The sequence below is a fragment of the Monodelphis domestica genome, chromosome 1, assembly GCF_027887165.1.
Source record: "Monodelphis domestica isolate mMonDom1 chromosome 1, mMonDom1.pri, whole genome shotgun sequence".
NCBI classification, from domain to species: domain Eukaryota; kingdom Metazoa; phylum Chordata; class Mammalia; order Didelphimorphia; family Didelphidae; genus Monodelphis; species Monodelphis domestica.
This window is the reverse complement of record NC_077227.1, coordinates 381,296,327-381,356,222: the sequence shown is the minus strand read 5'-3', so window position 1 is coordinate 381,356,222 and position 59,896 is coordinate 381,296,327. Positions and strand designations below refer to the sequence as shown.

The 59,896-nt window shown below is 36.8% G+C and overlaps 1 protein-coding gene across 2 annotated transcripts; it reads right to left on the bottom strand.

Moving 5' to 3' along the window:
- Positions 1 to 23,039: 23,039 nt before the first annotated feature.
- C1H5orf47 (chromosome 1 C5orf47 homolog) lies at positions 23,040 to 44,782 on the bottom strand. 2 transcript variants are annotated; one of them, XM_007474033.3, is made up of 5 exons: positions 44,075 to 44,780; positions 39,914 to 39,987; positions 36,230 to 36,329; positions 32,868 to 32,916; positions 23,040 to 25,317 (listed from the first exon to the last, which is right to left on the bottom strand). In XM_007474033.3, exons 1-5 carry the CDS (start codon positions 44,556 to 44,558, stop codon positions 25,299 to 25,301), a joined length of 726 nt encoding a protein of 241 aa, XP_007474095.1. In that variant the 5' UTR covers positions 44,559 to 44,780; the 3' UTR covers positions 23,040 to 25,298. The 2 variants fall into 2 exon arrangements, with proteins under 2 accessions (XP_007474095.1, XP_007474097.1); XM_007474035.3 differs by lacking the exon at positions 36,230 to 36,329 and having other exon boundaries at positions 44,075 to 44,782.
- Between the last annotated feature and the right edge of the window lie 15,114 nt (positions 44,783 to 59,896).

The following is a 59,896-nucleotide window of genomic DNA, read 5'->3' as shown; positions in this document are numbered from 1 at the left end:
TTTTTTACTGAATTAGAAAAAAAAAATAACGAAGTTCATTTGGAAGAACAAAAGATCAAACAAATCCAGGGAAATCATGAAAAAAAATGCTAAGGAAGGAGGACTTGCAGTTCCAGATCTCAAACTATACTATAAAACAGTGGTCATCAAAACAATTTGGTACTGTAAACCTTAAAATTTCTCAGACTTATGAATGTTGGAAATTTCCCCATTGGGGAATCTTCTACTTAAAAAAATTCCCTAGCAGATGGTAAGAACTCTACTTGAGTGTGGGGGCTCCTAGCTATGGGAGTGTCCCTGTTCCACCCTACTTAAGACTGCTTTAGGACAGAAAACTGTTTGCTAAACAATGAAAGTACTTTGATCCATGCTTATGAATGGGACAGGAAGTTCTTTGAGTCATGACTGTTTTAGAATTGATACAATGGGATACTAAGTACCTATAGAGGTGGGGAAACTTGTAAACTACTTAAACCTAAAAGGGTGATAACTTATTCAGAGGTTTTTTTCTTAATGAAATTTGTCGACACAGCAGCATTTTTTTTCTGACTTACTAAAGAGATTAAAACTACTCAGCTGTGAATTCAAAATGGGCAGTCCTTTAGAAACATCTACAGTGATTGGTAGATGTAAGGACTTAGGGGAGGTGACAGAGGAACTTTTGCTCTTAAAAATAAGAGCTTGGATCTCATTCAGGAATCTCGATTTCTGACTCTCATTCTGGAGGAGAGCTCCTTGAGGAGCTCCTCTGAGGGGCTCTGTCCCTCTGGGGTAGCAGCTCTGGAGGCTCTTGAGAGAGGCCCTTTGAAACAATCTCTGCTGGAAGACTCTTTGAGGAAGGACGCTGGCCTGGTGTTACTAGAATCCTTGTTTAGTCAGACCTTGTGGTGAGTGTTAAAAAACTGACTGATTTCTCTTTTAAGACTCAGGTCTAGGCCATCTTGGCTTGAGGCCCTTCGTACTTATTCCTTTCTTACTCTCTCTCTTTTTCTTTGATTACTCATTGTATTGTTAATTAAAATCTCTATAAAACCCAATTGACTTGGGTATTTGAATAATTGGGAATATTTCTCTGGCAACCACCTTATATTTGATTTTAAAACCCAAGACACTGTAGTGAAACATATTTCTGAGGTCAAATTTACTCACCCTCTCTTATATCTATCAAAATTTATATCTTCCACTATTTTAATCACTACAGTTTAAGACCTCAACCATTTTAAATCTCACAGTACTGGCTAAGAGACCAAAAGGAGGATCGGTGGAATAGACTTGGAGTAGGTGACCTCAGCAAGAGAGTCTATGATAAGCCCAAAGATCCCAGTTTGGGGGACCAAAACCCACTATTTGATAAAACTGCTGGGAAAATTGGAAAAATGGGAGAGATTAGGTTTGGATCAATATCACACACCCTACACCAAGAAAAACTCAGAATGGGTGAATGACCTGAATATAAAGAAGGAAACTATAAGCAAATTAGTAGAACACAGAATAGTATACTTGTCAGATCTTTGGGAAAAGAAAGACTTTAAAACCAAGCAACAGCTAGAAAAAATCACAAATCAATAATTTTGATTACATCAAATTGAAAAGTTTTTATACAAATAAAAGTAATGCATCCAAAATTAGAAGGGAAGCAACAAATTGGGAAACAATCTTCATTAAAAAAAAAACCTCTGACAAAGATCTAATTACTCAAATTTACAAAGAACTAAATCAATTGTACAAAAAAATCAAGCCATTCTCCAATTGATAAATGGGCAAGGGACATGAATAGGCAATTTTCAGTTAAAAAAATCAAAACTATTAATAAGCACATGAAAAAATGTTCTAAATCTCTTATAATCAGAGAAATGCAAATCAAAACAACTCTGAGGTATCACCTCACACCTAGGAAACTGGCTAATATGACAGCAAAGGAAAGTAATGAATGCTGGAGGAGATGTGGCAAATTCAGGACATTAATGTATTGCTGGTGAAGTTGTGAATTGATTCAACCATTCTGGAGGGCAATTTGGAACTATGCCCAAAGGGCAATAAAAGACTGTCTGCCCTTTGATCCAGCCATAGCACTGCTAGGTTTGTACCCCAAAGAGATTATAAGGAAAAAGACATGTACAAAAATATTCATAGCTGCGCTCTTTGTGGTCGCCAAAAATTGGAAAATAAGGTATGCCCTTCAATTGGGGAATGGCTGAACAAATTGTGGTATATTTTGGTGATGGAATACCATTGTGCTCAAAGGAATAATAAAGTGGAAGAATTCCATGGGACCTGGAACAACCTTCAGGAATTGATGCAGAGAGGAGCAGAACCAGGAAAATATTGTATACAGAGACTGATACACTGTGGTACAATCAAATGTAATGGACTTCTCCATTAGTGGCAATGCAGTGATCCTGAACAACCCGGGGAGTGGGGTTAGGGGGGGATCTATGTGAAAGAACACTAGCTACATCCAGAGGAAAAACTGTGGGAGTAGAAACACCAAAAAAAAAAAAAACAATTGCTCGAATACATGGGTCGAAGGGATATGGTTGGGAATGTAGACTCTAAATGAACATCCTAGTGCAAACACCAACATGGAAATAGGTTCTGATCAAGGACACAAGTAATACCCAATGAAATTGCACGTTGGCTGTGGGAAGAGTAGGAGGAGGGGAGGGAGGGAAATAATGTGATTATTGTAACCAAGGAATAATGTTCTAAACTGACTAAATAAACTAATTCAAATGGAAAAAATAAAATTTAATAAAATTTAAAAAATAAATAAATGGATTTATCAAGCCAAGAGATGGAAAGGTGAGACTAGAATGTGGTCTGGCTTAGAGAGAAAGACTTGGGAATCATTGAAATAGAGATGATATTCGAATGGGATGGGCATAGGAGAGAGGTAAAAAGTGTAAGGAAAAAAGAAAACCAAACAGAATTCTGGGAGCACTCACATATTAAAGCAGAAAGATGATGAAGTTGCAGAGAGGGAACAGACAAATTTAGATACACAATCTCGAATTTGCAGTATCAGAGAAGCCAAGTGGAAATATCCTATTTGAGGGCTGCTGAATTAATGGGGGAAGGAGACTTAGAGAGATAATCAACATGATGCAGAGATTTCAAGGAGAGTGAAGATTGTTTTAAGTCATTTGGCAATGGCATATTACATTGTTATATGGAAGGATGAGAACATTAAATTGAGAACATAGAAAAACTTACCTGAACTGATACAAAATTAAATAAATACAGCCAAATACACAGTATACAAAATGACTAGATACATGTATATAGAAAGAACAACCATCACAAAACAACAGAAAATCAATGCTATGAAATATAAAGAATGTTTGGCCCTAAAGAAGAAATATGAGGAGACACCTCTTTCCCATTTTGCAGAGATCAGGGCCCCAAAATGTAAAACAATGTATATAACATCAGATTTTTTCAACATTGATTAGTTTTATTGATTTTTTCTTTTCTTTTTTAAAAAATTATTTTTTTAAAAAAGGATTGTTCTTTGTGATGGAGAGGGTCAAGATACATGAAGAAATCTACACAACATAAAAACAAGATAATATAGTCTATGAAAAAAAAGAGAAGAACAGCATTTGATTTGGTAATAATTCAACCTAATTTCAATCCAGCAGACATATATTTAGTGCCTAGCACTAGGCATTGTGCTAGGCCCTGGGGATATAAAGACAAAAGAACAATAAAGAAATTTAAATGACTTCAAAAGAGTAGAAACAGATATCAGATTGCTGAAGGCTGAGAAATAGGTAATGTAGGACTAGCACCAAGGAATGTAGCTCATTCTTTCTGAAAGTTTGGCAGTAAAGAATAGAAGAGAGTAAGGACAAAAGAAGGAATGGTAGGGTCAAATGGACTTTCTTTAAGGATAGTAAGATAGGCCTGAGCATGACAATAGGTAAGAGCCAATGGAGGGGGAGAGGTTAAATATATATGAGAAAAAGAGGAGACAATTAACAAAACAAAGTCACTCATAGAAGACCCAATGAGATGGGATGAAGGGTACTGGTAAAAGGGGTAGTCTTTACCTGTTAAGTGACACAATGGGTAGAGTGCTGTACTTAGAGTAATGGGAGACATGTCAAAAACCACTTTCAATTCTCACAAACTGTGTGACCCCAGGAAAATCTCTTGACCTCCCTCAGCCTCCATTTCCTCCTCTTTAAAATGAGGATAATTATTATACCTATGTCATAGGACTGTAGAGGATTAAATGAGATTATATATATATATATATATATACATATATATATATATATAATGTGCTATATAACCCTTAATGTGCTATATAAATGCTAGCTATTATTATTAGTCTAGAAAAGAATATAGAGGATAGAAGATAGGTAGACACTTGAGATATTTATAGGAAGATGGTTGAGAGACTTCAAGTCATAAGATCTTAATATTCTCAGTAAAGTAAGAAGAAAAATCATCTTCTTAAAGAGAGGGAAAAGAGATTGTTTTGGGGGAATAAGGAAACAAATACATGAAACAGAAGCTGTGGACAATGTAACATGAAATACCTAAGACATGAATAAATCTAAAGAGGGGACTAGCACTCAGGCCCCATCAATAGTATCTCTCAAAGAAATGCTCAAACCAGCATAGGAAGGTAATGTTCAAACCAGAACAGGAGAGAGCACTCAGTCTAACAAAATGAGCCAATGTGAGATTACAAAATACAGAGAAAGCACTAAAGATTAAGCAGTAACAGCACTTATGACAGTAATCAAGCCTAAAATCATAAGGAACATAGAATTTTACCCCTAAAGAATAGGCATTCAGAATCCCCAGAAGGAGAATGGACAGTGGTGTGCACCCTAATAGCATAAGCAGCAAAAATGGCAAACACAGTTTATCATTTTGCTTTCTGTAATCTGGAACTGATGGAGTCTCCACATCGCTACAAGTACAGAATAATCATTGTTCATTAGAAACTCATCTGTGGCATAATCAAATGTAATGTACTTCTCTATTAGCAGCAATGCAATAATCCATGACAATTCGGAGGGACTTATGAGAATGAATGCTTTCCACATCCAGAGAAAGAACTGTGGGAGTAGAAAAACAGAAGAAAAACAACTGCTTAATCACATGGGTTTATGGGGATATGATTGGGGATGTGGACTCTTAACGATCACCCTAGTGCAAATGTGAATAATATCGAAATAGGTCTTGAACATGGCACATGTAAAACCCAGTGGAACTGCTCATTGGCTAAAGGAAGGGGGTAGGAGGAGGGAGGGAAAGAACATGAATCATGTAACCATGGAAAAATATTCTAAATCAATTAATTAAATAAAAATTTTCAAATTAAAAAAAAAGAAAAACTCCTCCACAAAAAGGCTTTAGAGGATCAAGGAATAGTATTATTGTGAAGTGAAGTGAGGGTTGTATAAATGGAGATTTTGAACCTTTGACTTCATTCCCCAGAAGTCCTTAGTATTTCCTAAAATTCTCTATAATCTCTCCTGTGTCTCCACATTGATGAGATCACATTATTGGTATTTAACTGGCAGTAACGCCTCCCAGACCCTCTTTTTTGCATGATGTAGCACCAGCAGTGATGGTGGTGAGGTGGGGAAAATTTGAAAATGGCTAACTAGCCATGGGCACATGGTTTTTATTTTGAATCCTCTTTATTCTTTGATTTCTAATGATCTTTAATAAACCTCATAAAATATATTTTTATTATTAGAGATATCATTTTAGATTTTATAGGGGGAAGTAAAACTATCTCCTAATATCCACAGAAGAACAGGATTGGTCCCTCTGAAAAGGCTGCTAAAGGGGCTAAGTTTCAGTATCTCTCCTCTTCCCAGTTCTCACATGGGGCTTTGAGGTAAGAAGTCCTGACTGATGCTGCAGAATACAAAGAGCGGGTGTCAGGTTATGGAAATTCTTGATATCAACTTTGGCTTTGGGACAAGTTGCACGTAAAGGAATAATGACCTCTTAATAAACTTATTACAAAAATCCTGACAATGCACAAATGCAGAAAAGCAGAAATAATGAATGCAGCCTTCTCAGATCACAAGGCAATAAAAATAATGATTAGTAATGGTACATGGAAAACAAAATCTAAAACCAATTGGAAATTAAACAATATGATACTCCAAAACCGTTTAGTTAAAGAAGAAATCATAGAAACAATTAATAATTTCATCGAGGAAAATGACAATGGCGAGACATCCTTTCAAACCTTTTGGGATGCAGCCAAAGCGGTAATCAGAGGTAAATTCATATCCCTGAATGCTTATATTAACAAACAAAGGAGAGCAGAGATCAATCAATTGGAAATGCAAATGAAAAAACTCAAAAGCGATCAAATTAAAACCCCCCAGCAGAAAACCAAACTAGAAATCCTAAAAATTAAGGGAGAAATTAATAAAATCGAAAGTGATAGAACTATTGATTTAATAAATAAGACAAGAAGCTGGTACTTTGAAAAAACAAACAAAATAGACAAAGTACTGGTCAATCTAATTTAAAAAAGGAATGAAGAAAAGCAAATTAACAGCATTAAAGATGAAAAGGGGGACAGCACCTCCGATGAAGATGAAATTAAGGCAATCATTAGAAATTACTTTGCCCAATTATATGGCAATAAATACACCAATTTAGGAGAAATGGATGAATATATACAAAAATACAAACTGCCTAGACTAACAGAAGAGGAAATAGAATTCTTAAATAATCCCATATCAGAAATTGAAATCCAACAAGCCATCAAAGAACTTCCTAAGAAAAAATCCCCAGGGCCTGATGGATTCACCAGTGAATTCTATCAAACATTCAGAGAACAGCTAATCCCAATACTATACAAACTATTTGACATAATAAGCAAAGAGGGAGTTCTACCAAACTCCTTTTACGACACAAACATGGTACTGATTCCAAAACCAGGCAGGTCAAAAACAGAGAAAGAAAACTATAGGCCAATCTCCCTAATGAATATAGATGCAAAAATCTTAAATAGGATACTAGCAAAAAGACTCCAGCAAGTGATCAGAAGGATCATTCACCATGATCAAGTAGGATTCATACCAGGGATGCAGGGCTGGTTCAACATTAGGAAAACCATCCACATAATTGACCACATCAACAAGCAAACTAGCAAGAACCACATGATTATCTCAATAGATGCAGAAAAAGCATTTGATAAAATACAACACCCATTCCTATTAAAAACACTAGAAAGCATAGGAATAGAAGGGTCATTCCTAAAAATAATAAACAGTATATATCTAAAACCATCAGCTAATATCATCTGCAATGGGGATAAACTAGATGCATTCCCAATAAGATCAGGAGTGAAACAAGGATGCCCATTATCACCTCTACTATTTGACATTGTACTAGAAACACTAGCAGTAGCAATTAGAGAAGATAAAGGAATTGAAGGCATCAAAATAGGCAAGGAGGAGACCAAGTTATCACTCTTTGCAGATGACATGATGGTCTACTTAAAGAATCCTAGAGATTCAACCAAAAAGCTAATTGAAATAATCAACAACTTTAGCAAAGTTGCAGGATACAAAATAAACCCACATAAATCATCAGCTTTTCTATATATCTCCAACACAGCTCAGCAGCAAGAACTAGAAAGAGAAATCCCATTCAAAATCACCTTAGACAAAATAAAATACCTAGGAATCTACCTCCCAAGACAAACACAGGAACTATATGAACACAATTACAAAACACTCGCCACACAACTAAAACTAGACTTGAGCAAATGGAAAAACATTAACTGCTCATGGATAGGAAGAGCCAATATAATAAAAATGACCATCCTACCCAAACTTATTTATCTATTTAGTGCCATACCCATTGAACTACCAAAATACTTCTTCACTGATTTAGAAAAAACCATAACAAAGTTCATTTGGAAGAACAAAAGATCAAGGATATCCAGGGAAATAATGGAAAAAAAAACACATATGATGGGGGTCTTGCAGTCCCTGATCTTAACCTATATTACAAAGCAGCAGTCATCAAAACAATTTGGTACTGGCTAAGAGACAGAAAGGAAGATCAGTGGAATGGACTGGGGGAAAGCGACCTCAGCAAGACAGTATACGATAAACCCAAAGATCCCAGCTTTTGGGACAAAAATCCACTATTCGACAAAAACTGCTGGGAAAATTGGAAGACAGTGTGGGAGAGACTAGGAATAGATCAACACCTCACACCCTACACCAAGATAAATTCAAAATGGGTGAGTGACTTAAACATAAAGAAGGAAACCATAAGTAAATTGGGTAAACACCGAATAGTATACATGTCAGACCTTTGGGAGGGGAAAGGCTTTAAAACCAAGCAAGACATAGAAAGAATCACAAAATGTAAAATAAATAATTTTGACTACATCAAACTAAAAAGCCAATGTAACTAAAATCAGAAGGGAAACAACAAATTGGGAAAAAATCTTCATAGAAACCTCTGACAAAGGTTTAATTACTCATATTTATAAAGAGCTAAATCAATTGTACAAAAAATCAAGCCATTCTCCAATTGATAAATGGGCAAGGGACATGGATAGGCAGTTCTCAGATAAAGAAATCAAAACTATTAACAAGCACATGAAGAAGTGTTCTAAATCTCTTATAATCAGAGAGATGCAAATAAAAACAACTCTGAGGTATCACCTCACACCTAGCAGATTGGCTAACATAACAGCAAAGGAAAGTAATGAATGCTGGAGGGGATGTGGCAAAGTAGGGACATTAATTCATTGCTGGTGGAGTTGTGAACTGATCCAACCATTCTGGAGGGCAATTTGGAACTATGCCCAAAGGGCGACAAAAGAATATCTACCTTTTGATCCAGCCATAGCATTGCTGGGTCTGTACCCCAAAGAGATAATGGACAAAAAGACTTGTACAAAAATATTCATAGCTGCGCTCTTTGTGGTGGCCAAAAACTGGAAAACAAGGGGATGCCCATCAATTGGGGAATGGCTGAGCAAATCGTGGTATATGTTGGTGATGGAATACTATTGTGCTAAAAGGAATAATAAAGTGGAGGAGTTCCATGGAGACTGGAACAACCTCCAGGAAGTGATGCAGAGCGAGAGGAGCAGAACCAGGAGAACATTGTACACAGAGACTAATACACTGTGGTATAATCGAACGTAATGGACGTCTCCATTAATGGCGGTGTAATGTCCCTGAACAATTTGCAGGGATCCAGGAGAAAAAAAACTCTATTCATAAGCAAAGGATAAACTATGGGAGTGGAAACACCGAGGAAAAGCAACTGCCTGAATACAGCGGTTGAGGGGACATGACAGAGGAGAGACTCTAAAAGAACACTCTAATGCAAATATTATCAACAAAGCAATGGGTTCAAATCAAGAAAACATCTAATGCCCAGTGGATTTACACGTCGGCTATGGGGGGAGGTGGGGAGGAAAAGAAAATGATCTATATCTTTAACGAATAATGCTTGGAAATGATCAAATAAAATATATTTTAAAAAAATCCTGACCATGATGACTATGTCAAAAGTATCAACATCTGTTTTAAATCCATGATGTCCCTGGTACTGCTCCTACTTATTACCAATTGGACAGATAAGCCACAGCCAAACATATAAATAATACCTTGGTTCCAACACTGTGATGCCACTGGTATTCTTTGAAAATGAAGGACAAACTCATTATTCAACAAAAACTGTTGAGAAAACTGGAAAACAGTATGGCAGAAACAAAGCCCAGATCAACAACTCATGCCATGTATACCAAGGTAAAGTTAAAATGAAGACATGATTTAGAAATAAAGGGTGATACCATAAATAAATTAGGGGAGAATGAAATACTTTACCTGTCAGATCTATGGCTAAAGGAAGAATTTATGTCCAAACAAGTCATAGAAAACAATATAAAATGTAAAATAGATAACTGATTATACTAAATCAAAAAAGGTTTTGCACAAGCAAAACCAATGCAGCAAATATTGGAAAGGAAACAACAAAATGAGGGGAAATTTTTATATCAAATGTCTCTGACAAAGATCCCATTTCTCAAATATAGAGAGAACAGAGTCCAATTTATAGGAATACAAAGTATTTCCCAATTGACAACTGGTCAAAGGATATGAACAGATAATTCTCAGACAAAGAAATGAAAACTATCTATATTGTCATATAAAAATGCTCCAAATCACTATTAATTAGAGAAATGCAAACTAAAACAACTCTGAGGATCAACCTCACAGCTATCCGACTGGCTTTTATGACCAAAAAAGGAAAATGATCAATGGATGTGAGAAAATGGGGACACTAATACACTGCTGCAAACTGATACAGTCAGTTTGGAGAGTAATTTGGAATCATGCTCAAAGGGCCATAAAATTGTGCATATCCTTTGACTCAGCTACTAGGTCTAAATCCCAACATAAAAGCACTCTCTGTGAACTGCAAAAATCTGGCATCATTCATTTCATGTACCAAAAGATTAATTTCCAGGAATGTGGGTCCTTCCAAAAGGGGAAAGAAAAATCTTAGGATTTCTGTTCATTTTCCTCTATATAAACCCTATTGTTTAGTGGGTCATTATATAGTTGTTGTTGTTTTTTAAGTTTGTTTGATTTTTGCGGTGTTAGTTTTCCTTCTCTGGTGCTTCTTGCTTCTCTTGAGATTACAACTGTTCAGTAATGGCCTTAAAATCATTAGAATATCCTCTTAAAGACTGTTAAGGTCTTTCCACCAACGGGTGAGATATGGAAGAAGAAATATCTGTCATAGAGACTAGATAGTTTGTTTTTCCTTAAAAGGAATCGAAATTATCCTCAAGGCCTAATTGCCTAAAAGGGACTAAGACTCAAGATTATTGATATAGCTTCCTAGTGGCCTAAGAACAAAATCTAGCACATGGACGAGGCAGCAATTTCCTCAGAGTTCTGACATACAAACCACAATGGACAATACAGAAGCAGAAAAGTTGTTCCCAACTGAATCAATACTGCATACTTACTGAATATTATTTCCCTGCTATGACTTCAGTAAATCTACCATTTGTTATTATATATGCCTCATTTCAGTTCAATTCCAAACATTAAGTGCCAAACCAGTATGAATCCGGATCAGCCTACAATGCTTAGACTTGGTCCTGTGAATTAATCAGTTTACCTTGAAAAGCTGTTGCCCAGGGACCTCACTGTAATGTTCTAGTCAGACCTGTTTTCCTTATCAGTTTTTCATATGCACAATATTTCTAAATAGTCTTCTCCCTCACAAAAACATAATAGCTGTTAAATGATCTTCCCTTCCACTGCTTCTGCCCCTTGTCCCACATTAGTAAAGTTTTGGTTTGCTCTTGCATGACTATTACAGATGGGAGAGCTCTAATTATAGTGAAAGAAAGCATTTCAGAGGTCTAGGATATACTTGAGGCCCAGTTAGTTCTCTCAATTCATATAAATATAGATAGATAGATATATAGATATATATACACACATATATATATATATATATATATATATATATATGTCACTTCCTGTTGTTACATGCTGATGTAGACAGTATATAAATTTGGTGTAGTCCCACCTCTGGTTCTCTTTCATTCCTCTCTCGGCTTTGGTGGAGCAGGAATTTTGAGCAGGTAGAAAAACTTAGTCATGTGGTTCTGTTTTGTCAGTTAATAAACTTTATAAAAATAATACTTGAAATATTGGAAATTAATTTAAATCTTAGAGAGCATCTAGTTTGTGCAGAGCACAATATTAAATCTTACAGGAAATAAAAATTGATATAGTAGACACTGTCCCTTCCCTCATAGATCATATGGCTCTAAGTATATGACTAGTAAAAGATAAAATATACATTTAGTTAATTACATAATATGGTAAACACCAACAATATGAGTACAATGCATCTTCTGGCTCTGAGTAGTAGATGCATTAAAAGGGAATTCTAGATGAATAGAATAGGGCTACTTTCATACTATCCAGCAGTCTCTCTAAGGCTGATTCTCAAAACTCCTATATTCTCCTCTAAGTTCTAGGTCCATAATGAGATAGTTTACTAGACAATTCTACTTGGATTTCCTGCCCTCCACCTTAGGATAACATAAAAACCGAAGTCCTCATTTTCCCCACTGCGCATTTCCTGTTTCCTGCTGCCCTATGTGTGGTATCACTATTTTCCCACCCAAGAAATTTCATAGGACTCCAATGTATCCCTCTTTCATCCTCTTTTGGTACAACAGTTCTCTTTTTTCTTCCTCTTCTTTTTTTATTCTATGAAATCTTTCTATCATTATTACAATAAAACTTAGATATCATCTAGTATAACAGTTGTCCAATTGTAGTCTGAGGACTCCTGGGGATCCCCAAAAGTTTTTCAGAGGGTCTTCAAGGCCTGAACTATTTTCAAAAAAAAATACTAAGGCATTTTGATTTGGAACATGGTAAATATCATTGTTGTTCAGTTATTTCAGTCATGTCCAACTCTTCACATCCTGTTTGGGGTTTTCTTGGCAATGTTTGGGAACTTTTCAGTACAATGCTCTCATTTTGTAAATAAGCAAACTGAGATCCAGAAAGAAAGGATTTGCCCAAATGCAGGCAGTTGGTAAATGACAGAGGTAGTTTCTATGATCATCTGAATCTTTTCACTCCAAAGTTTGTGGTCTTTAAACTGCACTATGCCAGCAAAGTCATTCAGACTCCCATTGCCTAATGCATAAAAGTCTACAAAAGCTTCCCAACTAGGCTGCTTCTCTCCATTTCTATTTCATCCATTTGTGTGTATGTGGGAGGAGGGAATAACTATTTATTCATGCTATTCCTCTAGTCAAAAAACTGAAATTGCCACCTGTTTTCTGCAGTGAGCCAAATGTCTCTGGCTGCTTTTCAAGACCTCCTATATTCTGATCTTGAAGTAATACTACTTAAATACATAAATACTACAGGTCACTTAAGGAGCAGATATTGCTTTATTTGGTTCTATTCCCCACAACATTTATCATAGCACTGATCACACAATAGGTGAACAATTTTGAGTACTCAATGGACATGCAATAAATTGATCCTCCTCATATTACAGATGAGATAACTGAAGGTGAGAGAAGTGATTTACCCATAATTCAGAATGTGTTACCCATTATTACCAAGAGTTAAAATATAAAGGATTTATTTTCAGGTGTTTTACTCTCTATGCCTACAAGCGTACCAGCTTTTAGGAGACAGTAAAATGTCCAGAAAGCAAGTAAGATCAACATGCCCGTGCCTGTCAGAGATAGAAGGGCTAGGAATAAGGGTAATGATTCTATTTGGTTTTTGTAGCTCTTATGGATAATAAAATTTGAGCAGAAACAAAAATTTGAAGCACTTAACACAGTGCTTGGCACAATAGTAGAAGCTATGTAAATGTTAGCTAATACCATTGTTATTGTTGTTATCCTCATATAACATGACACCATATCTCTGATTTCTCTGTTCCTTTTGTACAGGCTGCTTTAACCTGTCTGGAATGACCTCCTTCCTCACCACTAGCCTCTTAGAATGTCTAGTTTCCTTCAAAACTCAGCTCAATAATCATCTTCTCCAGAAAACTTTTCCTGATTCCTCACAGTTTATGGTGTCTTCCCCCCACAATCACAACCCCCAAAATTGTATTTACCTAATATATTCTTTGTATATATTTATGTATCTATGTGTTTACCTCAATAAAATTTAAGCATATTGGTCATAGTCCTTCATATCCTCAGTACCTCACATAGTGCCTGGCACATGGTAAACAATGTTTGTTGATTGAATTCTCAGGGAAGGGCACTTCATCAGAGCTGCAGGGATAACTTTAGTGACACAACTTTATTCAATGGAAATGTCTCTACCATCACCTTTCCTCCCCAGACCCCTCCCAGAATACCATAAGAACAGGTTTCTGTATGTGGTAGAGAGAAAGCATAATATAGGAAATCCCATAATTCCTCGTGTTTCACTAAGACTTCTGGGGCCCCCTGTATGAGGAAGAGTCCTTTCAGTTTGTGGGCCAGGGCCCATGAGCTGCCTGTTAAGAATACACTTTTGGGTTTGGGGCCTCACTGAACCATTGCACATTTTGTTTGCACATAGATCATTTTGGAACCGGTCTAAGGGACTTTTCTTGTTTCCCTGGGGCTTTCACATTTTACTAAATTTTAAATAACCTTTCTAGCCTGAACCCATTTCAAGGCACTAAACTTCCAATGATTTCCTGATTCTGATTTAGCTTTGTTCCTAAGAACTCAAAGATAATACAGTACTTAATACCATTTTTTTATTCTCCTGTGTTGGCATCAGTCATACTCATCTGGAATCTCTTCATTCTTTTCCCAAATATCTGCCTCTTTACTCTATAGATTATCAGAACAAAGTTTTCTGTGTGTGTGTTTTTTTTAACAAGAAAAAAATAATATAAATCAACAGTACAATTTATCCATTTGGAAATTATATACTACAGTAAGATAATCAGAAGTGAAGGCAAAATAGTACAAAGTGTAAGGATAAGTCCTAAGGGATAGAAAAAATTTCATAGATTGTCTTTAAAAGGGAAGGAGGAGAATTCAGATACAAGCCCTGGGGGGGAAAGATTCTGGAAGGAGAGGAGGAGCTTGGGATTTTACTGGTTTTAACTGTCACTCCCGTTTCTGGCTTTCCACTGAGCTGGAAAGAGGAATCTTTGCTCTGGCATCCCCTAGGAAAATCTAATCTTGTGGAAAGACTTAGGGATCCCTGGGTTGGAGAATTGGCCCTGGAGTAGACTGGCTTATCCCTGGAATACAGAGATTCACCTGTCTGAGAGCTACTAGTCAGAGATCCACTTGGCTAAGGTAATCCCAAAGGTTTGTCACCTGGGACTCTGGGATACCTAGGAAGCCAGCCCTAGGGTTGAGAGGGGATTCAGGCTACTAGTGAGTCCTATTTCCTTAGCTTTTTTAAAGACAATCTGGGTAGTGAAATGGGTGTGTAGAATAAGGGGTCAAAACTATAAATATATAACAAAATAATAGTTTTATTTAAACTAAAGGAAAAAGGGGAAGGGAATCAGGGAATATCTAATTTTACACCCAAATGAGAGACTAAACCCCTAACAACTTTCTATTACTATTCTAAACTAACTCCTTAATTACTATTTAAAATTAGGGAGGGGTTGATAGGAGCAAGAACAAGGGCCAGGGGGCAGTTGGGTGGCTCAGTGGATTGAGTCAGGCCTGGAGATGGGAGGTCCTAGATTCAAATCTGGCCTCAGACACTTCCCAGCTGTGTGACCCTGGACAAGTCACTTGACCCCCATTGCCTAGCCCTTACCACTCTTCTGCCTTGGAGCCAATATCCAGTATTGACTCCACGACGGAACGTAAGGGTTTTAAAAAATAAAAAAGAACAAGGGCCAAAGTAAATCTCACAAAACTGGAATCCTCTTTGGGTCTAGCAGAAGTCCCAGTAGGAAGAGTAGCATTGAAGATCCACACAGGATCAGGAGGGGTATGATGATTTAACACACACACTGTCCACTGTCCACTGGTGTAATGTAATCACTCACTCAACCACTCCCTCAAGATGGATTGATTGAAGGATTGAAGGAAGGTCCAGTCTCCTGGCAGCTTCAAAGTCTCCTTCTTCAGAGAGAGCCAACTCCATTCATTCCCTATCTCCTTCCCAGAGAGCCAAATGGCAGTCTCAGCTCCCACTCAGCTTCTGAGAGCTCCAAAATGTTGGCCTGTAGGATTCCCTGCTTTCAGCTTGCTCCTGCTAAAATCCCTTACAAGAGTAGTTAGATTAGCATTTAAGTAAGAGCAGGGAGTGGATAGGCAGGGCCTACAGAAGAAAAGAACAGTACCTCTTGAGAGGTGTGTAGAAGGTAGGTCTGAGTCTACATCTGTAGTTTTAGGACCCTTCCTACCCTTTTCCTTTACCCCAATTATAAAAATAAACTTGGTTTCAAAAGTCCAAGGGTTTTGTGCTTTGCTGGTCCTGGGGAGGTCCCTAGGTGGGTGTTTCTTATCTCCCATCCATCTAGGCCTTTCCCAAACAATCTACCTCCCTTTGGAGGAAGGATTTTATTTCAAAGGGACAGAGAGCTGATTCTAGAGTCAAGGAGGCTTGTCTTCTAGACCAGCCTCTGACATATACTCACTATGTTACCTTGGGCAATGTAAGGAATTAAATTAAGGGTCAGATTAAATATATGAGAATTTTAAGGTAAATACTGTAGTCACCGATTGTAAAATTAATACAGCCCAAGTCAAAATGGCATTCAGCAGCTTTTATTTAAAAAGAGGTAGAGAGAGTAAAAGTAGAGAAATGTGAAAGAGGATAGAGTAAGAAGTCTAGCTTATCATCCTAAATGTTGCTCCTTCACCAGCTCAACCCATGCAAGGCTCATTAAACCCTCAGCCAGAAGACTTGGTGATGAATTAAGCAAGGTTTCTTGCTTACCCACAAGACCTCCTCCAAGAAGGGGAGGCTTCTCCAGAACTAATCTCTCCAGAAACCAGGAAAGGTAGGTCAGTTTCTAACTCACCCAGGTGAAGCTCCAAAGGGAGAAAATCCAGGAGCAGTCTTACCAGAAGCAGTCCCAAGAGCCTCAGTCCCAGTCCAAACTCCTTCAACCCGAAAATTCAGGACAAAGACCTCTTGGACAGCATAGTCTTTTTTTTATATCACTTCCTATTCCTTCCTTTATTGGCAGAAATATTTAACTTTATTTTTTGTGAACAAGGAATGAATTTGTTAGAATTGTCTTATTGTAAATTGGAAGTCATCTTAAGGAGGGAATAAAGACCCCTACCCCCCCCAAAAAAAAATTCCCATCTTTAAGATTAAACAAACAAAAAAATGGGAACCAATTTCAGTCTTTAAATTTGCTTAGCACTGCCCAAGGGGTCAGTGTTTGTAGGTTCCATCTCTCATCCTATGAGAGTGTAAACTCTTATCAAAGGATTCACAAGTTTCTGACTGATTGAGTTGAAAGGGTGGAGCTCTCTAAGTGTCTTGCAAACTCCCTCACCTAGTGCCAAGTTACAGTTGTTTCTTTTCTTTTCTTTTCTTTTCTTCTCTTTTCTTTTCTTTTCTTTTCTTTTCTTTTCTTTTCTTTTCTTTTCTCTTTTTTTGGAATACATGTTTATTTCATTAAATATTTCCCAATTACATGTGAAAAAATTTTCACATTCTTTTTTTAAAAACTCTTACCTCTCATCTTAGAATCAATATTAAATTTTGGTTCCAAGGCAGAAGAGCAGTAAAAGGCTAGGCAACTGGGGTTAAATGACTTGCCAATGAGCACTCAGACAGGAAGCATCCCAATTTGAAACCAGGACTTTCAGTCTCTAGGCCTTACTCTATCCACTAAGCCACCAACCTGTCCCTTCACATTAATTTTTTTTTATTTTGAGATCCAAACTTGATGCATCACTCCCATCCCTTGAGAAAGCAAGCAATATGATATCCATATTATAATAATTCAATAATTCCATATTAACCATGTTGGAAAAGAAAACACTTACAAAAATTCCCAAATAAACAGTTTTTAAACAATCTGTATCGAGTTGACCAGTTCTCTCTGGAGCAGGATAGCATTGTTTCATCATGGGTCCTTCAAAATTTTCTTGATCATTGTCTTGATCAGAGTAACTAAATCTTTTACATTGATCATTCTTGCAATGTTACTGTTACTATGCACAATGATCTTCTGGTTCTCCTCATTTCACTTTACATTAGTTTAAATGTCTTCCTCAGTTTCTCTGAAACCATCATGCTTATAATTTCTTACAGCACAACAGTATTCCATTACGATCATATACCACAAATTATTCAGCCATTCCCCAACAAATGTACATCCCCTCAATTTCTAATACTATAGCAACACAATATCAACACAAAAAAGTTCCTACATTTTTGTACAAATAGATTCTTTTCTCCTATACTTTCATCTCTCTAGAATATAGTCCTAGTAGTGGTATTGTTGGGCCAAAAGGTATCCACAGTTTTATGGCCCTTTGAGCATTGATCCAAAGTGTTTCCAGAATGATTGGTTCAGTTCACAACTCTACCAATAGTGCATTAGCGTCATGACTTTTCCACATACCCTCCAGCATGACAGTTTCCTTTTCTGTCATGTTAGCCAATCTGATAGGTATGAGGTGGTATTTCCAGTTGCTTTAATTTGCATTTCTCTGATCAATAGTTTTTAGTGTATTTTTTCATGTGATTATTAATAGCTTTGATTTCTTCTTCTGAAAACTATCCAAATCCTTTGACCACTTAACAATTGAGGAATGGTTCATATTTTCATAAATTTGGCTCAGTTCCCTATATATTTAAGAAACAAGTCCTTCATTGAGAAACTTGCTATCAATTTCTTCTTAGTTGCAAGTAATCAAAATTATCCATTTTATTTTCTGCAATTCTCTCTATCTCTTGTTCAGACACAAATTCTTCACTTACCCACAGATGACAGGTACATTTTTCCATGCTTCTCTAATTTACTTAGAATATCTTATTTTATATATAAATCACTAATCTATTTTAACCTTATCTTGGTATATGGAGCAAGATGTTGGTTTATGTCTAGACAACTCTCTAAGACTTACTTTTTATTATATTTTTCAATTAATATACTTACTGAAAACTATTACAAATATGCATTAAGACTATAATTTTCAGAAGAAGGTAATGGCCTCTACTGATAAGTGATTTCCTCATTAAACACTGAAATCAAAGGTCTAATCTATACCTCCATCTCTTCTTCAAACTAGGAAGGATACAACTTCTAAACTATTCTAAGTAGCTATGGTCTCCAGGCTTAGTTTGGTCTATTCTGATTCCCTCTAAGTAAGATAGTGCTTTCCTGGAAAACTGGCAAGAATAGCTTCTTCCTAAAACATCAACATTACAAATTTGGGATTACTAGTTTGAGTCCATTAGGTAATTCTATAATCCCAACCTCATTTTCTGACAATAAGAATTCATGATAGGATCATTGAGCATGTCAATTTCTCCTTTGCCCCAGTAACTTAAAGGAAAGGAAATAAAAAACTCCATGAACAGTGAGCTTGTGTCCCCACTCTTCCACATCCCTTCCAGTATTTGTCATTTTGTCTTTTTGTCATTCTAGCTAGTCTGATAGGTGTGAGCTTGTATTTCTCTAATCAGGAGTGACTGAGTGACTGAGAGCATTTTTTCTTATACCTATATTTGGCTTTGATTTCTTTATCTGAAAATTGTCTGTTTACATCTTTTGCCTATTTATTAATTAGGGGATGGCTCTTATTCTTATAAATTTGATATGTTCTCTATATATTTTAGATAGGAGACCTCTATTTGAGAAGTTGTCTATAATTCCCCCCCCTTTCTGTTTTTCTTCTAATCTTGTCTGCATTTGTGTTGTGCAAAACTTTTCAATTTAATGTACTCAAAATTACCTATTTTACATTTCTTGAAACTCTTCATGTCTTGTTGACTCATTAATTCCTCTTCTACTCATAAATCTGGTAGATAGCATGTTCCCTGTTGTTCTCATTTACTTGGGCTATCTCTTTTTATGTCTAGGTCATGTATCCATTTTGATCTTCTCTTAGCGAATGATGTAAGATATTGTTCTATACCTAGTTTCTGCCAAATGAGCTTCCAATTATCCCAGCAATTTTTACCAAATAGTGAGTTGTTATCCCAAAAATATGGAGCAATGATTTTATCAAATACAAAATTACTGTAATCTTTTACTGATGTATGTCACATGTCTGTTCTGTTCCACTGGCATACCTTTCTAATTCTTGGCCAGTACCAGACAGTTTTGATAATTTCTGATTTATAATATAATTTAAAAGCTGGTACTCCTTAAGCCTACCCATTAGAAAGATCACTGGCAGCTGGTTGAATGGAAGAGACTTGAGGCAAGAAGGTCAAAGACCAATGAAAAGATTATTTCAATAATAAAGATGAGAGATGAGAACTACGATCTATGGTGTTGGTTTATTAATGGAAAAAAGGCATATACAAGAGATACTGTGAAGGTAAAAATGGTAAGATTGGGCAAATGGTTGCATGTGTGAAATGAGAGTAAGGAGTCAAGAATGAACTAAGTTAAAAACCTGAGTTTAAAAGGATAATAATCCTCTCATTAGTAATAAAGAGGATTAGAAAAGGAGGCTTTAAGAAGGGAAGAAAGGAAAGGATAATGAGCCTTCTTTTGGATCTGTTAAATTGAAGATGTCTACTGGACATCCAGTTAGAAATGTCTAATAGGGAGTTAGTAAAGAGCAACTACAACTCAGGAAAGACACTAGGGAAGGATATAGAAGGAGGAAATTTTACATAGTTCATTAAATCCAAGGTAAATGACTAAAATTCTTTAGATTTTCAGTTGGGATGGGGGAATGAGAAAGGAGAAAAGGGGGGAAAAGAAAAGGAGGCAAAGAAGGAAATAGAAAGTCTTTTATTTACTTAGAGAGTGAAAGATTGGGAAAGGTTCCTTCAAAACTTTTTTAAAATTTTTCCTTCAATACAGAAAGTGTAAAGCTCAGCTAAACTGCAGAATTATAGAAATAGAAATTACCTTCCAAATGAGTAAGTGAAAGAAAATCAATTGATTCTCTTTAAAACCATAATAGAAACAGAATTAAAGGATAAAGGATACTAAGAGGATTAGTTTTAAAAGGTAAAAGGTTTTACTTGGATAATTTTGTGAGAAACATCATCACAAAAAAAAAACAGAATAAAATAATGAATAACAAATGGAATGAATGATGTGAGAACCAACCAAGTCAAACTCCCAGAAGCATAAATGAAACTGAAATGGGAACATATAGAACTGAAAAGGAACAAACCTCTTTGTCTTCATATGGTAATCAAACCTCATAGTAGCAGTGAAAGCATAAATTTAGACCCAGACCCTAATATCTCACACTCAATATTCTTCAAGTGGAAATAGCACTCAAGGTCAAGAAAATAAAGTAATAAATTGGATCTAATCTATACAAAATAAAAGTAAGTAACAAACATTAAGTACCTTTTATATTCCAGGCACTAGGATACTGGTACTATGACAAAAGTAAGATAGTCCTTGTCTTCAAAAAGCTAATATGCTGGAGGCAGCTGGGTAGCTCAGGGGATTGAGAGCCAGGCCTAGAGACAGGAGGTCCTGGGTTCAAATATGACCTCAGAGACTTCAGCTGTGTGACCCTGGGCAAGTCACTTAACCCCCATTGTCTAGCCCTTACCACTGTTCTGCCTGGTTCTAAGGCAGAAGGTAAAGGTTTAAAAGGGGAAAAAAAGCTTATATCCTACTGGAGAATACAAGTTCAGAGATAAGAGAATACATATATGTAGTAAGTATGTATGTGAATGTATTTAAACAATTACAAGAATTAAGGCCTCTATAGAATGCTAAGAATCCCAAAAGGCAAATAAGAAGAGGGAAGTACTCTAGACATGGAAGGCAACATATACAGAGACATAAAATGGATGTCACACTAAGGGGAACAGAAAACTGGCCAATTTGGCTTGGCTAAAGAGTTCTACATAAAGAATATAGTTTCATGTAATTAACCTGGAAAAATATGTTGGAATCAGACTGTGAATGGATTTAAATGTCAGAGTTTTTGTTATCCTGGAAGTAATAGGAAATTACTGAAGCTTCTTGAACAGGAGACTGATTTGGTGGCCACAGCATAAAAGATTCCACTGTATTTTGTTAACCAAAAAAAACAAAGCATTCAATAGAATAAAATTCAGCCATAAAATTTCTCTGAGATGTTTCCCATGTACAGATTCCATAAGAAATGTTTCTGATGTGATATAACTGTTTGTTTCAGGGGGTGGTATTTTAGGCTAGTAATCTGGTTTGGGAAAGGTACCCAAGCCCAGGGCAGGCAGAGCCAGACCCTGAGCTAATAAACACAGACCACTATATTAACACAGGAGAGTTTTGGATTTAATAAACAAGGGAAGGTAAAAAGGGGATTTGGGATAATCTAAACTAATGTTAATCTACCTATAACCACCAGATCTAAAAATCCGTTCAAAGGGATTTATTCTTAGTCAACTTCTTACTCTAATTCTCCCTAATCTCCAGTCACTGGTCTTAACTAAAGCCCTCAACTAAACCCTCCTGTGTTGGATTTAAGGAAAGAGTCTGTGTAAGGCTTTGCTAGGGCCAGGGAAGGTCTTAGATCCCAAAAGGATCCAGACTCGATCTCACAATCTCTGTAGATGGATCAGGTTCACCAGGAACTATAACTACCTCAATGAAATACAGCAATCAAGGAATCAGGAAGAGACATGATTATCCACCAAAGAAATTTGCAGCTAACACCTCCAGAGATTCTCCAGAGAGCCAAACAGTCTTGGTCTCCACCTAATCCCCTTTGAAGTTTCAGAATCTTCCTGTTGGTCTCATGCCACTTTTCTCTGCAAACTTCAACACTTTCCTTACAATAGATGAAACATTCTTTTGTAGACAGAGAATTTCCTTTGATGATCTCCTGTTTTTAAAAGGCACCAAAAAGGGGGACACATGCATACCAAAGGGATTCCTACTATGATGGAGGTTGCTATAATCAAAATCCAAAAGTACAGGAATTCTATAGAGATAGAAACGTTCTCTAGATACTTCTGTTTACAGATAACATTATATTAACTCTATGAAGCCTCTCAGTGAGATTCACCATCATTTATCAGTTCTTAGGATATATATGTCCAAGGAATGGTCAAAGGACTTAGACAACTTGTGTTTCCTATTAAACTGTTATTCAGAGAAATGAGATGAAAAGAAGTTAAAGTAACTTCATTAGAGAATACCACCAAATTGGCACAAAAAGTTCAAAAAGATGAAATTAAATGTTGGTAGAGCTGAGAAGAAATGGGTACGCTATTACTCAGCTGGTAGGTTTATAGATTTATTGCAACTTAATGTGCTATTTTCCAAAAATCTTGAAATAGTCACAAAATCAAACATACCCTTTAATCTAGCAAATCCACCATTAGAATGTTTTTTGTAAAGATGGGCCTTCCTTACATTTAGTAATATCTTTATGATAGTCATAGCTCTTTTATTTTTAAAAGCAATGGGAAACAATCTACATGTCAAACAATTAAGCTGAATAAGTTATAGAAGGATATCATCTTAACAGCACAATTATAATAATTACATTAATATATCCTACTTGCATTATTTATATTTAACCTGCCAATATCATTTTGTATTACTTTGTATGTAGACATGTATATAATTACAATTATAACTGCCAAGAGTGACAAAATATTCAAATTTCTGTTCTAACATATATGCTAAGTTTTAAACCATTTTCATTGTATTCACTTCTAATCCATAAAGTAGATAAATAAATTTTTCTGATTTTATAATTGTGCATCCCCTTCAGAATCCATTTTGATAATTTTTATGAAGTATATACACATTATCACATTGAACAACGGAAAACAAAAGATTGTAATCAACCAAATATTGAATGGAATTTTTAAATTAGCATCTTTTGTTTTATATCACCTTCATTTCCAAACATCTCCTACCCAGATATCTATCCCTTGTTACATAGAATGAATTTAGCAAAATCACTCAACCTATCAACTATATCTAATAGTATATGAAATATTATAAATCCATAGCCCTTCATCTATACAAAGGATAAGAAGTATAATAAACATGTTTTTTTAATACAGGAAGATGAGATGCCTAGAAATATGAGATCTAGATAGAGCACTTATTAAATAATTATTTGCCAGACCTTAAGTCATGTGCTGGGGATATAAACACAATAAAACTGTTTGACCCCCACTCTCAAAAAGTTTGCATTCTAATAAGAAAAGACATAAAGGGGAACTGGAAAGTCAGAATTGGGGTGGGAGAAGGGTGTCCACACAGGGGCAAATTAACTAGTGGGGAGGTGAGACAGTCCAAAGAATAAGGTGAGCTGGGAGTGAAGTAAGCAGCATGGCTGGAGCATCTCAAGAAATGATAATAGAACCCAAAAGGCAAATCTTCAAGGGATAGTGGAGGCTGATGATATTTATAACACCAATCAATAAGAGCTTGCACCTTCAGTTGGTGGTCCAAAGGAAACAAAATATTTCCAAGAAATATTTTTATCAGAATCACTTGCAAATTTACTATGGTTTAAAACAAAGATTTTTTTAAGCCCTTACCTTCCGACTTGGAATCAACACTGTGTATTGGCTCCAAGGCAGAACAGTGGTAAGGGATAGGCAATGGGGGTCAAGTGACTTGCCCAGGGTCACAAAGCTGGGAAGTGTCTGAGATCAGATTTTAACCCAAGACCTCCCATCTCTAGACCTGGCTCTCAATCTACTGAGGTACCCTAAAACAAAGATTGTTGTGAATTCCTAAACCTAAGAATGTCAGTATCTTTAGCTGCTTGGGAAAAAAAAAACTATTGAACTTAAAAAAGCTGCATAAACACCTGACTATATGATTGAGACTGCCAGGGCCATTGTCTCTGAATGGACATTAGGTCTAACTGAACTTCTTTGAAAAGCTTAAAGCAGATAGTTTATATTATTTGGTCTTTTTTTCCCTCCTAATGACTCTCCCCCTTCAGAACTACTAATTCCAAAGTCTTCAACAGTTAAGTCACTTTTTTGAGTCATGCCAAAGACAGAAGGCCTATTGAGGTCAAGATATATCTACTTCAAATCTGTCTTGCCTAGGTTAAGAGCAGCAGCAAGTTCATAATGGTGTACAATAATGAAAATATTTGATCTGTAATTTCAAAATCCCTCTTTCTTTGGGACCATGAAAACTCAATACTGATGTGATGCCTCAGAGAAATGTTCTATAAGAGGTGAGATGCTATATGTTAAGGGTACAGAAGATACCTAATCAACATAACCCTAAATTCTCATGTCTTTGAATGGATACAATGAAGAACCTATATGACATCCAAGACAAGCCCACAGAACACTATTTCCAAGGGAAATGTTTTATTCCTTGGATTTAAAACAACCTCCAAAAAGGTCTTCTGGGGCAACAAAGTGTATATACCTAGACTTATCTTTAAAAAGGAAAAACTGCTTTTCAACTTGACTTTCTTAAGTGGTAGGTCGAGTCTCAAAGCCCTTCCAAAACTGCTGATGTCTTATTAGCAATTGGAACGAATCCAAAGGTGTCAGGGTAAAGGTTAGGAGAAGCTAACTGGCCAAGCCAAATGCCAGGAAACTAAACCAAAACATTCCATGAAATCCAAATGATGTTGTCAGTGTCCATCCATTAATTTTTCTCTCTTCCATTTTAGAATGTGTTAATCAATCATTTCATGACGAGTTGTTTCTCCTAGATAACACAAAAAGAAGGAATTTTATCTTTCTCCATTTTCAAGATTTCTCCCCTCACTCAATCAAAAATATATATATAGAGATGTATATATATATATACATATATATAACAATCAACCAATATGCCACACTACAGATTCATCATTGAATCATTTCATTCCAGAGAGGAGGCACTATTAAGAAAGTAATATATTGTCAACCAACTTGTTTATGTACTTGATGATAAGTGCCTAGACTCTAGAGACAGAGTGCCAGGCCCCTCATCGTGTGTTGGGTATGCCCTGCCCCCACCCTTGGTCCACACAGGGGAGGGAGGAAGCACTCCCATTGGGCTGCTGGGCAAAGGGGTGGGTGAAGTGGGGAATGTCCTCAGGGAGTGTAGAGAGGGGTAGGGGAGTGACCTGAGCACTCTGCTTCCCTTCAGCTCTGCTTCCTGTGAGTCTCCCACCTTCCCGCTGTGCACTCCCATTGGCTGCTGGGCAGAGGAGCAGGGGATGTGAAAAAATGTCATCAGATATGATGGAGAGAGGGAGGGGAGCAGTTCTTCCCAAGTCCCTCTGCCTTTCTAGTAATGAACTCTGTGGGGTAGGGTGGGAGTAGCTGAGTGCCCATAGAGAACACTCTGAGTGACATCTTTGGCACCCATGCCATAGGTTCACTATCACTGGCCTAGGCCCATCAAGCATTTCTAGACTCAAGCAAGCAATCATCTCTAAGAACTCAAGGTATGGTTCTTGCTTTTTTGCAGATAGACTTCACAGCTTTATAGAAGCTCCTCAAAAATTATTTGAGTTAGACTTTCTCATATACAATGTTAATTTTAAGACAGCTCAACTACTGCCAACACTAATCAGAATGTAAATAAATACAACCCTAATTATTATGCCCTCATGAAAGGACATCTTTGAAATGTGGAATCATTGCTATTTTTAGTATAGCCTAAATATAGAAAAAATATAGTGGAGTGAATATTAATATGCCTCCACTATATTTTTCTATATTTGGAATATGCTTTATAGGCAAGTGCACAAAGAAGCTTGAAACAGTTCTCCCTTCACCACAGGTATAAATCCCAATATTAATAGCTTTTTAATTTTTATTAAAAGGAAAAAAAGGTGGAGAAAGAGAAAACAATAATAACAACAAAGACACTCAATATAGAAATCTATTTTGGTGATAAGAAAGACCAAAACACAAACTCAGAAGACAACAAAGTTAATACTGCTGCATCTAAAACCTCCAAGAAAAATATGAATTGCCCTCAAGCCTAAAAAAGAATTAATGGAGTAACTCAAAAGTCAAATAAGAGAAGTAGAAGAAAGAAAATGAGAGTAATACAAGAAAATCATGGAAAAAAAAGACTCAGCTTCCCAAAAGAGGCACACAAAAAAAAGAACACTGAAGAAATTAATATCTTAAAAATTGAATAAGTGCATTGATAAAAGAGGGGGGAAATCCAATGAACAGAATTACAAAAATGCACTGAAGAGAACTTCTTAAAAGGCAGGATTGGCCATATGGAAAATGAGGTACTAAAATTCATTGATAAAAAGAACTTTTTTAAAAAAGTAGAATTGGCCAAATGGAAAAGAAGGTCCAAAAGTTCATTCTGAAATACCATTCCTTAAAAAATTAGAATTGGGCAAAGGGAAACTAATTACTCCATGAGACATCACAAAATAATCAAAGTCAAAAGAATGAAAAAATGGAAGAAAATGTGTAATGTCTCACTGGAAAAACAACTGACCTGGAAAATAAATCCAAGAGACATAATCTAAGAATGACTGTCATGATTTTTAAAAGGGGCTTAGATATCATCTTTCAAAAAATTAACAAAAAAACTGCATTGATATTCTAGAGCCAGAGAATGAAATAGAAAGAATCTACCAATAACATTCTGAAAGAAATTGCAAAAGGACAACTTCCAGGAATATTATAGCCAAATTCCAGAACTCCCAGGTCAAGGAGAAAATATTGCAAGGAGCCAAAGAGAAGAAATTCAAATATCATGGAGTCACCATTAGGATAGCACAATAGCTTCTACAATAAAGGACTGGAGGGTATGGAATATAATATTCCAGAGGGCAAAGGAGTTAGTACTTCAACCAAGGATCATTTGCCTAGCAAAAATGAGCATAATCCTTCAGGGGAAAAAATGTCTGCATCAAGTCATAGCTCCACCAACAACATATTAGTGTGGCTATCTTCCCACAATTCTTTCAATATTATTCCCATTTTTGTCAATTTGCATGGTGTAAGGTGAAACCTCAGAGTTGCTTTGATTTGCATATTAGTGAGATGGAGTATTTTTATGTGGCTGTGAATACTTTGAAGTTATTCTTTAAGCACTGTTTATAACCACTGACCACTTAACTTATTGTTTATAAATCGTGGCTATATAACTCTTGTCAGAGAAATTTGATACAAAGATTTTTTTCCCCCATTCAACCATTTTCCTTTCTATCCTCAATGTATTAGTTATCTGTATACAAACTTTTCAGTGTCAAGCAATATCTATTTTATTTTTTAATTGCCTCTATCTCTTGTTATAAAGTACATCTCTTACCCATCATTGTGAGAGACACATCAACTTTTTTTATAGTATGACCTTTAATTTTTAGGTTATGTATTCATTTAGATGGTAGTGTGTGCTATAAGGTGTTGCGCAAGCTTAATTTCTGTCAGACTGTTTTCCAGTTTTCCCAATAGATTTTGTCAAATTTCCCTAATTTATGTTTTCTAATTTAGCAAACACTGGATCACTGAATTCTATTATTTCTGGATATCTCTTGTCTAGTCACTTCCACTGCTTTAGCCCTATTCTTTAGCCAATACTATTCCAGAGTGAAGAGAATGGGTATCCTTGCTTTATTCCTATATTCACTTAAAAAGATCAAGTGTATCTTCATTGAATATTGCCATTGCTTTTGGTTTTAGATATTTTTCATGATATTAAAATTAAAGGTCATTCAATGACTACACAATGTAGGGGTTTTAGCATAAAAGTGTTGTACTATGTCAAAGATTTTTCTGCATCTGTTGAGATGATCATGTGGTTCTGGATGTTTTAGATTTTAACATGAATAATTATGTTGGTTATTTTCCAAATGTTGAACCATACTGGTATAATCTCACTTGATTATAATAACTAATATTGTTGGATAAAGTAATCCATTTGCCTTCCTGAATCTACTTGATAGGATTTTGTTTAAAATCTGAGTCAATATTCTTCAACATTGGCCTATAATTTTCTTTCCACATTTTATCTTTTCCTGGTTTAGGTAGTAGAACTACATTTGTCTCATAAAAGGATTCTGATGGTTATTTCTCAGTTTTTTAAAATATGAATATTAATTATTCTTTTAAAGTTTAATAGAATTCTCTTGAGAATTCACTAGGTCCAAAGTTTTTATTTTCTTTTTTCATTCCTTTGGTAATTCCCTTCTAACTAAGTCTATTTTCTTTTCTGGGATTGGGTTAAGAACTGTCTTGTCTTCTGATAATTTGCATATTTCATTTTTTTGAAGGTATTCCTCTATCTCTTTTGTATTCTCAGTGTTATTAACATATGCTTCATATGTTCTGATTATTTTTTTTATTTCTTCTGGTTTTGTTGTGATTTCACTGTGCTTATTTTATTTATTTGATTCTCTGTTCTCTCTTTAGTTAAATTAGCTCAAGGTTTATCAATGTTATTAGTATTAAAAAGCAGCTTTAAAGTTTCATCATTTCTATGGCTTTTTTATTTCCAACTTATCTTTTCCCCTTTCAAATTTTTAAGATCTCTTTTGTGCTTATTTTAGGTTTATTAATCCTCTAGTCTTAAGAAGCAGCTTTAAAGTTTCATCATTTCTATGGCTTTTTTATTTCCACTTATATTTTCCCCTCTCAAATTTTTAAGATCTCTTTTGTGTTTATTTTAGGTTTATTAATCCTCTACTTTTTAAGTGTATATTCAGTTTAATAATCTTATATTTTTCTTTTTTTTATTAATACATAATTGTAAGGATATGATTTTTCCCAAGAACTGTTTTAGCTTCATCCCAGAAATTTCGGCATGTTTTTTCATCATAATCATTTTCTTTTGGATAGCCATTGTTTCTGTAATTTTTTTTCTTTGGCAACTTCACAATTTAAAATTTAATTGTTAAGTCTCTATTTGGGTCCGTATCTTTTGTTAGAGGTTCCTGAACTAATTTCTCTTCTTCTTGCATTTATAGTCTGTAAAGGATGAATTGATTATATCTATATTTTTACATTTGTTTGCATTATATGCCCAGTACATGGCCAAATTTCAAATAAGTTCCATGTGGTATTAAGAAATATGTATATTCTATTGTTATCTCATTTGGAATTTGTCATGTTTTTTAAAATTACTTTCTCCAGAAATTTGAAGGGTTCCATATTTTCCCTTTTAATTTTGTTAGACTTGTGCAAAATTGGTAAAAAGATACTGAGGTCTCCTATCATTGTTGTGTTATTATCTATATCTTCTTGAAACTCAGATATTTACTTTATTTGGATTCTAAGGCATTTGGTGTATATAAATGTATTATTACTATTGATTTGTTGTTTATGGCTCTTTTCAATATTATATAGTTTCTTTCTTTATCTCTTTTAATTTTTTTGAATGCTTTTGCTTTGATAGCATAATAGCAACTCTTACTTTTTTGAATTCACTTGATGCATAGCAAATTTTTTTCCACTCTAAATTTTATTTAATCTCTGCTTTTCTAATGTGTTTCTTATAAGCAAAGGATTGTAGGGTTTTGTTTTCTCAGCTGATGTGTCACTCTATTTCATTTTACTGGAATGTTTAACTTATTTATGTTTAAAGTTATAAGCAGTAGGTTTATATTTTTTCTCTCTCTCTAAAATTGGGTTTTATTCAAATTTTGTGTTTCTCCTTATTCTGATGTAAACAAAGTACTCTGTTCCTTCAATTACTTTATTTTTAAGGTAGCCTTTTCCTCATTGGTTCTCATCATCTCAGCTCTGATCGCCTCTTTTTATTTGATCCAGTTTCTTTGAGGGCCTTATTAGTTCCTCTCCCCTGCTTTTTATCTGGTTATAGATTTCTATTTCCTCTTTTTTCCTTTCAGTTTATCAAGTAGATTCCATCTTCCTCTACACTCCTTGATCTAGTCTTGTTAATTAGGGTTTTTTTAATTTTATTTTTTGTACCACTTTAGAAAAAGGATGTCTTTCACTCTCATCCATCTTTTCTTTCTAGACCCTCATTCTATGATTCATGATCCTTACAGTCATCCTGTCTTTATTTTTTGATTCTGGTTCTATTTTCTGTGTATTCTTCATACAATCAAAGCTTCCAAAGTATCCATTCTAGGATCTCTCTATACTCTTGGTGCTATCATCATCTTTTAAAGCTTATGTCATGGATTCCTCTTTTCCACTGCACCTCATTCTCAGAGTAATGCTAATTATTGACATTAAGACACCTATTTTTTCTAGACTTTTCTAGAAATCTCCTCCCTGGATCCATGTTCTCCCATTCCTCTAGGTGCCACTTGCCCCTCAGAGGTTCCAACTCCTTTCTCAAGTCAAGTAGACTTTACAGTTTTCTTTTGCTTTTTTCTTCTAGATTGTCTTTAACTTCTATAAAATTGCATTCCCAATCAATTGTTTATTCTTTTGTTTCTTTGGTGAGGGTTGCTATTAAAGATTCAAGGTTTTCTACTTTCATTATTTTTGCTGTTGCAGGACATAAATTCTGCTCTCACAATTCTCATTTCTCTGTTAAGCTACACAGGAAGAGCATGTTGTGGTTCCACGTTCTCCTTTATTTCTCCAGGGTTATTTGCCTCATCAAGTGTTGGATCATTTTCCTTTGTTTTGCACTATTTATTCCTATATGACTAAAATGGTTTGCTAGATCTAGAAGCTATATTTCTTTCAGTTGTTATGTTTTTCCTATTGACATATCTGTTTATGATCAATGTCTTTGAGATTCTTCCATCCTGAAGTCTTTGATACATTCAATCTTTCTTTTCTCTTCTCCCCACCTTTATTTTTATCTTATTTTAAGAGGAAAACAATAGCATTTTTTCCCTAAGATTATCATAAGAATAAAATTAAATAACATTTAAAAATACTTTGTAAATCTTAAACCAATGTGTAAATACTAGCTAAGGTTGTTATATATAAAGTACCTACAAGCAAAATGCATAACAATGGGAATACAAAGACAAAAGCTAAACCATCTCCACATTCAAACAGGGAAGATAATTTTTAATTGTATAGTAATCCTGAGCAGGCCCACAAAGTTCTTTGGAAGGATTAATATTCTTGGAAAGACAAACTTTAAGTCAAGATTCAAAAGTAAGGCTTAGTTGGAAAGGATGACTTAAAATATATGAGAAAAATAATTGCAGGGGGCTGGCATTAGAATGTTCCTCTTGTAGATTTAGATAGGAAAGTTAAATAAACAAGTTTCAGAAGACAGACTGGAGTTAGCTTTTTGAAGGGCTAGATTCTTGGAATAGAGAGGCCTTACACAATTGGTAATGGAACATCACTCAACTGATTCAGAATTTGAGTAATTAATAATGACTGTATATTTTAAAGAATTCAAGCTTACAGTGATATAAAGAATTATTTTATATTTTCAACAGATGTAGAATAGACATTGCCAATGCTACATGACCAAAGGAGGGTAGAAAAGGGAATAAACATTTATATAGTGTCTATTATATGCCAGGCAGAGTGCTAAGAACTGGACAAATGCTATTTCCTTTGATCCTGACAAAAACTCTGCAAGAGAGGTAATGTTATTACCCCATTTTAAAATTAAAGAAATTCAGATCCTCTAATCAATAAATTCATGATACCTAAAGGAGCAAATATAAAGTCATTGTTTTACATATTTAGCACTCCTTACAACCTGGCCCTAACCTAATTTTCCAACATTATTAAATACTGCTCCCTACCACAGAAATTATGGACTAACTGAACTTGTCGTTTTGTTCCTTATATTCAGCCCTCCTCCCTCCAATCTTATATTCAGCATGTTTTGCCTCCCTGACTTTCCAATGTTATGCTCATGCCTGGAATGTATTTCTGCCCCTATTTACTTCACAGTCCCTACGCTCATTTCAAGTACTTTGCCTTACTTTGCCCAGAAGTAGCCTCCATATGAGTTTCCAGTCATTTCCAAAAATATTACTGTATAGTACATGTATCCTATACTTGTACTTCTGATTTCTGGCTTCCCTTTTGTTTCCTCCTATTAGAACTTAAGCTCTTTGAGGGCAGTAATTGTCTTGCTTGCTTGTATTTGTTTCCCAGCACTTAGTTCAGTATATGGCACATAGCAAACAATAAATGCTTTATCACTCATTCATCTTTATATTTCACCCAATACCTAGCACTGTGGTTTATATACAATAGATGCTTGATTAATGTTTAATTCAAAAAATAAAAGCAAGCAATAGGTGCAAACACCATGTAACAGAAAGTTGGCAGTAAAAGAGAGAAAATTAAACTCATCCATATTTTAACTCACAAGTTATAATCTACTCTAGTACTCACCCAGAGAGAGGAAAGGACTCATCTTCTGTACTTTGGGCCAGGTCACCATCTAGAATGAATAAAGAGCATATGGAAAATCTCACTTCTTTAATAACAGCTTTCCCATAAATAGGTTTAAAAAAAAACCTTACCTTCTATCTTAGAACCAACACTAGTATTGGTTCTAAGACAGAAGAGTGGCAAGAGTTAGCCAATGGGAGTTGAGTGACTCACCCAGAATCACACAAACTAGTACATGTTTGAGGCCAGATTTGTCAGAACCTCACTTCTCTAGGCCTGGCTCTCAATTCACTGAACCACCCAGCTGCCTTCATGAATAGGATTTTTAAATCACTCATCAATTTTCATTACTTAGTATTTGTCAGCTTAACATTCTGGTATATTCTGTAAAGCACTTTGGGGAAGTGATAAAAAACACTGATGATAAGAATTCATTTTCATTTTTTTCAAAGTTTCATCTCTAGAAATCCCCAAGCCAGTTTCCTCTTTATTCAATGAATGGCTTTTTGCAAAAGTTGATAGAAATAGAGATGATCCTGACTCTTTATTCATTTAGTGGCTTCCTCCTATAGCCACAGATCACTAGATTTGCTTCTAGCCCAGTGCCCACAGCCATCATTAAGGGGAGAAAGCATTATGGAGAAATGGTCTATCTTCCTCATCACCACCACCAACTGATCAATTACCAACAGTCAGATAGGCTCAAGATATTTAAGAGTAGCAGCCCTAGATTGTCTGACCTGACCTATTTCTAGCCCAACCCTCAATTATATCATCCAGTGAAGTAATTCCTAAGAGAAGAGGCTAGCCATCTTCACTACCTATCAATAAACTGCCACACCTAGGGCAGGCAAGTCAGCCTAGCTGAAGCAATATAATATACTAAAGGAGAAGCAAGTGTCAGGCAAATGAAACCAGCACCACTACCTTGACCAGTATTTCCTCTCAGTCCTTGATGGAGACAGCCCAAGACCCCGAGGTCAAAAAGCCTACAAAAGCAATACTGTTAGCATGATGTCCCCAGCAGTAACTCTGAAAAACAAACCTTGTGGATATGCAGCCTGGCAGCTACCCACATAGGCACTACAGTCACAACTACTGATGAAAAGGAAATTTTTACTACCAAATTCCTTGGCACTGTGAAATCGTTCAGCATCAGAAAGTGATTAAAGTTTACCAATGGAAATCCAGAAGAAGGTTTTTCTGTTGCAACCTAATGGCTATGGAACTTTCCCATTTCTAACTTGCAGTTGAAACCTTCCTTATATGTTGTCTCTCCCATGAGAATGTGAGCTCCTTGAGAGTAGTGACTCTTATTTTTTATTTAATTTGTATTCCCAAGATGTGGCATAGCACTTTGTTCATATTAAGTGCTAATAAATACTTTATTTATCCAGTCATCATTCAATAATGCAAAGAAAACCATTCTTCCTCTCAAGATGTTCTCAAATCTACTAGACCATTTAAATAAGATCCAGAGATCAATCCAAAGAATCATACCATGGACAGCTCACCATCAATTAACCTCTATTGTTTGTCTCCATCTCTGTATTTAGATGTCAAAATGAGCCCAGCCCCCTGTTAAATTTGCTCAATTTCTTTTGAGACTAATACCCTGAATACAAAATTCTGATACCTTATAAGGATCAAGTCCCTCATCCCTTCCTTTTGGATTTCCCAGCACCTAAACATTTGACTTCTTCCCAGCATTCATGATCTAGACTGTCCTAGACATCATATAGGTGTGTGTGTGTGTGTGTGTGTGTGTGTGTGTGTGTGTGTGTGTGTGTGTGTAATGTGGAGATGTTGCAAAATTGGGACACTAATACACTAGTGATGGAGTTGTGTTTTAATCCAACCATTCTGGAAGGCAATTTGAAAGTATGTGTAAAGGGCTTTTAAAGAATGTCTACCCTTTGACTCAGCCATAGCACTGCTGGGTTTGTACCCCAAGTAGATAATAAGGAAAAATACATGTACAAGAATATTCATAGCTGCACTCTTTGTGGTGGCAAAAAAAAATTGGAAAATGAGAGGATGCCCTTCAATTGGGGAATGGCTGAACAAATCGTGGTATCTGTTGGTGATGGAATACTATTGTGCTCAAAGGAATAATAAAGTGGAGGAATTCTATGTGAACTGGAACGATCTGGAAGTGATGCAAAGTGAAAGAAGAACCAGGAGAACATTGTACACAGAGACTGATACACTATGGTACAATTGAATGTAATGGACTTCTCTACTAGCAGCACTGCAATGATCCAGGAAAATCCAGAGGAACTTATGAGAAAGAACACTATCTACATCCAGAGGAAGAACTGTAGGAGCAGAAACACAGAAGAAAATATATGATCAATCATGTGGTTCGATGAGGATATGATTGGGGTTTTGATGTTAAAATAACACTCTACTGCAAATATGAATAACATGGAAATACGTTTTGAACAATGATACATGTATAACCCAGTATAATTGCTTGTCAGCTCCAGGAAGGGAGAGGGAAGAAGTGTGGGAAAAATCATGAATCATGTAACCATGGGAAAAATATTCTAAATAAATTTAAAAAAAAGAATAGTGCACTTTCATTATTTAGAAATAGCTGTATCAAGGGCAACTGGGTATCTCAGTGGATTGAGAGCTAGGCCTAGAGACAGGAGGTCCTAGGTTCAAATCTGACCTCAGATACTTTCCAGCTGTGTGACCCTGGGCAACTCACTTAACCCCCAATGCCTAGCCCTTACTGCTCTTCTGCCTTGGAACCAATACACAGTGTTGATTCCAAGACAGAAGGTAAGGGTTTAAAAAAAAGAAAGAAAAAAATAGCTGTATGAAGACTATCATTCAAGGGCTTGAGCTGTAGTGTGTATTTAAGGAAGGAACATGAAATTATACATTTTAAAAGCCCTTGGAGGTTCATTTAGTCTAATCACTTCATGTTACATATGAGAAAACTGGGATCCAGAAAAATTAAGTGACTTCTAAAAAACTCACACAAGTGACAAGACGTTTTACTTCATTAGATGAAGTTCAAAAGTGCACTATTTTGAAATATTTATACCTCAAAAAAACAAGTCTGTTTCATTTGCCTGCTATCCTTTAAATAGAATGAATACCCTTCCACTCAGTACCATATCTCTCATTCTTATAAACACCTTTCCCCTCCCACCAGTTGTAGAGACAATACTTTAAAAAATATAGTAAAGGGAGTTGTAATTAAAAAGAGTAATGATTATAAGAAACAGAAATTGATGACTATGCACTCTGCACATGACAATTATGAGAGCTGATGAAGTACAAGCACCTTTATTTTGTGACCAAACCTATAATAAAAGTTTTTCAATCTTAAATAAAGTATTACCTACTTTCAGAACAACCCTGTTTGAAGTTCATTCTGTCTCTGATTTTTTCGTTTTCTTTCAGCATCTTGGAAATCACTTTGTATACACTGTCCCATACTGCATGCTAAAAAGATAAACACCATAAGGAATGCCAACTAGTTGAGAACCTTTAAAGAGGTTCATTCTAAAGGAATAACTCAACCATGATGCATGTTCATCAGAATATTCCTTGCATTTTCATTCATTGTTGAAACATAGACCTAAAATCTACCTTGAGTTTTTCTCCAACATTGCATTGATGCTTTTAATTCATCTCCAGGTGGAATGTTATTCACTCAAAGTAAATTTCAGCATATCTGCTACCAATATTAAATGAAGTTTCTTTTGAAAAGTAAGGTATATATAGGCATACAGAACCAGTTATGACTCATTATTTCTTTATTTTGTAGTAAAACTGACATGTCTAAATACTGATTTTTCATATGTAAATACCAAAGAGCATAAACCTTAAACCTGAATGGATTCATGGTATAATGGAAAGATCTCATATGAATTAAGAGGCAGAACTGGGTTCAAAAATGCCACTTGTACAACTTACTAGATATCAGAATGTGAGCAAATCATTTTACGTTTTTCAACTGATAACAAAGGAAGTTTGATCTGTTGACATAAAGAGAACAAAATCAAAAGCAAAGAGTAGAACATACAAATTAAGTCAATTTAGGCTCATATAAGGAAAAACTTCCTAATATTTAGAGCAGTTGTTGATGTTCATCCCTCCTTTCAAAGAGGTCCAATGACCCTTCTTTGCTCATGAATTCGATTTAAGTGAAGCAAAGTTGCAAAAAGTCATCCACCTCATTCACTCTTCCAGTCATCCAAGTCTGGTGGCAAGACAAGTCAAGATGTACCATCTGGAGATGGCCCAGGATGCAATGGCTAATGTTAGGATTTTATGTCTGAGCAAACTCTAAGCCCTTTGTAGCACCTGCTTTCATAGCCATTGGAACAATTGTTTTCTTCTGCTCAATCTGCAGGGAAGGGGAAATCTTTGTATTCTTGAGGTAAACATCCCCCTACCTCTTCAAAAGGTTTGTCAGTTACCCTCAACCTGGTTTAATCCTCTGCTGAGATAGTTTTCCTGAAGTGTGGCCTCTATGCACACTACAGCTTCTTAGACCCAGAGGTAAAAGTTAGGTGAAAAGTGAATACTTTTAGATGAGCAGCCCTTAAAAGGATTCAGCAAGCCCTCACATAAGAATTGCTAGTCTTCCTTGAACACCCCAGACACTCCTAGAGCTAAGAGTTGAAAGAGTTATCTCATAAGGTTTACCTTCGCTAGAAGTCTTCAAGTAGTTCCAGAAGACCACCTGCTACACGTATTGTCAAAAGAATTTTTATTCACTTAGAGGTTGGTCTAGATCGCTTCTGAATACTCTTCCAAACTGAAGATTCTGTGCCTTTAGAACAGCTTTAGCTTGATTTTTTAAAATTGCCCCCATTACAGATATAGTTATCTTAGGCTATAATACAAAGGAAAATTCTAGGAGAGATTTAATAGTTTTCTCCTTTTATTTACTTTTGTAACTTAGAATGTCATATTAGATAACTTTTTATTTCACCAACTGAAGTTTCATAGAATTCAACTTTCATAAAAAAGCATAATGTGTGTAGTTGTATTCAAAGATAATTACTTTTAAATAAGACTTAAAATTTCACTTGTCAGAAAATTCAGTAGTAGTTGTTATTTCTAGAAGACTCTTTATTTATAATAACATATTTTTGCTATGTTACTTCAATTGATCTGTGACCTCAAAAGTGTACATACTCTCTCCAATGATATAGATCTCAACCCATGCGTGTTTACTCATCTCATCTGAGTCCTATTTGAATCCTAATCATGTTCAAAATTCACCGTAAAGGTTGGATCTAAAATTGTTGGGCTTCTCCTCAGGATATCTTGAAAATGAATGTATACTAATGGAGGGTGTGATTATACTTGCTTGCTCTTTAAACATGCCAGCCCCACACTGTTTTTTTCTTGTCATACATTTCTCTGATGACATATTTACACTGCTTCTAAAAATTTCCTCATCTGTCACATTTTACAGCCTACTCGTGCTCACTCTTCCATTCTCCATTACCTCTTGAATGATCTGAAACTTGAATTTTTTGGAAATGTTAATATTTTATGATGCTCAGACATACATCAATGGATGAGCAGTGTCAAAGATATGAGCCTTTGTTTCAGGGAGAAACTTGAAGCTATTAAAAGAGCTGTGCAATTTCCCAAAGACAATCTAACCCAAATTCTTCCTTGTGTTCAAGTTCCAGCCCAGATCATGCAACATCTAAATTACATACATTGATGGAAAAGTTCTATTGTTTGTCCACCCAACTGCATTTCATAATCTTAGATAATAGGTAATCTTTGGCCATTTTTTCTGTCTGAGTTTGGTAGAACTCTTCTGCATGGTTATAGATCTTAAAGAGACTCTATGGATATTCTGGGTTTGATGAAATCAGGATAATGCCATTTGCAAATAGGAGTATCTTAAGAGTACCTTGGCATCTATCTTTTGGTCTCACATTAAAAATGGTAGTTGCACTGTCTCCTCAGGATATGAAGAGAACTTTATAAGTCAAACTCATAACTACTATACTATATACTTCTAGAGATTCTATGAGGACAAATGATATTTCTACAAGGATCCTGGAAAGCACTGCCAAGGATTATGAAGTTCTTGTCAAGAAACTAAAGCCCATGGAACATAAGATTTACCACCTTTTACATGAAGCCTTTCCTAATCACTTCAGCTTCTAATCCCCTAACTCCCCACCAAAAAAAGTTACCTCACAATTCTGTGTCTACGTGTATATACATTTTATGTACATATATGTGCATGCACATATATAGCACACCTATATACCTGTATATATATAGAATGTAAATTCACATACCTGGTATATAGTACTTAATAAATGTTATTGTTTGATTCAAGGTTTAAATGAAGTGGGAATGTTTATCATACAGAACAGAAAATTTAAAGGGACATTAATCAACCAATCCTAATTGGATATAACTATTCAAAATTAAAATAAACTTTCTCAGAAATCTCAGAAATTTCTCAGAAAGTCCCCAATTCTCTACACTCAACTATAGGAAATTTAAGCAAAGGTTAGATAGTTACATATAAGAAATATTATTGAGCATTGTTAACTTGGTGCAAGATATGTAACTTCAGGGGTCATTGACAACCATATGATTCTGTGAAACAAGCTGATTTCTAATGATTTCCAAACTAGGAATTTTTTTCCATCTCTTAGAAATGTGGTGTTCATTTCAGAGCTCAGGGATACCAAAAAGGATATCACAGTAAGATGTAACTTTTCCTATGAAATATATAGTTTTTTCTTGAACTTTTCTTGAACTTTATCAATTACCTGTTATCTTTTTCTGAATTATTTATAATATCTTTCACAAGCCTTGAAACTTGAGTCACACAGACCTTCCATCCCTTCAATTATTAAACTATTATTTCCACACACACAAAAAAAGCTGATTTTTTACTCAAGTAATTCCTTTTTTTCATCTCAAAAATTATTTCCAAAACTTTTAAAATTCTTTTATTTTGGCTACCTTTGGGCATCTGCCCTTAGTGCAACACTAAATTAACTGGTGGCTTTCATCTCTATCTTTAATCTTACCTTTTTCTTCTTCTTTGTGATTTTGCCAGCCTCATTCAAAGGTACGTAGAATTCAAATGTATCACTGACATTTTCTAACAAAAAAACAAGATTTTAAAAAAGTGACGGAAGGAATTAGATAATAAGATTGTTATATAGTGTAGTCACACAACTTAGAGATTTCCATCTTTGAAAGAATAGAAATAGGACAGACATCTACTATAATGTATCTTGGATTTTTTTGCTTTGTTTCCATACTCTGAAATAAAAACACTAAGCATTGCTTTTATAGATTAAAGCCTAAGAACAACAAGCAAAGCATCTGCCACTAGTATCTAAGCATTTTCTAATAGAATAGATTTTTAGAGCTAGAAGGAACCTTAAAGATCATCTAATTCAATCCCTTCATTTTACACATAAGAAAACTAAGACAAGTGCTCAAAGTTTTTTAAAGGCTTTATCTAGTCCAAGCATATAAAAACTGAGGACCAGAACTTTAAAAATTTGATATATACTCTTTAAAAAATAAACAGTACTGGGTTCAATTTCATACAGAGTCCTTTTCTATAATGTTTTTTGTTGGTGACTTAAGTTCATAAGAAAAATCGTTTAAAAAATTTAACTGAGGTAAAGGTTGGAATGGAATGGATTTATATTCATGGAGAATGGAATTATATTAAACTCAACAAACATCTTTTTAGCATCTGTTACATGCAGTGTATTATGCCAGTTGTTGGGGGATTTACAAAATTTTAAGACTCCACTTTCACACAGTTTACGATCTAATAGAATACACTAGTAGGCTATATAATCCAAGATGAAACTTCTACTGTAAGACAGAAGTGGCAATAAAGTTTCCCAGTTCTTCACATTCTTTCATTTTTGCCAATGGTGATATAGTTGACCTTCATCAAATCAATAGCACTCTCTGAATTTCAGTTTCCTCATCTATGAAGACAGAGTTAAGGCTAAATCTTAGCCTAAGTGCTATGGTCAAACTCATCAAACTTTTCTAAGTTTTGGTTTATTCATGAGCAAATCATCAGATTAGACTATAATCAGTGGTGTTACTCAAATAACAAGAGCTACTAACCTTTAGATAAGGATCCCTACAGGCTGCATGTTGACTTAAGATACTACACATTAATATTCTCTATGATGGACTCTAATTTTTACTTTGCTTAATATTCCCCAATTACATTTTAATCTGACTCTGGTGGCAGTGGGCCATATATTTGACACTCTGGGCTAGATGATTTCTGGAGTTTCAGCTCTATTGGTTATGACTATAATTTTTGTTTGACTTCTAGTGTTGTAAGATTTTGAGCTAAAAAACCTATCCCAATGAAGAGGGGGGAAAAGGAGCTTACAGAGAAAGAAGTGAAAATACTGGAAAAACATCAACAAACTCCATTTTTTTTTAAAAAGGACATGTAAAAAAGGAAAGAACAAGAAGCTAAAAGGGAAACCAAAAAGTACATCAGAGTGAAAGAATGTGGTAGAGTAAATGCCTCAAATGAACTGACTTGGTGGTGAAGGCTAACAATGAGGTATTTTGCTTTTTGGTTGTTTCACTGGTGGTTAGTTTTGATCTTTGAGGAGCCTAAAGGAGGATCAAAGAAAGGGCTGTGCCACTCCTTTAAGATAGAGGGAAAGATAATAATGGATGATGTTGAGAAAGTTGACCTACTTAACTTTTTTAATTTTGGTTTTCTCTTCCCAGGAGAGGGATCTTTGGACTAGGAATGGGAAAACAGAGATGGTTAGCAGAAGGTGGAGACTCAGGTTAAGTGAAGAGAAAATAAGAGTTTAATGAGTTCAAATCACAAATACATTAGGGTATTGGGGAAAAAATGGTAGTTGTGAGTGCTTAGCTACCCACTATAAATTATGTTTTAATGGTAGGAGAAATACTAAAGGACTAGAAAAGAGCAAATGTTTCCATTTTTTTTAATGGAAGGTGCCATATGAAGTCTGTAAACTTCATAGTCAGTGAAATCAGTGAGCTTCTATTACTGGCAAAATTCTAGTAGACACTTTTTTATAGTGATGGCTTATGAGCATTTAGATAAGGAATCAGTGAACACTTAATGACTTAAACAAGGACAGTCATTCTGGATTCATTTTATTTTTTTTAACAATTACAAAACTGGTCAACCAAAGGAATGAGGCTGATATAGTATGCCTAGATTTTAATAACACTTAAGATAAAATCTTCTTGCTGTCCTTAGGGATAAGAATAAGATGGATAGTAGATTTGAAACTAGTTGAATGAAAGAATCCAAAAACTAGTCAACAATGATTCAGTAATACCTTAGGTAGAGTTCTTAAACCTTTAGTTTCATAAATTCCTTTGGTAGTCTAGTAAAGACTATAGACCTCTTTTAAGAATGATGTTTTTAAATGCATAAAAGAAAATACACATGGCTACACAAGAAATGGATACAATTGAAAATTTTCTTTTCTTTTTTTTTTAAAGTTCATGGACTCCAAATTAAGAACTCTGATTTACAGCAAGATCTCTCTAATCTAACATCTTCCTTAAACCTGTATGGAACAACATTTTGTTCTAACTTAAAGGGATAGCACACTTCTCAAATAAGCAAATACCATGACTAGGAAGCATAAATAATGTGTTAGATTACAGAACACACACCCAAATACATCTCAATGGATTAGAAATTAAAACTGAATCAAATAAGATGAAATTTCATGGGGATAAATATAAATTCAGAGCTTAGGTTCAAAACACCATCTTCACAGATACTGGATGAAGAAGGCAAGGATATTAATTAGTTCTTATGAAAGAAGTCTGAGAGGGGCAAACTGGAAAACAGAGTAGCAGAAAGGCCTAGAAGAACATGTGACATCATATATCAAGATAAAATTCCAAATGACTGCCTGACTTCTAGGTCTGTATTTGAGTAGAGGAGGAAAAGTACCTAAATCTAAAAAATCTTTATTTCAGCTCTTTTTTGGTGGCAAAGGACTGGAATCTAAGGGGGTAGCTATTGAGGAACAGGTGAACAAATTATGGCATATGAATGCGATATGATATTGTTTCTTTGTAAGAAATGATGAAGGGGACATTTTCAAAGAAACCTGAGAAGACTTCTATGAAGTGATGCAGAGTAAACAGAATCAGAACTTAAATAATAAGAACAACACTGTAAAGAAAAACAATTTTGAAAAACTTTAGACCCACAATATTTTTCTTTTTTCCCCCTCCATTGTTAGAAGTGTATAGAGAAAATTTGTTCATTGAAAAAAGTAAAATAAAGTTTAAAAAATGTTTTTAATCTTATCCATCCTTGGAAGTCTTTAAGGTTCTATGCCCCTTCTACCATCCTGGTAACAAGAACCTATTCTCCTAAGTCACAGGATCATAGATTTAAAGCTTTTAAGGGACCATTGAGGTCATCTAGTCCAACATTCTACAAATGAAGAAAACTGAAGTAGAGAGAAATGATTTGACTTGCCCAGAGTTACACTAATGAAAAGGGCTGAGGTGGGTTTTGAATCCAGGAACTCTATCTTTCCTCTTCAACACTCCTCACAAAACAGTTTGCTTTGTACCTCTCTTAGCATTTAATATTGTTCATTACTATTCTCTATCATCTATTGATTTGACTCTAAACTCTAGGAAGGCAAGGGTCATGTCTTAGCTAAACTTTGTATCTCCCAAGGAACCAGACCAAGGCTCTGTTCCCCCAAATCACTTGATTTAAAAAAAAAAATTAATAACAAAGAATGAATAAAAGAGAAAGACGAGCATTTTAAGACTTTATAATAAAATATGATTAAATTAATATAATCAGAAACTGGCATAAAAGATCGCTAATGGGATAGTTGTCTTAGAATGAGGAAATCCCGGATTTACAAACTATCTGGTTCAATCTTACTCTCCTCCCACCCCCATTTTAAAGATCAGAAACTGAGACCAAGGGAGTTGATGAGCCTTTGCTAAAGGCCAGCGGCTCAGGGGTAAAGACCGCACTCTTCAGGTGGCCCCGTGCAGGGGAGACACCGCAGCCCCAGGCTCAGGAGCCCCCAGTGAGCTTGGCCCAGACACTCCTGACTCCGGAGTCGCAAGCCTAGGTGGCCTGGGGCCATAGGCCCAGCTCTTCCCCACCCACTCCACCCCCACCCTGAGCCAGGCTAACGTCATTCCTCTTCTCCCACCTTTCCTGGCGCGGTCCCCGGCCCTCAGAGCCTTCCCCTGTCTTCTCCTAGCGACCTGGTCAAGCCGTTGGGGAGGCCTGTGAGCCTTCAGCGTCTGCTTTCCCAGGTTCGGCGCCGGAAGTCTTTCTGCCTTTGGCTGGGTGGGCTCCGAGCTGCCTCCCGGTACCGTAGCCGCCATCACCGCCTCCACCTCCTGGGACTCCTTTCCAGCCTCGTGCCGCTGCAGTCTCCACAAGCCGAGGCCTTCGTAGAAAATAGACCTCCCGCAGGGATGGGAGCCGAAACAGTTCGCGTAAACACAGCGGGGCAAAGGCCGCGGTCCCCAAGAGGGTGACGCCATTTCTGCGCCCACTTCTCCCGAGGCCCCTCCGCAAGCACACCCCCCAGGGGAAATGGGGAGGAAGCAGAGAAAGGGTTTAGGAGGGGTAGGAGGACAAGACGGTGAGAGGATGGAGGGGGTAGGGGAAGAGGCTGTAGAGTCCATTGGGAAACAAAGCAGATCAGACAAGTGAGGAGAGGGGGTAGGAATTGGTCTGGGAGGGGGCCCAGAAGAATTAAAGAGACATTGGGAAATTGACCAGATCAGACTATGGTGGAGCAAGGCATCAGGGATGAGAACTGGAGTAGAGGAGGAATTGGACAGACCACGGGAAGCTGGGAAAGGAGAAAGGACTGTAAGGATCCTAGGTGACCTGGGCTGATCAGACAAGACGAGACATGGAGTGAAGGAGCAATTGGTGAGACCAGACTGGGGTGAGGTGGAGTAGGGAAGGAGGAGAATTGTAGAGAACAGTGAATAGAAATTCCCAGGAAATTAGCCTTAGTTTTACCCACCCCTTCCCTTCACCTACCTCCTATTACCCCAGTCAATCAAGTACAGACCTTGACACTTTTTTAGGTCTTAACTTGCCTTTCATACACTATAGCAGTGATGGTGAACCTTTTAGAAAGGGAGTGCCAGGCCCTGCCCCCACCCCACCCCCTGGACGGAGTACTATCCTGGCTCCTCACCAGAGACTAAATGCCACACCATGCTCCCCAGTCCTGTACCACAGCCTCATCCCACCTTTACCCTAGACAGGGGTCTGTACTATCTACTACTAGACAACACATATATTCTGATGGGGTTAATGCTTTTTGTATCTCCTAGAAAGAATCATTGATGACTCAACTGACTCCATTCCAAGGAAACAAGCTTTATTATGAGAATATAGTAACTAAGTTGCTAGTATAGTAAGTAAATAATTAAGGTAAAGAGGGGTGATAAGTAAAGGGATAGAGGGAAAGAGTAAAGAATGTGAGGTAAGAGGTAAGAGACAATGTTTAGGAATTCTCAGGAATGCTTGTTACCTTGATTAGTTACTAAGAAAGGGATCATTTGTTTGGATGGTTGTTGTCCTATGTTTCCAAGGAACTGTTGTCACCTTTACGCATGGTCCACTTTATTGTGTGCAGCTTTACCCATGGTTCACTGTTTGCCCACTGTTTGTGGTAGAGACAGGTCAAACCACAATATAAATAGAATGCTAATGATATGTTAAATACCCTTGGGGCAACTTTAGGTCACTGTTGCCTGATTCTGCACATATTCTGAAAGAAGGGCAGAGGTTGTGGAAATTGAGCATTGTTTGAACTAGTCCTGTGTGACTGGGAAACTTGAACCCCTTGTACTTGCTATCCAGAGACCCCCATCTAAGGACCTAGGTTATATCTAAAGTTTGATGTGAGGAGTTTCCCCATAATTGTGAATCTAAGCAACTTATATGTCTTATTTATGAAAAATGGCTCAATTCTAATCAACTAGTTATTGTTTCCCTGTTCTTTTGATTGTGTACAGTTACATGGCAGGGTTTGTGGGACATTTCAGCCCACATCAATAAAAGAGACAAAGTTTTAAGGTGCTTCCATTATTTAAATGTTTCTAAGATTTTAAATGGATGATACTCCTTGACTTTTTAATTCAGTTGTGTCCAACTTTTCCTGACTCCATTTTTGTTTGTTTGTTTGTTTTTTCCACAAAGATCCTGGAGTGGTTTTCCATTTCAAGTAAACAGGGTTAAGCAGCTTGCCAAAAGTCAATGTGTCTGATGCCAGATTTAAATTCAGATCTTCTCATCTCCAGGCCAAGAGCTTTATGCACTTTGACATCTAGCTGCCCTTTCCTGACTAGGCAAGTATTAAAAGGAAAAAAATACAACTTCCCCCCTACTATCACCATCAGTCACCCTAAAAAATTGGGGGGGAGGCGCCTCTTGCCAGTAATCCCACAGAGTAGTAGCAGCAGCTCTTGGTGAAGCGAATCTGGATCACATCTCTTCCCCACCTGAGCCAGCGGAGGCGGGTGGTTAGCCCGAGGCACCCAGAGCTCTGTGCAGCAGTGGGGCAACCCTCAATTCCCAGATATTCTTTGTTATATTAGATAATTCTTTGGGAAGGAGGAGAAAGATAGATACAAGAGGAAATTTAGGCCTTGATGAAAGCCAAGGAACTCAAGGAGATGGAGATGAGAAGGGAGAGAATTCCAGCCAGTGAAAATTTATGAAGTATCTTGTGCAAGGAACAGGTCATTGACACTGGATCTCAGAGTTTGTGAAAAAACAGTTGCTTGTGACCACAGAGTATCTTGGCTATGAATACCTCTACTCCAAATCAAATTCTGTGCCAGAGGCTATAAGGGGAATGATCACTTGTCAAAATCTGATTGAAGAGAACTTCCAGGTTAACATGGCTGTAGTGTAGACGCAGAACTCTTCCTCTCTTCATCACCCACTGATATAGATTAACTCAAAAGACCCCCAAAACCCCCAATTCATATGTACAGAAGGGACTCCACAGAAGGGTTCACCATTGAAAGTATGTGGGATTTGGGCATTTCCACACCATAAGTGGGTGAAAAAGCTTCCACCAAAATGCGAGCTGATCAACCCTCCCCCACCCCCACCTATGGAGCCAGAGATAGAGCCAGCTCACCCTAGAATCAGTGAGTGAGCAAGGAGCAGCTCCAGATACTTGGCAATTAACTAGGAACACCAAGGACCTGCCCCTGAGAGCAGCTACACTTGAGACCCCAGCAGGCTGAAGGGCACAGACTTTGGGTGTAGAGATAGCACAGAGAAGGGCAGCAAACAGTAGAAGCTGAGGATACTGGAGAGGTCGCCTCAGGCAAAAATTGTACTCCTTAACTCCATACACAGAGAACCTGACCCCTTCACACAGATTTCTGACTGGAAAAGGAAGGACAAATCAGAATAGTGATGGGAAACAATGCCCAGGAAAAACAACTTCCAAACAGCAAGAAGAACAAGAAGAAGGCATTAACCCTGGATAATTGTTATGGAGAAAAAAATCCAAACTACAGAGGAAATAGCAGAAGATGACAAAGAAGTAAATGCATCCAAACCTTATCCAAAAAAAATGGAAATTGGCCACAAGTTCTTGAAGAATTTAAAACAGAATTCATGAGAATGATAGAAGATTTTTGACAAGAAAAGTGGGAAGTAGTTCGAAAAGAAAATAAAAGTTTAAAAGACAGGAATTCCCAATTGGAGACCAAAATTAAACAGCTAGAAGACATGAAAAGCAGGATAGACCTCAGTGAAAAGGAAAATCAAAAGATTATAGCAGAAAATCAAAAGACTATAGAAGAAAACCAGTCTTTAAATACCAGAAGTGGGCAATTGGAAGCCAATGATCTTTCAAAACAGGAAGAATTAATAAAGCAAAATCAAAAGACTGATAAAATAGAAGGAAACATGAAATATCTCATTGAGAAAACAAATGATTTGGAAAACAGATCAAGAAGAGGAAACTTGAGAATCATTGTTCTACCTGAAAACCCAGAAATAAACAGAAATCTTGACATCATGCTACAAGAAATTATCCAAGAAAACTGCCCTGATGTTCTTGAACAGGAGAGCAAAATAGATGTTGAAAGAGTTCATAGAACACCCTCTACACTAAATCCTCAAAAGACAACCCCACCCTCCCACCCAAGGAATGCAATTGCCAAATTCAAGAGCTTCCAAGCTAAGGATAAAATTTTACAAGAAGCCAAAAAGAGACAATTCAGATAGCAAAGAACATCAATCAGGATTATACAAGATCTGGCAACTTCCACACTAAAGGACTACAAAGCTTGGAATATGGTATTCAGAAAGGCAAGAGAATTGGATCTTCAACCAAGGATCACCTACTGTATTAGGGGATTATTTTAAGAGGAAGATGATAATTTCAAGATCAGATCTGCCAATCTCCTCCATCTTCCCTCTTTCCTCCCTTCTCCCTTCCCTGTCCTACCTCCCTCCTCCCTTTCTCCCCCCTTTAGTTGATTCTTCTGTTGGTAGCATTGAATTCAGCTCAAAGTGAGTATCTTAGTATACCAAACAAAGTGTTCTATCTTTTCTAAGTTTAAGTAAGGGGGGTTATTTGGGAGAAGGGAAAGGTTAATAAGTTGAAGGGAGAGAGGGTTTGGGGTTTCCCTAATACTAAAACAATTCCTAAGTTGGAGGATGGTGGAATAGAGTTCAGATTTGGGGAAATGACCAAAAGGTTTAAAGATTCAGTCACTTGAGAATTGTGGGTAGAAACCAGAGAGCAGAACTTTCTGTCCTTCCTCCTTTCTCTCCCCAGGACAAGAGACCAAGTTCCTCCACTTGTCTGATCCTTTTTAAGGGTCCTTCATGGTCACCATTCCGATTAGAATCTCCTCCTTGATTGACAGTTGAGTAGTCCTGACTTCTCCAGCTCTTCTGAAGACTTTTCCCATTTTCTCTCCTCCACAACATTACACTACCCATAAAAAATGAGTATTTACTTCCAGGGGAAAGTATGGGCATTCAACAAAATAGAAGATTTCCAAGTATTTGTAAACAAAAGACCAGAACTAAGCAGAAAGTTTGATATCCAAACTGTAAAAATAAAAGAAAATGGCGAGCTACATAAAATAAAATATTTAGATGGAAAAACTGTTCCAATATAGGTTCAAAACTTTTCTAAACTGTTTGGATACTTTTGATAGAGGTAATCAAAAGTATCCTCAGTGATGAAGTGAAACTCAAATCTGAACTTCCCTTCAAGGCCAGGTGCAAGGACACTAAAGAGACTCTTCTTATAAAAATAAAGTATTTATTGAAATATATAGGGATAAATAAAGGATTTCTAATTCTAAGGGATTCTAAATCCACCCAAATAAACTCCCTGGTTCCTCAAAGAACCACTTCTTTTGTGTTTCATAGGCTACACTTATCCTCCCTGATCTGATTCACCCAAATTTATACTATCTAAAAATCTTAACTTCGCCTTCAAATTATAAAATAGCAAAGGCTAACTGGTTGAGTCTCAACAAGAATCAAGTTAGAACTCTGAGTCTGTACTCAGAGTCCAAACCAAAGACCAGGTTTTTCTTTGGTCTTCTCAGAGATAAACAATCTTTAAAACCACAATAGTCAATAGTGTTTCTAAATTGGGAAAGGAAAACACTGAGCTCCTTCAGATCTTTACCTGAGACTGAGAGAGAGGCAAAGATGTTACCTCCTCTAGCCCTGAGAGAGAGTCTCTGAGATTGTGTCTCTGCCAATTGCCAGAGATCAACTCCCATCTGCAAGAGAGATTAATTGACATGAATAAACGATTATAACTGTCACTTCTGAAATCAACATGCTCTCTCAGCTCTGCTTCAAACTCCAGTTCTTTTCTTAAGCCAGCCACTTTACTTCTTATCTCTAAACTAATAAAACAATATTTATTTTCTAATATCATCCTTACAAAACACAAAAATCACAAGAAACATGAAAAGTTAAATAAGAAAGAGAGGGGAAAGAAAAAAATTAATTTAAATTTTCTTCTTTAAGGGCTTCAATAAGATCAAATTGCTTGTATTAATACATGGAAAAGGTTATAACTCTCAAAAATTATATTCACTATTATATTAATTAGAAGAATTATTCATAGGTAGAGATTGGGGTAATAAATGGTCTAAGATGATATGTAAAAAAAAAGAAAAAGGGGAGGGGAAAAGAAGATGGCACTAAGAGAAACATGAAGGAATAAGATAAATAGGATAATCTATCTCAGACAAAGCAGCACATGGGAAGGGGAGAGGAAGAACACTATTATAAGAAGGAGAGGAAGAAACTGCTATTAATTAATACTTAAACCTTACTCTCAGTGAAAAATCAATTCTAAGAAGGAAGAGCATCTAGATTTATTGGAATATCTAATTCTATCTTACCCTACAGGGGAAGTGAGAAGGGGAAAACTAAGGGGGAGAATGGGGCTCAGAGTACAAAAATGGAGGGAAAGAGAGGGAGGAAGGAACTTAATAGCCCCCCTCAAAAAAAAAGAAGAAGGGAACAAAAAGGAAGAGGATGGAAAGGGAAATATATTAAGGATGGGGATTAGGGGGACTGAGTAAAAGCAAACCACTGGTTTAAAAGGATATTGCAAAAGGAGAAAGGGCAGAATTTGGAGAAGATATCAAAATGTTGGGGAATACACGAGTGGCAATCATAACTCTGAATGTGAATGGAATGAATTCATCCATAAAACAAAAGCAAATAGCAGCATGGATTAGAAACCAAAATCCTACCATATGTTGTCTACAAGAAACACACATGAGGTAGGTAGACACACACAGAGTAATGGTCAAAGGCTGGAGCAAAATCTTTTGGGCCTCAAATGGGAAAAAAAGGCAGGAGTTGCAATCATGATATCTGACAAAGCCAAAGTAAAAATAGATCTGATTAAAAGAGATAGGAAAGGTAATTTCACCATTATAAAAGGCAGTATAGACAATGAGGAAATATCAGTACTCAACATGTATGCACCAAATGGTATAGCTTCCAAATTTCTAAAGGAGAAAATAGTGGAGCTCAAGGATGAAATAGATAGTAAAACTATCCTAGTGGGAGACCTGAACCTTCCTCTATCAGATCTAGATAAATCAAACCAAAAAATAAATAAGAGGTAAGAGAAGTGAATTAAATCTTTGAAAAATTAGAGTTAATAGATATGTAGAGAAAAATAAAGTGACAAAAATGAATACACCTTTTCAACAGCACCATGTACCAGGGCATAAAAACATAGCAAACAAATGTGAAAAAGCAAAAATAATAAATGCAACCTTTTCAGATCATAATGCAATAAAAATATATTTAGTAAAAGTTCGTGGAGAGGCAAATCAAAAATTAATTGGAAATTAAATGATATGATTCTCCAAAATTGGTTAAAGAACAAATCATAGAAACAATAATTTCATTGAAGAAAATGACAATGATGAGAGGCAATGATAAGAGGGCAATTTGGAACTATGCCCAAAGAATGCTAAAAGACTGCCTACCCTTTGATCCAACCATAGCTCTGCTGGTGTGTACCCTAAAGAGATCATAAGGAAAAACACTTGTATCCAAATAGTCATAGCTGCACTCTTTGTGCTTTGCAATCCCCAGTTTCCACCTGTGACCATGTCAGACAGTGTGGCCTTTATGGCTCCCAACACTTCTCTACTAGCAGCAGTGCAATGATCAAGAATAATTTGGAGGGACTTATGAGAAAGAATGCTATCTACAGTCAGAGAAAGAACTGTGAGAATAGAAACACTGAAGAAAAACAGTTGTTTGATCACAAGGGTCGATGGGGATATGATTGAAGATACAGACTCTAAATCATCACCCTAGTGTAAATATTAATGGTATAGAAATGGGTCTTGATCCATGACACATGTAAAACTCAGAAGAATTGTGTGTCAGCTATGGGAGGGGATTGAAGAAAGACAGGGAAAGAATATAAATCTTGTAACCATAGAAAAATATTCCAAATTCATTAAATAATATTTTTAATGGGGCAGGGGGGAGATGTGGAGTAAAACAAAAGTAAGAAATCCTAGGCTTTTAGAAGGACCAAGTAGAAAGTCTCAATGTGGTCCATGTGGTAGAGGATGCCAAATCATTTCAGTTAATAATGATTCTCCTAATCAAAAGATGTTAACTCTGAGCCAGAGCAGCACTAGGTATTTTGCACACAGTTCAGATGATGATACTCAGCAATTATTCTTCACACATTAGGGTCATCTATAGTAAAGTGGCTAATAGGTCATTAGGCTTTTGCATGCAAACTGTCCTAGGATCTAAGTTAAAAACCTCTGGATCTTTTGATACCACCACCCATTACCACCCATTCAGTTTTTCCTCTCCCACCTACCAAAAGCTCTCCCTAAGAGTCATGTCAGAGGAATGCTATGAAATCTTTATTCCCTTAGCAGTCTCTATGGAGCAGGCTGCAACCTTCTTCTGTTGCACTTAAATAAGGGTTGCCCCTCATCAGCATTCAGGTAATAATACTTATTCCCCAAGTCAACTAGGGGATCCTCCTTTCTTCCAAGTCAACATAGATTCATTATAATTATATAGTGACAGTTTCACCTCCTCTGTGCCTTTATTTTTTTAAACCCTTACCTTCCATCTTGGCGTCAATACTGTGTATTGGCTCCAAGGCAGAAGAGTGGTAAGGGGTAGGCAATGAGGGTCAAGTGACTTGCCCAGGGTCACACAGCTAGGAAGTGGCTGAGGCCAGATTTTGAACCTAGGACTCCCATCTCTAGGCCTGGTTCTCAATACACTGAGCTACCCAGCTGCCCCCTCCTCTGTGCCTTTAGCAAGATGCCTCTCAATGATTCCAAGCCCTTTACAGAAAGGAATTTCCTCAACCACCTCAAAAAACAAAAAAAAAGAAACCTACCAAATGAGGAGCACCTGAGCTATTTCTTCAGGCAGTATAAAGCTATCTCTAAGAGTTCAAGTATCTCAAGACCAAGAAAATTCTGATTTAGGGAAAGAAAAGAATGGGAAAAGAAAGGAAAAGGGAGGTTAGACTTACTAGGATCCTAGCAGACAGAGCCATCAGTACACCAAGCAAAATGGAATTTCTTAGGAATTAGGACATATTGGGCTGGAGAAGGAGGCACAGTTTCAGTGCCTATATTAGAGGCCTTTGACTCTGGCCTACTTGTCACCTAGTTGGACTCAAGCAAATCTCACTCTGATTGTTCTATTTCCATTTAGTAATAAAAAGCCACCTGTGCTTTACCCATTTTATAGGAGGAATCATCCAAATCATAATAAGCAATTCTGAACAAAGAATAAATGCAAATGACCCATTTTCAGGAGAAACTGCGGCCCAATAACAAATAACTACTTCTCAAAGGTGTTATAATAAGAGTGGCTACTTTGGGCAACTTGTAGCTCCAGAATTTAATAGTCATTTATTCTGGCCTCTCAATGTCTGCCAATGGATCCCCTCAGCTGGGTCTTTATGGACAAGGCCCCCATAAAGGGCCTTGCAAAGTCATGAGTTGTCTAAAGGGAAAGACTACTGGACAGCTGCTTTAAGTCTTCCAGAGCTATAACTAATTCTGAGTCCCACTTGGAAAAGGCAAATTGCATGTGATGGTGAATGGGGACCATAAGGACATCTAGGTGAGGAATATGGGCTCTTACAAAACTATGAGTTCCAATAAATCTCTGGGTTTCCTTCTTAGAATGTGGAGAAATGACTGTCAGTACTTTATTCCACTCTATGCCTAGAATCCTCTTGCTTTTTCTCCAACTACTATATTTTTCAAACTTGACTGAGCAAACTGGACTCTGGATTTTCTTAGATTTTATATCTCACCCCTTGTCCCTTATAGGGGTCACAATCTGATAACTTGGGGCCTTTGCCACATTGACTTTATCTGACCTGATCAACACAATGTCATCACTATAGCAGTATACATTAATACCCACTGGAATGGAAGCTTCTTTGAGGTCTCTGCCCATCATAGTGTGGTAGTTCATAGGAATGATGGGAGGCAGGGGGGTGGGAAGAGGTAGTGGTGGAAGGGTATTCAGATATCACTCTAGAAGAAGAGTAAAAGTATATTGGATTCCTTCCCAAGTGAAAGCTCTTAAATGATCCAAATGGGGTAGGGATTAGAGCCACTACCATAGCCTTGGGTAAGGCTTAATTTCCTTGTAAAGTTTTACTAACACCCCCAAGTTCTAGCCATCAATTGCTTTTTTTTATCAACCTGGTCTTTCTGGAACCACAGCAGATTCTCCCTCTGGGGAGTGTTGTCTTTCTCTGCTCACCTAACAAGGTGGTGAGTTCTTCAATTCCTCCTCCCATTCCCAATGCATTTATTGATAGTGACAAGAATATTTCCTCCAGCCTCAGTGATCATAGATTCCTGCTCAAATATCACCAGTTGATCAGTTCATACTTTAAAGCTATGTACTGGGAGAAACCCAAAAGTAAAGTCTGTGGAGCTCCACACATGCAAGCAGAGGGATGGGAGGGTGGAGAGTGTATCATTCCAATCTCTCAAACCCATTTACTCTAGGAACTTCACCCCTTCCCCTGGTAGATCCCCTTAGGGAGCCAGCTGCAACAGGAATTCATCTTTATGGAGCCAGAGGTTAATAACTCCTATCTTAGCAACCTAAAAAAGGGACAAAGGGCAGTCATCTGAAGAATCTAATTGACCTAGCTGACTGTAAGGACTGAACAAGCAGTAAATCCCAGGGAAGCTCCCCAAGCCTATGCAACTCAGCTGTAGAAAGTGTCAGCTTTGGCTACATTAAACTACTCCTTCAGGAGCCATTGTTCCATGATTCATCAGATTTCTGTTCCAAGTGCTCTTGCAACCTCCCTAGTTCCTGAGAGTGAAAGTTGGCCCACCTCCTGCTCCCTATCACTCTCCTCCTGAGAGCAATAAGAAGTTATGCTTGGAGGTTTTTTATGCCTCTAGTGGGAGTTCCCAAGACTCTTCCTCACCAGTGCTCATTCTCCTATCTAATGGCTCTCAGCAGGATGCAGCAGAACCTTAAAGAGGGATACTGTGTGGTGGGTTCCTGGCTGTGGCCTTTTGCTCACCACTCCCATAAGGAGAGAATTATTTCACTTGTGCTGTCACCAGCTCCATTATCTGGAGCTGGCCATCATTGCATGATACTTAAATGCTAAGAGCTTGGGTTCTAGTTGTTAAAATGTTGTGGACAGGTTGATTTTCAGTGAAATTATTCAATCAGCCCAACTTCTGAATGATAGTCAACAACCAAAGAATGCTGGACTTGACACTTCCTTTACTCCTCCAGTGTGGCTCACTCCATCTGAGCGAGAGCCCAATTCCCATTCCAGTGAGAAGATTCCCCATGCCCCCTTGCCACTGGCTGCTGCCGTGCTCTTTCTAGCACCTGTATATGCAGCGCCCTTCGTACACTTCAACCTTGAGGTGAGCCATAAAGCCATCTCATATTGCCCTAATTACTATAGCATCTGTTAAGGAGGAGCATGATCTCAGTATCCCATTAGTCCAGGTTTGATATTGAAATGAAATAAGGTACTAATGACATTGGAAAGTTAACAAAATAAGGTTTACTTAGTCTAATTTAGCAAGGATGAACAGTAGCATTTAGTACCATATGGAAATGCCTCAGTTTAACAAAGTATACTGTGGTAACTGTGTAAGGGAGATTTAAGACGTGACTGGGAATTTTGCTAGACCCAGTCAGCAAGACCATCTCTTCAGAGACAGAGAGCAAAAATGGTTGTTCTCTGCCTTAGGTCAGTATGTATCCAATCTGACTGCTTTTCAAAGTAACAAAGTTTATTGTAAAGTTGTAAATTGGAGATGGGGTTAAGAACATGGGTTGAAAGATTTCCCTATGACTACTAAAGCTATCGTATTACCCACCAATCTTTAAAGTCCCTTCAGTCCTCCACCCAGCTGAGGCTACACTGAATACTCTCTCTGCCTAAGTGATTCCCCTTCTATTTTAATTTATTTGTAGGCTAAAACCCACAGAGGAATAAGTCTCTGGAGTATAGATAGAATAAAGATGAAGTCATATCAGGAGTGATTAAGTCTACCCCAGGCAAGGCTAACACCCCCACTAAGGCAAACTAAGCAGTTCAATCAACTCCCTTTGAGATTTGGTCTGCTCAGTGTCACAGCAGAGTCAGGAGCTTCATTGGTCTTCAGGATCTTGTTAAATATCTTTCTGGAACAATTTTCTATTTACAGAAGGTTGGAGCTGTGTCCTGGAGAATGTTTCTCCCTCCAGAGCAAGGATCTAACTCCCCAGGCTAGCCTTTGGTTACCCAGCATTCCCTTCCTCTCAAGATTCTAAAAGTGTTTGCCCTTGCTTCTCTTGGTTCAACTACATTCCATGTCACTCTGCTTGCACTCTTGTTTGCTTTCCAAAATCTCCCCTTCACAACTGGTATGGTCTTCTGGCATCCACCAAATTGAAAAGGCATTTGGCCCATATAGATGGGATCCATTATGCATCTACATGACCAGGAAGACTTGCTAATACAGTCAAAGGCCACCAGGAATCTTTGTTAAGTTTGAGCCTTGCCCCAGCCTAGGCCAACCAATCCTTGGATTAGGAGACATAGAAATGGAAGGAAGTTTGATAATGGTATGCTTTCCCCCCCAAGGTCAGCCCTACTACATCAAAAAAATTATATAATGCCATTCTGTTTTTTCCAATTGAATTCAAATCAGAATGCATTTAATGTGCCTACTATGCACCAGGTAGGGATCAGCATCTGAGCAGCCAAAAGATATGAATAAGGACTGGATTTCTGATTGTTACTAGTATGGTGACAGTCCGCCCTCCATCATTGCAGATCTACACTTTCTCTGCAATTTCTAGTCTTAGATACCTAGAACAATGAGAATTTAGTGGATTTGTCCAAGTTCATATAAACAGTGTCAGAGCTAGTACTTGAAATGAAGTCATCCTGGTTCTAAGGCTAGACTTCTATCCACTGTGCTATGCTACCTTTCAGAATGCAAAAATAAAAACCAAAACAGTTATCTGCCTTCGGGTAATCTACTTTTTATATGGAAGAAGCAATCTATTCCCAAATAAGTAAATATGTGTCCAAATAAAAGTCATTTTGGAGCAGGGGTGCATTAACTAGGAGAAGAATTAAAAGGCTTCTTATAGACCATTTTTGGTTGCCACTTGATTAGTATACAGTCCAATAAAATAAAATCCCTAGATCTTTGTTGTCTAGCAACAACTCCCTCGTTCTAATTTTAAGTTATTTGAAACCATGTTGAGAATTTTATACTGATTTCTATTAAGTTCCATTATGTTTGTTTTGACCCATCATTCTAGTCTGTTAAAATTTTGGGAGGACTTAATTTTGTCATCGATGTACTAAGTCACTGGGTCACTGTCCTAACAACCTCCCTTCAAGGTTTCATCAGCCTCTTAATGTTTATTTCTTAGACCCCACCCATCCAACCAATTACAAATGCTAACTATATTATCACTTCAGTCTCCATTTTATCCAGGAAAGTATAAGAAGCTTATTAAATGCTTGTTAAAATCTGGGTATATTATCCCTATCAAAAAAGTAAATAAGATTAGGCCAACAGGACCTGTGTTTTGGAGAAGCTGCTTTGAAGTAATAATTATTTTCAATTCAAAATGCTCAAACTTTAATATGGTCTCAAATTTTGCCAGGAATTGACATCAAGTTTATTGGCCTGTAACTTGAATATTCTGCTATCGTTCCTCGGTACTGTGGCAATGCTCCCCATCTGCAAGAATTTTTCACAAATAATAGATGGTAACTGAGTAATCATATATTATTTTACTAAAATGGAATATATGTCATCTGTGCCTGATGGTTTGAACTCATGGAGAGCAATTAGGTCTTTTATTGCCATCTCTTCCCTTATCTTAGATTTCAACTTCCTGTTAAATCATGTTTGTTCTATCCTTCCCAGTCCAAATATCATTCTCCTTAACAGAGCAAACAAAGCAAAACAACAATTGATTAGTTCTGCTTTCTCTCCGTTGTCTATGTGGCTCAAGGGCCTGTAGATGTACAAACCTGAAAGCTCCCCCACATTCAAGGAGTTTGGGCCAACAAACCTCAGTTTAATATGTCCAATCAATGTTTCTCTTCTACCCCACCGACCAGCTGACATTAATTCAAAGCAAAATGCATTTAACTGCCATAGCAGGATAAATAAAAAGGGAACTACCCCTATGTATTCAGAGGTATATATATTCCTGGACCACCACTGGGAGAGGGAACACATAAGTGAATATGCATGGCCAGGGAACATGGGGCTTCATCCTAGCTGGAAGCCCTTACTCCACTTTGCTTCAAGTGTTGGTATCATCTGCTAATCATTTTTCATTACTGCTCAGCTATCTTCTGGTTCTCTCTTTTTTTTTCCCCAACGGTTTCCCAATAAAGAGAAGATACTGTATGGCCTATTCTTTATAGGAAGAAAGTTCTCAGCTTTTCTATCCTATAATATCTGGGGCTATTTCAGGCTTTTTGTGACTCACAATCACCAATTCCTTTTCTTCTGCCTTAATTCCTAAATTCAATCAACTACTTGAACGAGGGTCAGAATATTCCTTTCTATAATTCCTCCTGATCATTAATTTTGATCAGTGTAAATCACCTCAGAAGCACTGATAAGGTGACTTCCAGGTTTGGAGGCACAACTGTTGGGCAGATAGCCTTTGTTCTACTTCCCTGCAGGACTAAAATTTCTGTTTTTCCTATATCATTATCATTTCATCGACTTGAAAAAGCAGCCCTGCTTTGGGGAACTTTTCCTTGTTTCTTAATATTTACCACAAACTTCTGAACTTTGGGGGCCATAATTATTATTTTTATAGGTATAATGGGGATTTTGTGCATGCTCAGATCCATGAGAATGGAGACGACCACTTCTGAAAGAAACACCAGGGACCTGCTTCCTGAAGATTACTGTGTGTTTCCATTCCACTTGGGTGAAATCCCTCAATTGGCCTTGTAGTCAGAATGGGTCATTTTTAATCTGCCAGACAGGGATAATACTGCTGCTCTCTTTCCTGTTCAACCTACAGAAAAAGTGAAATTAATCGTCAGCTTGGGGGCCATGTGAGAAGGAAGGACTTTTCTCTCCTTTTACATCTTGTGGCATGGAGGATTTGATTGTCTTATGTTTCATTTGTCTTTCTCAGTTTCAGATGCAGGTCCACTGGACTTGGAATTAAGAGCTACGGTGACCTTGGAGCCACAACACAGAGAAGGTCTGAGAAATCAAGTCCAAGGAGGGCTTGAAACTGTAGGACTATGCCTATGGGAAGGAACTGAGCAGAGCTATGAACCTAATCTCCTTATCCTCCCCAGAAACAGTGATGTGGGCTTTGGGCAAGGAGTAAAGGGGAGAGTTCACAGGGGGAAGGGGCAGCTTAACATGTCAGGGGATGTTTGTATATTTGTTATTATACATTTGAACAAATATTCCTTTGGAAAAACGAATCTGGCTATTAATGATTAAATGGAAGAGGAGCATGGAGGACCCACTATTTCCTATTCTTGAGGAAACAGCAATAGTAAAGACTGGAATCAGGGGCAGACCTGCCCAACTCTCTTAAGGGTACCATACCATAGAATCCTAGAGGAAGGTGAAATGTAGCAAACCTGGCCCTCAGGCAGTGTTACAAAGAATTATGCCCCCTTTTATATTCATGCTCCAATATTTACCTTTCCTTCTATATCCTACTCATGTCTTTTTAAAATCTTAAGTTCTTTAGTTAGCTGCCCCTGTCTATATCTATTAAACTTTTTAGATGATACTTATTTTTTTTCTTCAGCATAATCATTTGTGTTTTCTTCATTAGAATTTCTTCTCTAAGAATCAGTGTGGCAAAGTGGATGAAGTGTTGAATTTGGAATCAGGGCGATCTGGGTTCAAATTTCAGTTCCAATATTCACTATATGACTAAGGAAACTACTTTTGCTTTCTAAATCCCAGTT

Bases quoted from the DNA above. Each gene is read 5' to 3' on its own strand.
- C1H5orf47 (XM_007474033.3), bottom strand. From the start codon at position 44,558: ATGGACTCTACAGCCTCTTCCCCTACCCCCTCCATCCTCTCACCGTCT. The intron at 39,988-44,074 runs GTGGGAGAAGAG...TTTTTTTGTTAG, and splicing joins CGGGGACCGCGCCAGGAAAG to AAAATGTCAGTGATACATTT. The intron at 36,330-39,913 runs GTAAGATTAAAG...TTATCTTTTTAG, and splicing joins TCACAAAGAAGAAGAAAAAG to CATGCAGTATGGGACAGTGT.